Genomic DNA, 72089 nt, shown 5'->3' on the forward strand with positions numbered 1-72089 from the left:
CCCCAGCCTGAGTTATTTTAAAGAGACTTCAAGATCAGAAAATCTTTCTTCTGCTTGCTTTAGTCTGCTGCTTAAGCGCTCAGTTGTGTTTTTTATATCCTTGAAGGACCCCTTCAGTTCCATGAGTTCTACTACATTCTTTTTTAAAGTATTAATCTCACTGTATATTTCCCCCTTCAGATCCTTGATTGGTTTGCTCAGTTCATTGTGTTGGCTGACTGTGTCTTCTTGTATCTCATTGACTTTCTGTAAGATTTTTACTTGGAATTCCTTTTCAGTTATTTCAAGGGTTTCCTGTTGTATGTGGTTTGGTACTAAAGAGTTATTGTATTCCTTTGGTGAACTGGTATCTTCTTGGTTTTTCACATCTCTAGTATCTCTATATTGATGTCTGGTCATTTGGCAGAGCTGTTGGTTCTTCTATTACTTTCCTTCCAAGGAGTCTGCTGGTGACCCTCCTTGTGTTAATGCAGTCAAGTGGTCAGTGGTCCACCTGCACAGTGGTAGTGGCTGCTATGGCTGTTGCTGTGGTAGCAGGCTGCCCTTGCAGTGGTGGTGGCTGTTGTGGTGATTTTGGTGGGTTGCCCATGTGGCAGTGGCAGTGGACTACTCACATGACAATGGTGGTGTCCATGGTGGTGACATCTGCAGTAGTGGCAGTTGCTGCAGCCACCTGCTTGGCTGCAGTGTCTGCAGCATCAGCCTATACAGCTGCAGTGTCCACAGCAGCAGCAGGGTTATGTCATGGTGGTGGCAGTGGGGTTGGCAGCTGCACCTGCCTCCCTGGCATCTGTAGTGTCCTTGGTGGCAGTGGGGTAACCTTGTGGGGGTGGTAGCAGTGACAGTGGCTGCAGCTGCCTCCCACAGATCTACAGTGTCTGCAGCAACAATGGGGTTAACTGTGGTGGTGGCAATGGTGGCAGTGGTTGTAGCCACTTCCCTTGTACCTGCTGAGTCTGTGGCTGCAGTGACAGGCCACTCCCGGGACTGCTGCTCTGCAGGGAGCTGTTCTGTGATGGGCAACAGTTCTGGGATTGGACAATGTCTCTGAGATTGTGGCAGTGCTGGCGGTGGGCCCATTTCAACCTTCTGCATGAGGAAAGCTCCCTGGGCACCTCTAGTCTGCCATCTTCCACAGTGCTTTTCAAACAAATAAACTTTCCCACAAGTAAAAATACAAATATACATTGATTTTGCAGCCTTCTTATCTAATATGTGAATTTAAAGCCAGACATTTTCCTCTAGGTACAGCTTTAGAGAAATTTCATGAGTTTTATCTGTTGTATCTTCATTATTTAGTTCAAATGTTTTCTAATATCTATTGTGGTTTCTTTGACTCATGGACTATTTAAAATGGCATTGCTTAAAATTCCTACATTAAGAGATTTTTCAGCTTTGTTTTTGTTATTGCCTTCCAGCTTTACTGTGCCCGTAGAATCATACCTAGTATTATCTCCAACCTTTGAAACTTGTTGAGACTTCTTTTATGGCACAGCACATAGTCAGTTTGGGCAAATAATTTAAGTACACTTGAAAAAAATGAGTACCTTATATGATGGCTTATCTCTAACTTATCCTTGATTTTGGAAAATCTCTTGTACAATGCTCAGTTTCCCCAAATGGTGACATTTTGCAAAGCTAGAGGGTATCACAATGAGTACTGACATGGCGTGGTAATATTTCTCCTTCCATGACCTCCTTCCCCAAGAAGCCCTGGTGTCTGTGGGGCCAGTGGGGACAGAGCAGCTTCTCAATCAGGCCCTTTGCTGGGTCCGTGCCCCCTTTCCCAGTTTCACCTGTCCTCCCATGTATCTTTCTGCAGAACAGAGAGTTTCAGGCCCAGAGTGAAAGCGTGTCTCCAGTGGATGTGTATTTCTGGCAGGGCTCCAGTTCATCCCCCTTGCTGTGGTGTGGTCCTGCTGGTGGTTGTCAGATGGACTCTTCTATAAGGGTGGGAATGAGTTGCTCTGAGAGTCTCTGCTGTGTGCTGAGGTTGGGAAATGCCTTCTTCTCTTAGAAGAGGTGGATGCTCTTGGTCCAGTTTTGGAGCCACCAGCCAGGCTACCCTCCATCTTCTCCCTTTCAGAGTCCTCCTTTGATTGTTCCTCGTGGCATTTTCAGGGTTTATAGTTGTACATAGCAAGCAGGAGCAGGGAGAAACCTGTCTATACCATTTGGTGTGGACCAGAATTCTCTGATCTGTTTAAAATATTGCATCCAGATTATTACTTGTTTTCAAAAAGTCAGATAGAAATGAGACTAAGAAATAAACAACATAAGAAAAACTGAAAAATCCACAAATACCTGGAAATTAAACAGCACACTTTTAAATAACAAATGGTCAAAGAAGAAATCACAAGGGGAATTACAAAATATATTGTAACAAATGAAAATGAAAACACAACATACACAAATGTGTGGGATGCAGCCAAAGCGGTGTTAGTGGGGAAATGTGTAGCTATAAATACTTACATTAAAAAGAAGAAAGGGCTCAAATTAATGACCTGACTTTATACCTTAGGGAACTAGAAAAGAAAGAACAAACTAGAGAAGAAGGAAGTAATAAAGATTAGAGAAGAGATAAACAAAATAGAGAGTAGAAAAACAATAAAGGAAATAAACAAAACCAAGAGTTGGTTTTTTAAAAAGATCAACAAAATTGACAAAGCTTTGCTTAAGAAAAAAAGAGCAAAAGCTATTTAAATTATAAAAGGCCATAGTATTATGGTTAAGATGCTCTACCTAGTCACACCTGACCCATCCTACGTAGATCTTCTTTATCACTGCTCTTTGCTGCAGCCCTCTCTGATCCTCCTTGGAGCTCCACATCAGGAAGGAGGTCATGGAAGAAGGAGGTCTGAGCAGCATACATGTGCCTAGCAGCCCACGAGTCCCCAGGACTTAGCCTGCATTATTCAAACACGCTATGTGCACAGGGAAAAAGCACTATAAGTAGAAACTGGGGGCCTTTGGAAAGGCTGTTCGCTCATCACTCAGGGCCCCCTCTTGAGTTTGGTTGTGGAACAAGGAATGTGCCACCATCTGATATTAGTGAGAAAAGGGGGTAAATGTCATGACTAAAAGCAATAAACAAGTAGAAACAAAAGAACACCTCTGAAGACAAGAAGGCAAGTGAAACAAAGGAGGGTCCTTTACAATGATCTGGAAGTAGGGATTCTTTCCACCGTGTGAGCCATTTTGTGTGGAGTTCCGGCAGTCTCACCATCTGCAGAAATGGGCCTCCAGGGTTCTGCTTCTCCTTTACCCAGTTCTTTTGGGCTCGTTGGATTGCAGACCTCTGAGCATGAACAGCCAGGGACACAGCTGCTGGCTCCAGGCCACATTTTTATTTGTATTTGTATTTTTACTTGTGGGAAAGTTTGTTTTAAAAACACTGTAATTTTTTTTGTCCGTTCCCTGTCATATTGGCAATTATTAAAATATTCCCAAGTCAAGATAAATAAAAAGAAAAAAAGTAGGTTGGAATTTTTTGAACATCAACATTAATAATTCTACACATTTGAATTGCAAAGCGAACTGGTTGTCAATCTTCCAAACTTGACGCACATGTTGGCAGTGAGCTAACTCAACATTTCCTGAGCTCCCACTGGAATTAAAAGTTTCTGTTGCCTGACTTTCCTGCTGCTCCATTAGCAGGGGCTCTGGAGAACCAGGGAATTTCTGAAGTACACTGCATGGTGTCAACGGAGTCAGGCTGGAGTCTCACAATCCACGTAATTGCCTCGCCCGCTTGTGGTTGACTTAAAGGTTTGTACAAATGGTAAGTGGTAGCCCTGAATTCTCTACATGGCAGTTTTTAGAGGACTGTTTTAAGTGTGTCTCTTCTATGCAATCAATGCTTCCAGTCTCAGCCAGCTCATTTCCATGAACAAGAGAGAGACTGCTGGGGACGGTGAGCACGCAGTCTCTGTGTCAGGACGATGGAGGCCTTAGGAGGGAGGCTTTTAGCAGCTGAAGATGCTGGGGAAGAAGTTTTGTAAAAAGGCCCTCACTTCCTTTCAAAACCTGCTCTTGAAACTTTGAGAAAAGTTCCATTTTATGTAATGATATGCTTTTGTCTTTAAACATACCATTCGACTCTTAACTTTTTTTTTTTTTTTCGTCTTTTTCGTGACCAGTACTCACACCGGCCATTCCTATATAGGATCCGAACCCGCGGTGGGAGCGTCGCTGCGCTCCCAGCGCTGCACTCTCCCAAGTGCGCCACAGGGTCGGCCCACGACTCTTAACTTTTAATATTTAAGCAGCTGGCAGAGTTCCGGAGAAAGTTCTTTTTCTAATTCAATGCAAATTCTTGAAAGGAACCCCAGTGGACTCTCCATTTTAGTGGAGCACAATTCTTTCAAATTGCTGAAGCCGCCAGGGTTAGAACTGAAATGTGACTCACATTTAAAATAAAAATACATAACATTTAACATTTAGAGAGCTACTGGACCATGTTGTTTAGGCAGGATAATCAGAGTGCTCTTGGGGAAGGGTGATCGGATGGACTTGGGGAGGAGAAAGGCACAAACCACTGGAGGCTTCATCGCTAATGGCATGAAGGAGGTGCGGGCCGGGGAGCAGGGCTGGTCATTGGAACCCAAGACGAGCCTGCCGGACACAAAACTGTGCAGCTAGGGTCGGAGTGTATCCTCAAGGCCACAGCTACCCTTGGGGACTACAGTAGGCTGCCTGGTGCTCAGCCCTCACCCCTGGGTGCTCACCTCTGAGCACCTGCTGCTGCTCCTGAGAGCTTTTTTCTGTTCATGGTCCTCCTCTGACCCATGCACAGCAGGCTGGAGATGTCCTCAAACCACGCATGGCAGGAACCCCACCCTGCTCCACGCCCTGCCCCCACACACCAGAGCCCTGGGGTGTAATTCACTTATTCGCAGGCCTGGCACAGGCTTCCTGAGCTGCCCACCTACCAGGCCTTCCTCAGCCCACCTCTCAAATACAGTCCATTAAACAAAAATTTTTTCCCCCACAACACTTGCTAAAGACACGCTTTGTCCAAGAGAAGCTTTGGTAATAGGTGTAGGGCCCAGGACCACCGCACTGGGGGAGACAGACTGGACTGAACTCTGCCTCCAATGAGACAAGTGGGGATTTACAACCAAGGAGCGAGGCAGGGACAGTGCATGATAAATTACTAAGAGGAAAATCAATACTAAGAGGTTTCTGGCTAAATTGACTTGATAGGATGCTTGCTGAAGACAGGCCAAGTTGGTAAGATATGGATGGTGGTTATGATACAGGATATGTCAGTGTCCCTGGGCTCAGGTTTCAGGACATCTGGGTTTCCAGCCACTCCCTCAGGTCTCTGGCCCCCTCCTCTGAGCTCTCCCGGGGAGAAAAGTTACTATTGCCAGTTAAACCTATTTTTAGCACCAACACAGGGAAATGAGAACACAGGGGGCTGGTTTATACAATCCAGTGACTGGGCATGCTCAATAGAGAGCACAGAACATTCTGGTACATATAACTCGGAACCACCCCCTTAACTGAATACTCATTAGCTAGAGAAACTATAAAGGCTGAAGGCGGGGTTGTCGCTCACTTTCCTAGAGGCGACCTGCACTTACTCTGCTGGCTGAGGTGTGTGTGCTTTACTTTGTGTTGAACTTACTCTCAGCAAGCAGCTGCTCACTCTCTGGAGCTGCCTGCACTCTGTGCTGAGCTTTAAGTCTGCTTTTGTTGCTTTTGTGTTAGACTTGATGTCTGTACCGAACTTGCTTTTGTGTTAAAATTGGCGTGGGCCCTGCTCAGTCTCTGGAGCACGCCACACTCTCTCCGTGGATCCTGTATTCCTTATCTGTTATATTAAACATGTTCTCACTGTCTACCGTGACTCTGACCTTGAATCCTTTCCGGTGGCAGAGTCAAGAACCTGGTAAGAGGACTGGGTGGGTTGAGGCTGACTATCCGGCCCCAGGACCGTATCTCTGACATCAGTTAGATGTTAAGAGTGGTGGATTTTCACTAAACTTACAATGGGATTCTTGCTAAAGCTGGATGCAACAAGGACAGAGAGGGAATCCCAAGGTCAGAAAAAACTCGGGATGATGACTAAAGTTTTGATCAAAGGAGAGAGTCTTTGTTGAGTCATTTCTGCTTGCCGTGAAAATGTAACTTTGTGCCAGTGGGACTGAAGTAGCGTCATGCAACCACGGGGCATGACTCAACTTTGCATTTGTTTATGTTGGTTTTGTCTGGTCTGTGAGAATCACGAGGTAGATGCAGAAAACTGCCCCTAGCTGATGGGAACCACGCAGGAACTCAAGGCCACACTCATCTCCAGCACCCCTGGCTCCCCATCTGACCTTACACCTGCCCCACCCCGGGGCCCTCCTGGCTGCAGCTCTTCCTGGCCAGGCAGCAGCCCAAACCCTCTGCCCCCTCTAATCCCCTCTCCTCCTGGCCTAGTTTTATTTGTCCCGTGTTCTTTTTCTGTCACTCCTTTCTGTCACTCTTTTTCTCTCTCTCCTCTGTTCTCTACCTTTGGAACACAGGTGGGAGGCAACATTGCCACAGCAATGTTTAGGTCTTTTAGAAGGTGAGGTGTCACATATATTATAGTATTTATGTCCTCCAAACCATATAACATGCAAAAACTGTGCTGCCGTGGTTATTAGCTTCCTGTCTTTTTATGTGTCACTGACAAAGTCACTAACCCCTTTGTTGTGCCGCTAACCCCATTTTCCTGTGCACGGAAGGGCTTCTCTGGTTTTGTGAAAGCACATGTGTGTTACAGCAGAACCAGCTGTGCGCTCCTGGTGGCTGAATCCTTGACTCAGGCTCTCCCCACCCCGCTCAGTGTCCCCATCACAAGGAAGGGTGGGGAGCTAATTAGACTGAGGTATAAATGTCTGCAGAAGATGTAATGTCTTCCGTCCTGTAAAGGGGATAGGCAGACTCTGGCAGAAAACCTGAAACAATACATGTCTGAGGCTGGGAAGGATACTTGCAGGTAATACTTTCAGGAACTGGTGTGCTCTATCACAACTGTACACGAGGGAATCCTTTCCGATCACTGACTTGATTTGGAAGTAGATCCATTCTCTCTGAGCTTCATCATTTCTTCTTTCTTGTTTAGGTGTGCAGGAAAGCAGGCAGTTAGAGAGCCAAAAGGAGACATTTTCCAACCACAAAACAACTCCTTGAACCACACATAGCAGAGATTTGATGGTGCATAAAGTCAAGAAATAGTCTCAGTGGGGAAATATGAAGTAAGTATGGATGGTGTGTTGCACAGCACACCAGAAACCAGATCTCCTGTGGTCCTGATTGCATGGACTTGTGCATTAGCTAGTCAGGGACAGTATGAGCTATGGAAAGAATAATTCTTTGAAGACTTGTGGAGTATACTATAAAGCAAATATATTTCTCAGGGCCTAGTTTCTTTTACTTTCAGGTTTAGTCTAACTTCTTAAAAGTACATATAAAATGTTGACCTCGCAAAAAACAGGAAATTTTACCCAGGCTATATAGTCTCTGTTGTAAGATAAAGAATTGTAACACAGCAGGGCTGCTGGTTCAAAAACAAACAAGTTACTGATTGATATGTAAAGATACTGGAAAATTCTATAGGTAGAAGGAATGTTTGTTAAGATCAAGCTTTTGTTGGTGGATCACTTAAATTGCCTTATGGAATGTCACTTTGCTTGTTTTACTGAATGTTACCAGCCTATATTGTTAAACTATAGCCCCACCTATGTCTCTTCCTGTAACTTCCTGGTCTGGAGAATAAATGCAGGAAGAGAACCCCAATTCGTGGTTAATTTCCCAAATGGAAGGAATGCCTTGTTCTTGAGGATTCCGGGAGATTAACCCCTTTGGGGCTTCTCACTGCTCAGAAGAGATGGGCTTTGAGTAATCTTTTGTGGCTCTATTACCCAGGGGAAGAGGGATGACAAATCCATGGTTGGCAAAACAACAAGGACTATTTTTAAATAAAACATGTACCTTAAGGGATTACAAATGGAGCTGCCAAGACCACCTGAGAATAGCCATGACAGCCCTGATGTCATGCAGTACCTTGCATACTGCAGAGTCACACAGGCATGAACATGGCACTTCTTGGCATTAAACACAGAAGACATAAGTGACATAGGGATGGAACTTTCCTCTGATCATACTTAGCTCAAGTGCATCATTCATGCCCAGGCTTTGGTGAGGCAGAATATGTCAATCCCCAAAAATCACAAAATAGCATATGTAATTTGCTTTATACATACTAATGCTTCTTTTATTATTTCAGTGAAATGTGTTTATAAGTCCTCATTCCCAAATATAGGTTCAGCCTGGTCTTTCTCATTAATCTTTTGATATTTTTATGAAATAATATTTTCAAATATTCCTAAAGATCCCTGTCTGAGATTCTGGTTTCCAAAAATGAGCAGAATTTCTTTATAATTCTGCCTTAACATGTTCATTTTAGGAGGGGACACCTTCAATAGCTATCTATCGGTATTTGTATATATACATTTATGTATATTTAGGGGCATGTGTTTATTCATATGTGTGTATACCCACATAGACACACACAAATGTGTTTGTTTTTTAGGTATAAACCAGTTATGTAAGAAGGGATTTCTGTTTTGTTTGTTTTATTGTTATTGTTTGGTTAGGTTTTCCTTAGTGAGAGACTGAACACACATGGTTTAGAGAAATGCCTTAGGGGAGTTTAGCCCCCCCCCCCCCCCCCCCCGTTGTCTCTCAGACCTCACCAGTCCTTCTAGATGAATCATCCAGAGAAACAGTGCACTGCTGAGCAAACATGGCATCAGGAGAACTCTCCTGGCTCCAAACCCAACCAGCTGCTGTTTCCAAGCCTTTTTTTTTTTACACAGAATTTTTGAGCCATAGATTGTATCCACAAACCATGTAATAATGTTATTTCTAAGTAACATTTGAGAGTCCTTCATAGTTTACAATTCGGGTTTATGCATCCTCTTCTGAATTTTTACAGCTGCCTTATCAATTAGATAATGTCGACATCAGTTTACAATTAACTCCCTCAGTGCCTTTGTGCTTTGATGAAAATTAACATATGTGCAGTCAAGTCAGATTGTGAACTGGAATTTGAATGTCCTTTTGGTCTTATGAGCTCTTTTCAATATAAAACAGTCACTCATTCCACTCGTCTTCAGATTAGCTTAGAATTCAAAGGTTGGAATGATGGGTGTGAGGGAGGGGGTCTTTTTCAAGGCCCATTTGTAAAAGGGACATGCTTGCTGGTTATTTTGTGGGTGGAAAACGGGCGTGAACTACGACTTGTTGCAAAGGCTTAGGGCTTCCAACTGTATCAGAATCCTGTTAGTCTGTGACTACGGGGGATGATATTCATTTTCTCTATTTGAAAATGTGTGGGAGTCGCCAGGCTGCAAGGAAGTGGGAGCGGCCATGCCACCACTGGGCTCGGTGGTGCTGAGCTGCTGTCAGCTTGCAGCAGCTGGCCAAAGCTGATTTTTAAATACTGGGAGTTAGTTTTGCCTTCTTATTATAAAACTATTAGCAGCTTGCAGTAGGCTATAGAGAGAGAATTTACATCATGAAAATTGGCAAACCCTCCAAATTGGTGCTTTTTAAATTTTTATTTATTCTAGAGAGTTGGTTTCCCAGAATACCACTGCATCTGGACAACTGAGGTCTCTGTCCTGGACCCCACACTTTAGAGGTCTCTACTGTGGCCTTCCCCCAGTTATGTGACTTTCCTCAGAGCTAGGGATTAGAGGTGCCAACAGGACAATCTTCCCTGAGTGTACCCCTCCCAGACCACCCTAGGACACCAGAACCCTGGAATTCTCAGCCTAAAAGGTATGGAGTCCACTTCCTGGCCTTATATAAAGCTTAGAATGTCCCCAGGATGGTTTGGGATGGGGATCATGGCGGTGAAGGGGGACTATAAAGTTTAATCTGTTACCATCGGTTGGCATGCCTACTTGGCAAATCTGCAGAGCCGTGATGCCATGAAACATGGTACCTGAGTGGCGTGCTGAGTCTGAGGAAGCTCAGGGAGGCCTGCCTGGAGCACTGCAGCATCCTGTCACCTCTGCTCTGACAGGTGCCTTCCATCTGAACGTGCCCATCCTCTGGGCTTCCCTGACAGTGACTTAACACACCCTTGGTAACTTTTAAAAATACATAATTATGATATTAACTATAAGTATCTAGACAAAACACTTGTTTTTTACTCATAATCCATATTTAATTGCAGAAGAAATTCACACCTTTGAAAAACTAAACAAAAGTGTAAAAAGTTAAAATTGCTTGTAACCACAGTATTCTGAGATAGAGTCTTAGCATTTTGGTTAAACCACTTTCAGGAGGAGTTTTAATATCTTCGTAGAAAAATATCAGTGTATATGCCCTTGTAAAAGTTCATGGTTAAGATATTTATAGGGTGTGTGTGAGAATATAGAATCATACTTTATTGTACAGTTTTACTAAATAGCTTTCTTACTTTTAACTAGAAATTATTTTAATACAATAAAGATACCTGACTTTAACGCAGCACAATACACCATCATATGGCTATACAATAATCTTCAAAACCAATTATATGCCAATTTCCTTATAGTCTTACCAGCACCAGGTATTAGTGTCCTTTTAAAATGTTTTCCATGGGCTGAGCCCGTGGCGCACTCGGTAGAGTGCTGCACTGGGAGCACGGCGACGCGCCCACCGCGGGTTCGGATCCTATATAGGAATGACCAGTGCACTCACTGGCTGAGTGCCGGTCACGAAAAAAATGACAAAATAAATAAATAAATAAATAAACTAACTGGGCCTAACAAACATATATATAAAAAAAATAAATAAATAAAATGTTTTCCAAACAGAATCAAATGTAATATGTTATTTTTACTTAGACAAATTTTCCTTACTATGACTAAAGCCTGCATTGCCCAAAGAAATGGTGGGCACCTAGGTGTGAGGCTGATATTTTGGGAGTAGGTGCCACCTTTTGATGAGGCCAGCCTTTGCTTATCAAATGGCAAAGACACAAGAGAGGGGAGGCCTCCTTCTGCCCTGTGCCCAAGCCTGTCTTTCAATGTGCTACTGTTTTTATTACTAGAATCTGGAGATTTCTGGAGATCTCTACATTGTTGTATCCTGGTCTCATCAATGTCTGTAGCTTCTGATGGGGCTGGGGGAGTTGCCAGTGGGGACCCTCTCCTGCTCCTGAACTTCTTTCAGGGAATGCACCAAATACAGTCTTGACACACCAGCCCTTGATGTTTGCCATCTCAGCTGAGACTCCACTCACTTGAAATTTTACTACCAGAAGGTTCTGCATGTCATTAAAAGGCAGAACTTGTGAGTGTGGTACACCCCACTTCTCGTAGTGCACAGTTTAGGGACAGCACTTAAAACAGGGCGTCTGCATGCTTCCTGTGACCTCTGACCAAGGCATCACTTTTTATTTATCAGAGAAGGTCTCAGAACATTCCCTTTCCAGAAGTACCCCAGTGCCCCTTCATCTTTTTTCATGCGTCTGCTCTGCCCCCAGCACCAGTTGCAACTTTTCTTTAAAAATAAATCAAAGCAAAACACATCTATAGCTACAGAAACATGTAAATGCACGTCATTTTGTGGGATACTGACTGCAAATAAACAAGCCTGCCCTTAGAACTGCGTGAAGACATCGGGCAGAGGACTGTGTGGCGCTCAGTACCCTTTCTGCCCTTTCTAAGATACAACCATTTCAACTTTCTACACTTACAGGTTGAGATATAGAAGGTCAAATAATAACTTCAGAGCCTTGTAGTAGAACGTTATTAGCATTTATGAAATATACTTCCTTGATTATGTTACCTACCTAACAATGACCATATAGTGGGTAAGAGATTAATTTAATAATATCCTCATTGTAATTTCACTACTTATAAAGAAATATTTACATAACTAGACTTAAAAAAGAAAATGAAACATTAATAAATATGAATATTTTACTAATTCATGAATTTAGAAAAGCATTTATTCACTAATAAATTTTATTGGTTTTCTCTGATTGATTTACAATCATCTTTCTATCTTTTTTTTCCAGCTAAATTAGAAATGTGTTGTTTTCCTCCTAAAACACACAATAATGTTTTTCCTTATAAATTACGTTCTCTGATTTTCTTGTCAGCCTGCTTCCACGTGTTTAATATGCTTGCTTCCAGCTTGCCCCATACCAAATGCTTGTTTAATCCAAATATCTGAGCAGCAAACTGGGCTGATCCTTCTGGAGCAAGAATGGTCAAACAGCCAAGACCAGCAGGTAGTGGACGAGAGGACCCCACGTCCTGAGCTCCCAGTCTGGTTGAGGAAGGACTGCTGGGAACTGGGCGTGCAGTGCTACCAGACATCGCTGGTCCCAAACCACTGCTTCTGCCTGCCACAAATACGGTGGGAACGCCACTCCTTCATACTCAGCTTTAATCCTCAGAGTTTCATCTGGTCCTTTATGGGCACATGTTACCCAAAGTTCACACAGAATGCCCAAATTTCCACAGGACTTCTCGACTTTTTCCCAGTGTCCGAGATCAGAAGTTGATCCTACAGCCTTTCACATTCTGATTTCAGAAGCAACTTCACTCTCTCTGCAATTCAAAGTTTTTCTTTACCATCTGGAGCCCTTTAGGAGTTACTTCTTGTAGGTCATGATAAGACTGTCCTTCTGTTGGCTCCCATCTCCAGATGTCTTTAGGAATCATTATCAATCACATCAGCAAGAACCATTTCTTTGGTGGTTATGTCGACACCAGATTCAATCTTCGTGTCCACCAGTGTACAGTTCAGGGTCAACTAGGGTTTCTCCAGCACTTCAGAAAGAGCCTGGGTGGCACGAGTTATGATGTCCACTGCAGTCTGGCCTATAACAAGTACAGGAAAGCAAACTTTTGCAGCAATTAGCTATTCCTGGGACCACTGTGTATCATTATTGGCATCATCTTTGAAAGACATGTCTGCTGCAGTTGAGTAAAATTCTTCCTTGATGCCAGGATTTCTTTTGAGAAAGGAACCAATTACTATTCTTCTGCAAACCCAGTCAATTGGAATCATTTCACACCGGGGCACAATGAAAGCCATATCCCCACATTTTCTGTAAAATCAGCTTTGATACCTGCTTCCTGTGACAACTGAAAAATACGACTGCTCATTTTGTTTGAGATTGCAGCCTTTCCCTCCAGATGACTCCTTCTAGTGCATTTGCTACTGACTGTTATCTGGTCCCTGGACTGCAAGAGGACTTTTCCTGGACAATCTAACCATTCATAGACTTATTTTCTTTTACCCTCATCGAGTTTTTGCCAATGTTGAGTACTGCAGCTGTCACCATTATCGTGATGGGCAGGGCTGCTCTTCACTACTTGTGCTTTTGATTTGGTTTGTGCTGCAGATAGATCTACTCTCAAGTCCTTCACCTCCTTCTTAATGCAGTGAACTTGTTACGTTTGTCTTCCTCATGTGCATCTGTGTGCTTCAGTACTCAGGATATTTATTTTCATACACTTACTGCTTACTCAAGGTTGTTGACATTAATGCAAATTATCATGCATTCAGATTTTGTATGTGCAAAGGATACACACATTGCATTTCAAAAGCAAAAAACAACAGTGCATGACACCTGATAAAAACTAGGGGTAAATTAATTTCCAGGATAAACGATTCATGCTTTTATTAATTCACGTGTCCTTTCCTGAGCGCAGGCTCTCCAGCATGTCGTGCCTCCTCTCCTCTTTGCCTGCGCGTGCACCCCATTCTTGCCCATCTTCACAGGTCATTGTGAAGACTCATCTTCAAGGCACCTCCTGATGATACTGTCGTTTGATCCTCAACCACGTTCTCCTTTGCAGTGTCTCTTATAAGTTTCCTTATAAGTCTCTTTTATTTGACTTTGAGGTATGCTGCTTGTTCATCCACCTCGATTGTGTCATGATGTCAGGAAATTTGTATTCTCTTATTTATGGAGCTTAAAACTCTGCTGTGTGCGTGCCAGTTTTATCGGACAGGAAACATGTGAGTGTAGGAATTAGAGTAAGCACTTGAAACATTCCCAAATAAATAAATGGTGGGCACTCTGTAAATATGAGGGGTCTTCAAAAAGTTCATGGAAAGTTTTCTATTATCCTGTAATTCTACTATCCCATGAACTTTTTGAAGGTCCCTCCTACGCCCTGGCTTAATGAGCAGCCCATGAGATCAGCGTCTTCCCATCACAGTCAGAGGTGAGTGGTTGTCAGCAGAGCCTGCTTCAGATCCAGAGGTCATTTCAAAACACAGAGATGGTGGGAAAAAGAAATCTGTGTTTTAAAAGGGCTCTTTGGGTCTTTTGCACTTGTTTGTTCCTTTTCTCTCACTGAGAATAACCAGCTGAGATCACCAAAGACAGACCTGAAAGGCACTCAGGGACCCCTCGGCATTTCCCAAATAAGTGAATAGTAAGAACGTCCACATTCAAATTCCTAGACCCTTCCCCAGAGATCCTAAGTATGGGTGGGGCCTGGGTCCCGCTACTTAAATAAGGGTTCTTTGTTCTCTGGTTGTCAGGCAAATGCGAGACACTGGGGCGGAGCACAGCCCCCAGAGGTACTGGGGTACAGCAGTGCGGGGGCGCTCGGGAAGCCTGAGAGAGGCCAGTGCCTACAAGGGCTGTCGCATCTCCAGACTCGGTGGCGACGGAGGTCGCTCTGCTGTGCTAACGTTTGACAAGGTTTGTTGTGTCACTGTAATTATAGGGCAATCACAGCTACGTTCCTCAGTGCACGTAACGTTGTCAGAGCCTGCTCTGCAGCAATTGTTTCCTATTAGGGAAATGTTAGGTTTCTTCTAATGATGAATGACACTAACACAACATATAATTCCTGCAGTCGTGATCTAATGCATCCCAAGCCAAAAACACAACTGTCCCTTAAGCCACATCTTCAGCGTGCCCAGGAAGACGAGGTGCTCTCCCTGGGTTGAGAGGTGACCTCTTTATGTTTTGGTCATGTGAATTTACATCTGTTAGGTTCAGCAAGGCAGAGAAAAGAGAGAGAGACCCGAGCTGGAACCATTTCGGCTGAAAGCTTCATTTCCACGAACACGGAGGGGAGACTGAGCCAGATCAGTTGCCCTAAACTAAGGAAAGCAGGGGGTTTATAAGACTTTTAGGGAGGGTTCAGAGTAATGGGCAATTTTGAAATCAGTGGTATGCAAGGTGACACAGTCCTTGTGGTTCGATAACACCTGGTAGGTTAAGTCCTAGGCTCCCGATTAGCCACTACCTCAGTACAAAGCATTCTGGCTGAAAGCCTGCTGGACACAACCTCCAAGGCATTCCCTTGAGAACAGTAATGTTTACCCCTTCCCAGGAGAGGAATCTCAGTTCCCAGAGAAGAAAAGGGAAAGGGCAGGGGGAGTAGGGGGAGAGTTGCTTACCCTGGCTGTGCTGATGTTAAGTCAGCCATGAGGCCTAATAACATGTTCTCTTCTCCCCAGAAAGCTGAAATGTGACAGAGTGTTTGATGTCACATTCTTCCTGATATTAATTAAGCATCACTTAAATGCTGAGACTTAGAAAGGCTTTAGGCTTAGTTATGCCAAAAGAAAGACTTTTTTTTCCCTTGAAGTTTTTTCACCTAAACCTCTGAGTGTTGTAGATAATTCCAGCCCTAAAAGTTTTGTAGAAGTGATCTGAAATTTTCCATCAAAACCTTTAAGTATTAGAGATAATTATAGCTCTGCAGGTTCTGTAGAAATGATCTACACACAGCATTTCCCTGCCTTTCTCTCCTATTTCCTACCCACTCTTTCTTTTGGAAATTTTATCCTCATCCCAAAAGACACAGGCCTATTATCATCACACAGATACTTACAAAAGGTAACCAGTTGAAATGGAAGGCAAATTAATAGTAACTTAAGCCAGCCTGATGTGGAGAAATGCAAAACTTTATGATAGATTGCGCGCGTACCTTTGTTGTATGTTTCTGGTTAAACATGGTGTAGTAAGTTAAGAGGGATAACCACTGCAGGCAGAGGGAGGACAGAGTAGGCGGTAGTGCGCTGGTTGGTCTGCAGCCAGCTACCCACACTGCACACATGCACCTAAACTTCCTATTTCTGATCTATGTGTGTTTCATGGGCTGGTTTTGGGAACTTATCTCCAATTGAAACTAGTTTTGTAATTTCACATTGTGTTGGTGTATGAGGGTCAGGATAGAGGTTATTTGCCTCAGATTTGTGGGGAAATTATTTTGGAAGATCTTTGCTGCTTATTTGAAAAATCGAATTTAAAGATTGTTTTCAATTCAGAAGATATTGTGATTTGACTTGGTGAGTGAGGGCTGGAGAGTGTCATTGGAGTACATAAAAATATTTTTTGCTTAAATTGTTTTCCAACCCAAGTTTAGATTGTTTCCAGTCCAGTCATTCCAATACAAGAGTGACTGAAAACAAAATACCTCTTTTTATGAAAACCTCCACAGAATACAGAGAGCAGAAAGCCACAGCAAGACTGGTGCCTTTAGCCTTGGAGGGCTTGTGGACAGCCACGGGGACAGGTGGAGATGCTGGTTTTGCTGCAAACATCAGTGAGCCAGCATGTGCAGTGGGGTCTTCTGTGGTCACTGGCAGAAGGCCGCAAGGACTCTAAGAGCACACGGGAAATGACCTTGGGATTCCCACAACTATCACTAGGGCAATAATGCCCCTTCAGACAGGCTGGGGACACAGTCAAGGAAGTACTATTGGGCATCCGTGAGTGTTTCTACACACCAAGTGACTGTGTCATAAAAACTGTTGACAAATTTTGAAAAAATTAGAATTTCTACTTTGCAATAAATACAAAAAGTAATTTTTGCAAAAAAGAAAACTTACATCAAAATATTTACCAAGGGCCACCTTATGTGTATCTTGTACAAGGGTACTTCAAAAAGTTTATGGAAAGATTTGTATTATCTTTTAATTCTATTTTTCCACAAACTTTTTAAAGTACCCATGTGTGCTCTGGGCTTTAAAAAAGGCCCTCTTTATTAAGGCCCTATTATAATAACTTTCCTGATTTTCGTTCATTTCTATTTTAGAGTTCTTCTGAGATTATTTAATATAATTTACTACATTTGCAGAAAAGCACACTGTGCTAGCACAAGGCAGCGACAAAATCTAAAACTTAAAAAATAAAAAACAAAGCAAAACAAAAACCCATCTTCCATTAATAGCTGATAAAATATACACTGTAGAGATTTGAGTATTATTTAATAAAGCTTATCATGTCTCTTTTCTAAAGACACACACACACACACGCACAACACACACACTATGCACATACACATACTCCCCACAACACACACATACGTGCCACACCACACACACAGACACTACACACACACACAAACACCAAACATGCACACACACACCCCACAACACACAAGCACACCACACACAGCATATTTCACACATACCAAATACATAGACACACACCACACACTACACCACAAATATATACACCACATCACACACACTTACACACCACAGACACACACCCCTTACAACACACACACTCCTCACAACACATCCACATCCACACACCCCACAACACACACACATACACACATTACACCACACACGCACCACACACACACACACATACACACATAAGCAGAATTTGTTCCAGTGTTTAGGGAGTGTTCCAAGAACATTTTCCAAATATTGTGTGTGTGTGTCTTAGATTTTCATTTTAGGTTATTTTCTTATGATTTGACATTTCCTAAAATATTTTTTATTTTTATTTTATTTTATTGGTTATGAATATTCATGAGATACAAAGCTGATTGTCACCCCTCATGCCCACGATGTGAAGGCCAGATTCATACTGGCAGTACGCCCATTACCAAAAATTCTGTTTGTACCCTGTGTCCCCCACCCAATTATCCCCAACCTCCCTCCCCCTCTCCCTTTCCCCACCACTGCTCTTGTAGCCCAAGGAATGCTCTCTCCCTCTGCAAGTCCAATGCACTACTGTGGTCTTTCCTTCCTTCTTTCTCTCTTAGCTGCCACATATGAGTGAGCACATGCGGTATTTATCCCTCTGTGCTTTGCTTATTTCACTCACCCTAAGTTTCTCCAGGCTCATCCATGTTGTTGCAAATGGGAGAATTTCATTCTTTTTTATGGCAGAGTAGAATTCCATGGTGTATATATACCACAGTTTCCTTATCCAATCATCCATCAGTGGACATTTAGGTTGGTTCCATGTCTTGGCTATTGTAAACAGAGCTGCGATGAACATGGCAGTGCAGGCATCCCTTCGACATGATGATTTCCATTCCTCTGGGTATATACCCAGAAGTGGGATTGCTGGATCATATGGAAGATCTATCTGTAGTTGTTTGAGAAACTTCCATAGTGTTTTCCATAGTGGTTGTACTAATTTACAGTCCCACCAACAGTGTAGAAGTATTCCCTTCTCTCCATACCCTCTCCAGCATTTGTTATGCACCATCTTTTTGATTATAGCCAGTCTAACTGGGGTGAGGTGGTATCTCAATGTAGTTTTAATTTGCATTTCCCTGATGACTAGTGATGTTGAGCACTTTTTTACGTACCTGTTGGCCATTTGTATGTCTTCCTTTGAAAATGTCTATTCAGTTCCTTTGCCCATTTTTTGATTGGGTTACTTGTTTTTTTACTATATAATTGTTTGAGTTCCTTGTGGTATATCTACACAATGGAATACTACTCTGCTATAAAAAAGAATGCAATACTACCATTTGCAACGACATGGATGGACCTAGAGAGAATTATGTTAAGTGAAACAAGTCAGGCACAAAAAGAGAAATACCTCATGTTCTCACTTATTTGTGGAAGCTAAAAATAAATAAATACAAAAACAATCCGGGGTGTGGGGAAGAAGACACAACAATCACAAATCCTCGAACTTGTTAAGACAAGTGAACAAATATGATGTTGATGGGCAGGAGGGAGGAGAGGGAGGGGTAGGGAGGAATTGGTAAAGGGACATGAAAATCAACTACACTGTTTATTGATAAAATAAAATAAAAAAATAAAAAGAATTTTAAAAAAAGAATTTGACACAGCAGTCTGTCCTGTCCCCTGTTCTCTGATGGATCCAAGGAAAGTTATTATTTTCAGTTTGTCCAGCATCCCTCTGTCACAATATTGCAAGTGACAACTTCCAAATTGCTTACATGTTGGAACTGAAACTGAAAGTCCTGTGTAGCTATTTTAGTGGTTATTCTTGGCCTTACACATTTCTAAATAATACAGGAGTCAACAAAGGAATCTCAAGGGAAATAAAAGAATATTTTGTACTAAATGAAAATAAAAATGAATCTTATCAAAACATGTGATGCAGGGAAAGCAGTGCACAGGAGGAAATTTTTACCATGAATTGCATTATTGATTGCATGTATCAGGACAGAAGACACATCTAACCTTGATAATCTGAGCACCCACTTAGGAAAATAGATGAAGATGAACGATTACAGTCTAAAGCATTCAGAAGAAAATAAATAACTAAAAGTAAAGCAGAAATCATTGAAATTGAACATAGAAAAACAATAGAGGAGGTCATCTAAATCCAAAGTGGTTATTTCAGAAGACCAACAAAATTGACAAGCCTCCAGCCATGTTAATCAAGGACAGAAAGAAAAGATGGTTCATTATAACTGATCCTGTGGACATTAAAAGGGTGATAAAGAAATACTATGAAAAACTTCATGCCCACACATTTGGTAACTTAGATGAAACTGAACAATTCCTTGACAGATAAAAACTGCCCAAGCTTACATAAGGAGAAATAGACAGACTAGGCCTATATCTATTAATAAAATTGATTCAATAATTAATAGCCTTCAAAAAAAGACAACTCTAGGCTCAGATTGTCTCACTGGTAAATTCTACCAAGCATTTAAGGAAGACCTATTCTCCACAATCTCTTCCAGAGAATATAAAAATAAGAAACATTTCCTAACTCATTCAATAAGGCCAACATTACCCTAGTACCAATACCACATAAATGCTATGTTAAGCAATGCTGAGCAAAAAAAATAAAGCTGGAGGCATAACACTACCCGACTTTAAGCTATACTACAAAGCTATAATAACCAAAACAGTATGATACTGGCATAAAAACAGACACCCTGATCAATGGAATAGAATAGAGAATCCAGAAATCAACCCACATACTGCCATCTGATCTTTGACAAAGACACCAAGCCTATTCACTGGGGAAGAGACTGCCTCTTCAGTAAGTGGTGCTGGGATAACTGGATATCCATATGCAGGAGAATGAAACGAGACCCATACCTCTCACCATATATTAAAATCAACTCAAAATGGATTAAGGATTTAAATATACACCCTGAAACAACAAAACATCTTTTTTTTTTTTTGTCTATTTTGTGACCGGCGCTCAGCCAGGGAGTGCACTGGCCATTCCTATATAGGATCCGAACCCGCGGTGGGAGCATCGCCGCGCTCCCAGTGCCGTACTCTCCCGAGTGCGCCACAGGCTCGGCCCACAACAAAACTTCTTAAAGAAAACATAGGAGAAATACTTCAGGAAGTAGGAGTAGGCATAGACTTCATGAGTATAACCCCAAAATCACAGGCAACCAAAGGAAAAATAAACAAATGGGATTATATCAAACTAAAAAGCTTCTGTACAGCAAAAGAAACAATTAACAGAGTTAAAAGACAACCAACAGAGTGGGAGAAAATATTTGCAAAATATACATCTGACAAAGGTTTAATATCCAGAATATACAACGAACTCAAACAACTTTACAACAAAAAAACAAGTAACCCAATTAAAAAATGGGCAAAAGAGCTAAATAGGCATTTCCCAAAGGAAGATATACTAATGGACAACAGATGCATGAAAAAATGTTCAAATTCACTCAGCATTTGGGAAATGCAAATCAAAACTACACTGAGATACCATCTCTCCCCAGTTAGGATGGTTAATATCCAAAAGACTGTGAATGATAAATGCTGGCAAGGTTGTGGAGAAAAAGGAACCCTCATATATTGTTGGTGGGACTGCAGAATGGTTCAGCCTCTATGGAAAATGGTATGGAGGTTCCTCAAACAATTGCAGATAGATCTACCATATGACCCAGCTATCCCACTGCTGGGAATATACCCAGAGGAATGGAAATCATCAAGTCGAAGGTATACCTGTTCCCCAATGTTCATCGCAGCACTCTTTACAATAGCTAAGAGTTGGAACTAGCCCAAATGTCCATCATCAGATGAGTGGATACGGAAAATGTGGTATATCTACACAATGGAATACTACTCAGCTATAAAAAAGAATGAAATACTACCATTTGCAACAACATGGATGGACCTTGAGAGAATTATATAAAGTGAAACGAGTCAGGCACAGAAAGAGAAATACCACATGTTCTCACTTATTGGTGGGAGCTAAAAATTAATATGTATATTGACACACACACCACACACACACAAAAAAAAATAAACCGGGGGGGGGGAAGAAGATATAACAACCACAATTACTTGAAGTTGATACGAGATACGACAAGCAAACAGAAAGGACATTGTTGGCAGGGAGGGAGGAGAGGGAAGAGGGAGGGAGGTTTTGGTGAGGGGCAACAATAATCAACCACAATGTATATTGACAAAATAAAAGTTAAAAAAAAATAAAGTAATTTAAATAAAAAAAATAAAAAATAAAATAAAATAAAATAATTATAGACTAAAAAAAAAATGCTACGTTAATAAAATATTAGGAAATAAAATCCAACAATATATAAAAAGTTACACATCATGGCAAAGGGGGATTTATTCCAGGTATGCAAGATTGTTTCCACATTTGGGAATCAATCAGTGTAATTCATCACACTAACAGGATAAAGAAGAAAGGAACCGAGCATTGATACTTGCAAAAAAAAAAAATGGACTGTATCTCAAAGACATTATGCTGAGTTTAAGAAAAACCAATCTGAAAAGGCCCCATAGTGTATGATTCCCCCTATATAACATTTTAAAATGACTAAATTGCAGAAATAGAAATCATCTAAGTGGTTGTTAGTGGCTGGGGGTGGTGGGGAATGAAGGGATTTTGGGGTGACTCTAAAGGGGTGCACAGGGAGATATTCTTGTGACAGAACAACAGTTTTATGTTGTGGTTGTGGTGGTGGTCACATGAATCTACTCATGGGACAAAATGATACAGAACTATGCACACACATAGTGCCAATGTCAAATTCCTGGTTTTGCTGTTGTACTATAATGGTGTTTAACTGGTGGACACACTACCACGTGTGCATGAGATCTCTCTGTACTATCTTTGCCAACTTCCTATGAATCTGTAATAATTTCAAAATATACAGTTACAAAAAATATTCAGATTGAACCACAGTGTGCAAAGAAAGAGAAAATAAATAATAAAAGATGTAAAAAAGATTTGACAAAATTGAATGTAGACAAATAAGATCCAACACAGAAATTAATAAGAATCCTTGAAGGAACAGCCAAAGCCAGGGGAACAGACTAGATAGTAAAAACTATAATCTAAGAAACCTTTCCTTACATTGAAAACAAAATAATTTTAGTCTATTGAAACACTATGTATCTGCAATAATTGACCCAGGATGACTGACATAGAGAAATATTCTAGTAAAATGACGGAACACTAAAATCGTCTAGGTAAAAAGAGGCTATGGTTTGTAAGAAAATTAATTGGGCTATCATCGGGCTGTTGATAACATGCCAGAAGAAACACAGACTAACATACTAAAGATGGTCAGAAAAAAGAAAATCGACTTTCAAGTGTAAAATGCACAAATTATAGTCAGCCTACAAAGATTATAATCCAGGGAGTATTTTTCTCATGAGCCTTTTCTGACAATTCTGCCAGAGAATGAGCTTCAGACCATTTACCTGTCTGTGGAGCATTAACGATGGTGAAAGTGAAATATGTAACTATTTGTCAACTTCTAAGTAAGGGTTAAATGTTAGAGATTAGATAGATGTATGATAGGAATGAGATGTAATAATATGGACTACATATGGCCACTTAAAAATTATGGAAAATAGAGATATATATGAAAAACCAAATGTTTTTGGTAATTATAATCAATAGTGGTAGAATTAGCATTGTTATTCTGAGTTTATTAAATGCATAGTATTGAATAAAAATAGTAATTATGAGATATTCTACTTCTGTTATGCCCTGTGCCGTTGAATACCAAGATTTTCAGGGTGGAAGAAAAGTATACTGATATAATACAAACAAGGTCAAGTAAAACCCTTCAGTTCCGAATTTGGATTGGGTATATCAGTAAAAACTGACAAACTGTTTTAGCTCTAGATATAATAGCAATAGATTAAACATTCAAATATGTTTAAATCCTTGAATTCATAATGATGTAATTGGTAACTTCTGGAAGATGGTAAAAAATCAATTACTAGTTCAAAAACAGGGAAACAGAAGAGTCAGCATTTATCCTCTTTCCTAATGAGATAGGACTGCGGATTAAGCAGAGCCTAAGTGAGAGCCCGTGAATCCTGTCATTCACATGCGTCCTGACGAAATGAAGCACCATCCCTGATAGTCTGATGGTCTCGCCAAAGAGATCGAACCTGAGTCCAGCCAAGCCTTTCCATCTAGTTGTCAATTTACTGGACACACAGAGGACAAAAGAATGTGCTGAACTGCATTTTGAGTTCGAATCAACAAAATTCAGACTGTGGGAGAGCACAGGTCCAGAGGCCTGGATTTTCCAACAGGTAACTTATAAGAATATAAATGATTAGATTAAAAGACTTAGGAGATAAAGACAGTTTTAAAATGAACTAAATAAAGTATAGCATCCGGGAGTGTACACCTAGGTGATATGACTATGAATAGACACAATAATTGTGCATTCCTAATCCTTTTGAAGTTTCATTTTTTTTTTTTTTGACCAGTAAGGGGATCACAACCCTTGGCATGGAGTAGTCTGCACCACTCCCTATATAGGATCCAAACCCGTGGCCTCGGTGCTACCAGCACCACACTCTCCCGAGTGAACCACGGGGCCAGCCCTGCCAGTTGGTTTCTGAGATCTCTTCATAACCCTAGTAATCTTCGACTGCTTTTTAGCATTCTGAAATGACAGGATGCTCCAGGATCAACTTGTGCATCTCTTGCCCTAGACCTGGAATCAGCCATGTCCAAAGAGCCAGCCCTGGTTCCTCTGGGTTGACAATGCTATTCCAAGGCCACAATCTGGGTGCTAGGTTCCTAGGCCTTTTCTATGAATAGAGCTAAGTTTTTGTTTGATTGTTTGTTTGTTTTTAAGATAAAATACATCATGAGTTCATAATACTTTCAATTCAAATTCAGGCAAATCCAGGATTATCCGTTTTTTATATAATCTTTCCTGTCTCTTTCCCATCTACTTTCTCTCATGCTGGGTTCTTTACCAAGACTTCTTGCTGTGATAGTGAACCTTGCCCAGTAGAGACTGGAGCACCGGAGTGTGGTGGCATTGGATTCAGATGGAACTGCCCTGAAATACTCCACTTTAATTTGAACGTGTTAACTAAATTCTTCATAAGATTCAGTGTTCTGGTCAATAAAGAATAATACTTTTAAAATAGTGTTGTTATGGAGATTAAAATTAACCTGGAAAATAAATGCATCTTTCAAGGACATCTTGGGGGAACAAGCAGCTGGATTTAATGGTTGCATCCAAATATTGCTTGGGCTGCATGGTCCTTTCCATTTTAAAACATCTTTGATGACACCAAGGTCAAGGATTTGGATCTGTGTACCAACCACCCTCCAAAAAAAAAAAAAAAACAAAAAAACAAAACCATAACCAAACAAAACCAATAAATATAAAAATAAAATTAAACATCTATGGGATACTGCCAATGATTTCCTAGCAAGCAGGCAACCTTGGGTTAACTTTGAACTTCTAATATGATAGGACGTAATTCTTATTAGGTAGCTCTGAATTTTGCTATTCCATTGATTTCAAAATTCCAGATAAAATATAGCAAAATAAAATTATACACTTAAAAGTGGTTAAAATAATAAATAATATGTTATATATGTTTTACTATAATTTAAAAAAACGTGAATGAGACTAGAGAATGGGAAATGCTTTAGTAATTGGAAAGTAAATAAAAAAAATAAAATAAAACATGACTTTCCTAATTTTCTTTCTTAAAAATGTAAACATAAATAATTATTGAAGGCAAAAGTTAGGGGTTCAGGACTGGAAAGAAAAGAGTGTAAAGAAATTAAAATTTTAACATGCAAAGCACTGTGATTTGAGTTTTCACTGAATATAATAATTAAGCTCAGCCAACTTCTCTGCCTCTATCTTTTCCTAGAGTCAAACATGGCTAATCATGTTTTCTGTTTGGTTTTTTGCTTTTTCTGGGAGGCATTTCCATAGATGAGATCAATTCCATAGATTGCTATAGAAAACGTGAAATCAGTTTCCATAGAATTCCACAGGAATGTTAATGTGAAAACCTACTGAGGCAAAACCAGCATTTATCTTACGTGCCTTTAGGTAGAAAGAATAGTTACAGCCCTATTCACACCTTATTCCCAGGAAGGCAATGAAGTGTATGGAGAGACCCAGGGTCACTCTTGATACCCCCGCTAACCCCAGAGGGACTCATACCCTCCCAGCAGGAGAGTGGTGACCTCACACTAACCCCCCAAAACTCTTTTTGCAAATGCTAAGTGCATAATGCTAAACATATCTTCTGCATTTCCAAAAGACAAGTGCAAGCTTAGCCTTGGGACAGAGTTCTGCAAGGTGCTGCCCTCCCTAGGCCTGAACAATTCCTGCATGGGAGTGAAGTACAGCAAGACATTGGACATTGCTTAACCGGAATGGTACTAAATAGATAATCAGAAGCTAGGCTGGTTTTCTTTCCCCATTTTTAAGGAATATCATGTGCATTCTCTACCTCTCAGTGGTTGTCAATCCTAGGATGCTACCCCTGCCCAGAGAGCATGTGAGATTTCTTGGTTATCATACCAGCCAGAGGGAGACACTGGCATTTCTCAAGCAGGATGCTCACAAGCCTACAGCACGGAAAGACGGTCCAGGCAAAAGACAGAATTGTGCTGCCCCAAATGTCTCCATGAACAAAGTCTGACAGGTGAACAAGATTTAATTCCCTTTAGTTTCTTGACATTGGCCTTGATACTTTAATGTTCATTCCTGCTGCCAATTTTTTTCTGAAATCACAGAGGACTGAATGTATTTACAGGAATATTTTGTTTTAGGCAGGACAGGGGGACTGCACTGTGCCAGGAATCAGTGCAAAGGGAGAGCAGCACTAGCCTGGTGCCTCCCTGTCACACTCAGGCTCCCAGCTGAAGCATAATGTTATCAGAATTATGTTTTCCTTTTTTATCTTTATTTTTATAAAATCTTCAGTGGACAGTGGCACTTTTTATAAATTTTCTTGTGAGTGCCACAAATTTGTTAGAAGCCGGCAAATAATATCCATAGTAACCATGCATATGGCAAATTAGTCTTTGCATAGAAACCGCTATGATGAAGGGACTGATTAAGTATTCAATTGCTTTTAGAATTTTAGATATCAAATGTTACAACTAAGCTTAGAAATCTAGTTTCATAGAGATAAATCATTGGTCCATTTGCTGTTTTCCTTGGTTATAAAAGTTTTCTTACTCTTGCTACAATTCTTGTATGTCTATGATCTTTCTGTTAGTGTGCTGTGAATTTTTATGAGTGTATAAGCTTGGTTTATAAAACTCAGTGCCCTTCCAGATATATATATATATTTTTTTGTCTTTTTCGTGACCGGCACTCAGCCTGTGAGTGCACCGGCCAGTCCTATATAGGATCCGAACCCGTGGCGGGAGCGTTGCCGCGCTCCCAGCGCCACACTCTCCCGAGTGCCCCACGGGCTCGGCCCCCTTCCAGATATTTTTGAGCTCAGAAATAGAATTGGCTGTAATCACCTATGCGTTTTGGTCTGTTACTGAACCACAGTGCTGATATTATACAACTTTAGTTCTGAAAGGACCATTTGAAGAGGCTTAACCATCTCCCTCATTTCAAGAGTTCTACGTGGAAAGTACTGTTTGACCAAACAATTGCATTTCTAACTTTCTAATTGATCACTCCCGGGAAGATATTTATATTTAGCATATATATGATCATAAGAATGACTTTCTTAACTTATTACTTTTACAGCAATTTAACACAGAAATGCTCTCATATACACCCCTCCCCCATATATTGGAGCCTTGCAGATGCTGATAACAGGAAACAGAAGCAGAAGCAACTGCACCAGGGCAGAGACGACTCTGTTCTCAGCTGCAAACGGCGGGTATGCCACACTCTGCTGATGTATGAGGTATTGTATTATTCAGCGTTCTCCAGAGAAAAAAAAAAGGATATTCAGATATACAGATGTAAATGCAGATATGTAAACTTATGATATAAATACGTAAGCTTAGGAGAGGAGATTTACTATGGGAACTGGCTCACGTGACTACAGAGTTGAGAAGTTTCACAATATTCCATCTGCAAGCTAGAGAGCTGGGGAAGCCTGTGGTGTGGCTCAGTCCAAGTCCAAAGGCCTGAGAACCAGGGAGGCTGATAGTGTAACTCTCAGTTCTAGGCTGAAGGCCTGAGAAGCTAGGAGGCCCCTGGCACAAAACTGAAGGCCAGAGAACTTGGAGGTTTGAGGTCTAAGGGCAGGAGAAGAAGGGTGCTTCAGCTCCAGAAAAGCCCTTTGTTTTTTTGCTCTATCCCAGCCCTCAACTGATTGGATGGTGCCTGCATGCAGTGAGTGAGGGCAGATCTTCCTTACTCAGTCTACTTTTCCAAGTGCTCATCTCTTCTGGAAACATCCTCACAGACATACCCAGAAATATGCTTTACCAGCTATCGGAGTATCCCTTAATCAAGTCAAGTTAACACCTAAGATTGACCATGACAGGTAGGGTACAGTTTCTGCTGGGTAGAAGTCAGGAAACATTAAACATGATGCAGAGGAGAAAGTGAGGATTGTGAGAAGGCAGTGACAGTTCTAATAGAGGCACTAAAGAAAGCCGTGTGGTGGCGCTCTTGACCTCTGGGTGGGAATGAACTTGCAGAGAAGCTGGCATCGCCACTCTGTGGAGAAGGAATCCAGTGGGCATTTGGAGGCTCTGATGTGCATGCCTCTCAGTGTTCTCGCCCTCGTGTAGGCATCTCCTCTTGAATCTGATCTTGCCTTGTGACCTGCTTTAACCAGCAGAATGTGGCAAAATTGACACTGCGTCAGTTACAGGTCTAAGTCTTCAGTTACTGCTTTAGAGCCTTGGCTGAAGCCATTCATCATATAAGAAATCCTGTGTCCCTGAGACCACGTATTTTGAGGATGCCTGAGTAAACCACATGGAGTGACCCATGAAACAGAATCTAGGAGCCCAGCTGGCAAGGGGCACTGGGCCCAGTTGTGGAATCCCCGGTGTGGGATCCAGTTGAGGAGGACCCATCAGCCCACAGCCTTCCAAGCTGCTCAATTGATGCTACCGGGAGCAGAGAACTATCCCCCTGGTGCCCTGTTACCATGCACAGGATTGGGAGCAAATAAAATGGTAGTTGTTTTAAACTATTATATTTAGGGGTGGCTTGTTCTGTAGCAGCAGGTAATAGCAACACACAAGGAGGGCTGGATGCTTGAGTTTGGCCAGAAAGATTTCCTTGTGCAAGGAGGAGCTTGAAATGGCTGAGAAGGCACTAAGACTGTGGACGTTACTCTGAACACATGGCAGAGCAGGTGTAGGCCGATTCTTGATGTTCCTAGAGATCCTTTAGGTGAAATGTGGTGAGCTCTAACACAAATAGAAACTAACCACGAGGAATCCCAGAAATGTGAAAGCCTCTGAAGTCCTGAGAATGGCCGTGCTCACCACTCCTTCCTCAGAGTCCCTCTCAGCACAGTCAGACCCAGGCTCCCTGAAGACATGGCTCTGAGTCTGAGGAATGACAACCTCGAGATTGCCAGAGGTGACTCACAGGCACCAGCTTCTGCTGTGCTGCGACCATGTGGATGGCGAGAGACTGTGCACAGTGGTATCACATAGGAAATTTGTTTACAAGGAAGAACATGCGTTCAGGGAAGCCCCTCACCCCAAACCAACCCACTCATCTTCTTTACTCTATGGATAAAAATTAAAATGGAGCCTTTTCATTCACTGTTTTCAGTCTCAAGACAGAAATGACTCCATTTCATACACGTGGGGCTTGGTACCAACAAGTCATCAAGACTGCCAGAAATTTTAGTCCTACAACAAGGACCCAGCCCAGAAGCTGAATTTTAATAAATCCAGATTTGGGAATAAATATCAATGACTATTCACTCTAAGCTCAGTGTTTAATTTTAAAAAATAAACTTGTAACAATACAGGGTATTGTTTGATGTGCTTTACCTACATTTGTATTTTTTGTTTGTTGGTTGGTTGGTTGGTTTTTAAAAATTTAATTTTATTTTATTTCATTTTATCAATATACAATGTGGTTGATTTTTGTGTCCCTTTACAGAGTCCTCCCTACCCCCTCCCTCTTCCCCCTCCCTCCCACCAACCTCATATCTGTTCGCTTGTCTCAACAACTTCAAGGAATTGTGATTGTCGTGTCTTCTTCCTGCCCCCCCCTGTTTATTTGTGTATTTATTTATTTATTTTTAGCTCCCACACATAAGTGAGAACATGTGGTATTTTTCTGTACCTGACTCATTTCACTTAATATAATTTTTATTTGGAAAATTACAAAATCATGGATGAAAATAATGAAGCCAATCTGAGATATTTACTACATATGTCAGTCAAATGGGTAAAGTTCGCCTATGTTTTAATTTGGGGAGGATTTCTCAAATGTTTCAAAACCTGTTATTGACAAGTCAGACCTTTGACTAATGCTGGTATTACATGACCTTACTGCATTACTACTAATATTACATTCCACTTGGGGAAGAGAAAATAGACATCAGGTGAACGGGACAGCTTGGGGAGACAGCACAGTCTTGAAGGAATGATACTAAGGCAGCAGACGCACCAGCAAGCTGACCTCAGTCCTTCCTGTTGGGCAGAAAGATGCTGCTGGCATTGGGGGGTGGATAAAGGGAGTGGGTGAAATCAGCCTGTTGTGTCGATTTGGCTCTGTTCTCGCAGAAGCCACCACCAGCCAAACCAGTACCAAACACCCTAAATCTTGAGGTGGCACATGTGAGTGCTTTTCTCTACAGGAATGTTTCTCAACTTCCCCCCCCCCCACTATTAGCACTGTCCTCCCACCCCATCCTCCAGCATTAGCCAAAAGCCTTTTTAGCAACTTTTTGCCTACTCATCACCCCAAGGCACTTTAATATTACTGATATGCTGTATGTCAGTGCTGTTAAATTGTATACTATATTGTATATGCCTGTGCTTCACACGAAAGAGAAGTAAGCATAAACTACTCATCTCATTCATTAAAGGGTGAAGAATGACTTAATGAAATGTTCATATTAAAATTTAAAACTAAAATTAAAAGCTATACCATTTAACTTTATTAGATGAATAATTTTAATATAATTTATTTACTTATTTATTTTTTAATTTTATTTTATTTTGCCAACATACAATGTGGTTGATTATTGTGGCCCATCACCAAAACCTCCCTCCCGCCTCCCTCTACCCCCTCCCTCCCAACAATATCCTTTCTGTTCGCTTGTCGTAGCAACTTCAAGGAATTGTAGTTGTTATGTCTTCTTCCCCCTGCCCCCCTGGTTTGTGTGTATGTGTGTGTATGTATGTATTTATTTGCTTTTAGCTCCCACAAATAAGTGAGAGCATGTTATATTTCTCTGTCTGTGCCTGACTTGTTTCACTTAATATAATTCTCTCAAGTTCCATCCATGTCGTTGCAAATGGCAGTATTTCATTCTTTTTTATAGCTGAGTAGTATTCCATTGTGTAGATATACCACATTTTCCGTATCCACTCATCTGATGATGGACATTTGGGCTAGTTCCAACTCTTAGCTATTGTAAAGAGTGCTGCGATGAACATTGGGGAACAGGTATACCTTCGACTTGATGATTTCCATTCCTCTGGGTATATTCCCAGCAGTGGGATAGCTGGGTCATATGGTAGATCTATCTGCAATTGTTTGAGGAACCTCCATACCATTTTCCATAGAGGCTGCACCATTTTGCAGTCCCACCAACAATATATGAGGGTTCCTTTTTCTCCACAACCTTGCCAGCATTTATCATTCACAGTCTTTTGGATATTAACCATCCTAACTGGGGAGAGATGGTATCTCAGTGTAGTTTTGATTTGCATTTCCCAAATGCTGAGTGAAGTTGAGCATTTTTTCATGCGTCTGTTGTCCATTAGTATATCTTCCTTTGGGAAATGCCTATTTAGCTCTTTTGCCCATTTTTTAATTGGGTTACTTGTTTTTTTGTTGTAAAGTTGTTTGAGTTCCTTGTATATTCTGGATATTAATCCTTTGTCAGATGTATATTTTGCAAAAATTTTCTCCCACTCTGTTGGTTGTCTTTTAACTCTGTTAATTGTTTCTTTTGCTGTACAGAAGCTTTTTAGTTTGATATAATCCCATTTGTTTATTTTTCCTTTGGTTGCCTGTGATTTTGGGGTCATACTCATGAAGTCTATGCCTACTCCTACTTCCTGAAGTATTTCTCCTATGTTTTCTTTAAGAAGTTTTATTGTTTCAGGGTGTATTTTTAATTGTTTAATCCTTTTTGAGTTGATTTTAGTATATGGTGAGAGGTATGGGTCTAGTTTCATTCTCCTGCATATGGATATCCAGTTATCCTAGCACCATTTGCTGAAGAGGCAGTCTCTTCCCCAGGGTATAGCCTTGGTGCCTTTGTCAAAAATCAGATGGCTGTAGGTGTGTGGGTTGATTTCTGGATTCTCGATTCTATTTCATTGATCAGTGTGTCTGTTTTTAATGCCAGTACCATGCTGTTTTGGTTATTATAGCTTTGTAGTATAGTTTAAAGTCAGGTAGTCTTATGCCGCCAGCTTTATTTTTTTGGCTCACAATTGCTTCAGCTATTTGTGGTCTTTTGGTATTCCATATAAATGTTAGGATAGTTTTTTCCATTTCTGAGAAAAATGTCATTGGAATTTTGACGGGAATTGCATTGAATTTGTATATCACTTTGGGTAGTATGAACATTTTCACAATGTTGATTCTTCCAATCCAAGAACATGGGACATCTTTCCATCTTCTTATGTCCTCTTTAATTTATCTCAACAGTGGTTTATAGTTCTTATTGTAGATATTTTTCACATCCTTAGTTAATGCTATTACTAAGTATTTTATTTTTTTGGTGGCTATTGTAAATGTGCAAGCTTTCTTGATTTCTCTTTCTGCATGTCCACTATTGGAGAATAGAACTTCTACTGATTTTAGTGTGTTGATTTTGTATCCTGCTACTTTGCTGAAATCATTTATTAACTCTAAGAGTTTTTTTGTAGTGGCTTTAGACTGTTTGATATATAGGATCATTTCATCTGCAAACAGGGACAGTTTGACTTCATCTTTTCCAATCTGGATGCCCTTTATATCCTTCTCTTCTCTGATTGCTCTGGCTAGCACTTCCAACACTATGTTAAATAGGAGTGGTGAGAGTAGGCATCCTTGTCTGGTTCCTGTTTTTAAAGGAAAAGCTTTCAGCTTTTCCCCATTCAGGATGATATTGGTAGTGGGTTTATCATATATGGCTTTAATTATGTTGAGATACTTTCCATCTATACCTAACTTATAAAGAGTCTTTATCATGAATGAGTGTTGAATTCTATCAAATGCTTATTCAGCATCGATAGAGATGATCATATAGTCCTTGTGTTTGATTTTATTAATATGGTGTATCACATTTGTTGATTTGCATATGTTGAACCAACCTTGCATCCCTGGGATGAATCCCACTTGATAATGGTGTATAATTTTGCATATGTGTTGCTGTATTCTTTTAGCAAGTATTTTATTGAGGATTTTTGTGTCTATATTCATCAAGGATATTGGCCTATAGTTTTCTTTTTTAGTTGTTTCTTTACTTGGTTTTGGTATCAGGGTGATGTTTGCTTCATAGAATGAGTTTGGGAGAATGGCCTCTGTTTCAATCTTTTGGAATAGTTTGTAGAGAATTGGTGTCAATTCCTCTTTGAATGTTTGGTGGAATTCTGCTGTGAATCCATCCGGTCCTGGGCTTTTCTTTGTTGGGAGCCTTCTGATAACTGCTTCAATCTCTTTTATTGTTATTGGTCTGTTCAGATTTTCTACATCTTCTTGGCTCAGTTTTGGTAGTTTGTGTGTGTCCAGAAATTTATCCATTTACTCCAGATTTTCAAATTTGTTGGTACATAGTTGTTTATAGTAGTCTCTAATGATTCTTTGTATTTCAGAGGTATCAGTTGTAATATCAACTTTTTCATTTCTAATTTTTGTTATTTGGGTCTTCTTTCTTCTTTCTTTAGTTAGCCATGCTAAAAGTTTGTCAATTTTATTTATCTTTTCAAAAAAACAACTTTTTGATTGATTGATCTTTTGTATCATTTTGGGAGGTTTCAATTTCATTAAGTTCTGCTCTGATCTTAATGATTTCTTTCTGTCTGCTAACTTTGGGTTTTGATCGTTCTTCTTTTTCTAGTTCTTTAAGGGTGAAGTATTAGGTTGTTCACTTGCCATCTTTCCATTCTTCTGAAGTAAGCATTTAATGCAATAAATTTCCCCCTTAGTAGTGCTTTTGCAGTATTCCACAGGTTTTCGTATGATGTGTCATTGTTTTCATTGGTTTCAATAAATATTTTGATTTCCTGCTTGATTTCTTCTTGGACCCATATGTCATTAAATAGAATGCTGTTTAATTTCCATGTGTTTGTAAAGTTTCCAGAATTTCATTTGTTATTGATTTCTAATTTTAATCAACTGTGATCTGAAAAAATATATGGGATAATTACGATTTTTTTGAGTTTTTTGAGACTTGATTTCTGACCTAACATGTGATCTGTCCTGGAGAATGTTCCATGTGCTGGTGAGAATGAATATTCTGAGGTTGTTGGATGGAATGTTCTATAAATATCTGCCAAGTCCAATTGGCCTAGAGTGTTGTTTAGATCTTCTGTTTCTCTGCTGATTCTTTGCCTAGATGATCTGCCCAATATTGATAGTGGGGTGTTCAGATCCCCTGCTATTATGGTATTAGTGTCTATTTCCTTCTTTAGGTCTCATAGAGTTTGCTTTATAAATCTGGCTGCTCCAACATTGGGTGCATATATATTTGTGATTGTTTTGTCTTCTTGATGGATCAATCCTTTTACCATTATGTAGTGGTCCTCATTATCTCTTTTTATGGTTTTTAGTTTAAAGCCTATTTTATCAGATATAAGAATAGCTACTCCAGCTCATTTTTCATTTATGTTTGCATGGTAAATCTTTTTCCATCCTTTCACTCTTAGTCTATGTGAGTCTTTATAGTTGAGGTGGGTCTCTTGAAGGCAGCATATAGTTGAGTCTTCCTTTTTAATCCAGTCAACCAGTCTTTGTCTTTTGACTGGGGAATTTAATTCATTTATATTAAGAGTTGTTATTGAAAAGTGTTGATTTACTCCTAGCATTTTATTGATTTTTGTTTGGATATCTTAAGTATCTTTTGTTCCTTTCTCTGTGATTTACTGTTTGTCTTCTGTATTTGTTGGTTCCTTGGGTTGTATATATACTTTTTTTCCCTCTTCATTGTTGGCAATTTTATTTTACTAGTGGGTTTTGATTTTTCTTGAGTTGGTAGTGGAAGTTATTTTTCAGGTACCAAACCCAGTACTCCCTTGAGAATTTCTCATAAGGGTGTCTGTGTGGTACTGAACTCCCACAGTTTTTGTTTGTCTGAGAAATATACTATTTGCCCTTCATTTTGGAAGGATAGCCTTGCAGGGTAGATTATTCTTGGCTGGCAATCTCTGTCTTCTAGTACTTTGAATATATTATCCCATTCCTTTCTGGCTTTTAGGGTTTCTGATGAAAAGTCTGATGTTAGTCTGATTGGGGCTCCCTTATATGTGGTTTGATGCTTCTCTCTTGCAGCTTTTAAGATTCTCCCTTTGTCTTTGAGTTTTGCCAATTTGACTATAACATGTCTTGGAGAAGATCTTTTTGGGTTGAATACAGTTGGGGATCTTTGAGCTTCCTTAATCTGAAGATCTGTGTCTTTTCCTATACCTGGGAAGTTTTCTGCCACTATTTTGTTGAATATGTTTTCAATGCATTCTTCTTTTTCTTCCCCTTCTGGAATACCCATGACTTGGATATTTGAGTGCTTTAGGTTCTCTGATCTCTCTCTCATATTTCCTTCAATGTTTTTAATTCTTTTTTTTTTTTTTTTGTCTGCCTGTGTTATTTCAAACAGCCCATATTCAAGGTCAGAAGTTCTCTCTTCTGCTTCTGCATGCCTACTGGTTATACTCTCTGCTGTGTTTTTTATTTGATTGAATGAATTCTTCAACTTGGCATGATCTGCTACATTCTTTTCCAGGGCATTGATTTCCTTGTAATTTCTTCTTTCAGGTCCTGTATACTTTTCCTCATTTCACTATGTTGTCTAGCTGAGTTTTCTTGTATCTCATTTAGTTTCCTTAGAATTATCACTGGAAATTCCTTGTCAGATATTTCAAGGGCTTCTTGTTCTATAGGATCTAGAGCTTGAGAGCTATTACCCTTTAGTGGTGTACTTTCTTGATTTTTCATATTTCTGGTATCTTTCCTTTGATGTTTAGTCATTGTGGCAGGGGATTTCATGGTCCACTGGTTCAACACTATGGTCTAGCTAAGATGCTGCTGGAGCTGCCAATTTGGCACAGCTACCTCAGTGTCTGCTCAGTTGCCCACTGGTGCCTCAGGTGTGTGGTTGCCATGGGTCTTAGGCCTTTCCAGGGAAGCTCCTCTTTGGTCAGCACGCCCTCTGCTGGGCTGGGGATGGAGTCAGATGGCAGCAGTGAGGCCTACCTGCTGGGTGCACACTGGCACCACAGGGTGCATGGTCCCATGGATCCTGGGCCTCTCTGGCTGGGCACCTCTCTGATCGGCGTGCACTCGGCTGGGCTGGGGGTGGAGTCAGGCAGTGGTGGCAAGGCCTACCTGCTGGGTCATGTGCTGGCACTGCAGGGCTTGTGGTCTCCATGGATCCTGGGCCTCTCTTAATGTAATTTATTAACATGTACAGATTATAATGTGTCACATTATGTATAAATATATAATAATAGCAATACTTATACAAGCTAAATTTTAAAAATCATTCAAAATTGCTATTTTCCCAGGTAAAGTGAAATAATTTAAAAATTAATTTTCTGAAAAATTTAGTAAAATTAACTTTTAACTTTTCCTTGTAATGAGCAGATAACATTTAATGTAATTCATACCTGATTTTTTTTTTTCCTTTTAGGACTTGACATAATTAACGATAGATTGAGTAACATTTTTAGAATTATATGACATTTGATTCTCAAAGCCCAAGTTACACATAAAATCATTGAGCTCTCATGACAGTTCTCAAAAGGCAACCAGTGGCAGCCAGTAGTCTCGTGCCTCCTCTCACTTTTGAGAGGAACGTCTGAGGGAGAGGAAGTTCTCCACTCACAGCTGTCTATTTGCCATAGTTTTGTAGCATGACCTTGCATACATTTGGGTCTATGCCACAAACTCAATGTCAATGCTACTTTTGTGAGATCTGAGAATAACCAATGACAGAAATTAAATACTAAGAAATAAGATTTTGTTGGGTAAGGTTGAGCTTTGCAGGGTCACAAAGAGTTGTAATGTCTAAGAATTTTTTCCTTTCAAGAATCAAGCTTTCACCCCCTTGGGAGTGATATTTCCCCTAATGAAAATGCATTTTGTAGTCATATTTATATTACAAACTAAAGTATTTTGAGTTATTTCTTATATTTATCACATAATTATATGATTATTATTCTTAGATCAAAAGGAAGATTACTCAAATGTTTTATGTTTTTCCTGTCTTTAAAAAACAAAACAAATAAAGAAAATAACTATTAGGTCTCTTTACTTTAAAAGAAACTGCTTGTGACCTTGGGCTTCTGTCTTTATGTGAACTATACTATTGACTTAAAAAATAAATCTTCACCTTCACTTTAGAATTTCCAACTGCTCCCTAAGAATCCTGAACCACCTCATTAGACCATTTCACTCCTGAACCATTAAATCCTAGTATCTCTCTTAGAATCCAAACTCTCAGTCTTCAGACCTTAAGCTTACTTATTCTCTGTACCCTTTAGTTATAAAGTCCTTGGGCAACCACCTGATCCCCTTAGTTAAAAGCTGGACCTAATCTTTCCCCAGAATCCTTCATTCTCTCTGCACCTTCTTTTCTCACCATGCTCAATTCCACAAATCCTGACTCAGTATTAGTGCTATTATCTGTTGCCTCAGCAGCTGAGCCCTGTCAAAAATTCCACAACTCTACTACTAGATTGGTGCTACTTTAATTTGTGTTTCTAAATTTTGTTGGGGCCTCAAACTAGGCAATCACTTTACTTGTGAGCAATTTAAAGCGTCTTTACTCTAAAAACATTCTATTATATATTGACACATGTATAAACTTATTTTATCCTCACTGCAAGCTGTGAGACAGATACCATTTTAACTATAGTTCACAATTTTTATATGAAAACTGGAGCACAGAGAGGTTAAGTGATTTACCCGAGGTCACATAGCAAGTGGAATGCCTGAGCAAGATTGGAATTCAGGCAGTCTGATCCCGGAGTCTACACAATTAACCACATCACCTATCTAGGTAATGCTTGTTAAACTTTTAAGTAAATAGATCCACCTATGCAACAATTTATTTCTTAGAGGATTTAAGTCATCCACTGCTTAGAAGACAATGGGGAACTAGAGTTTTTGAGTTCTGCTGGTTCTGACCCTTACCTTTCTCCCCTCTATCTTATAAAGCTATTGTTGACTTTTAAAATCTTATCCTTTCATAGAACCTAGATTCTGAACAGGAGATTTCAAAAATGAAAGCAACAGAAGTGAGGTGAGACATCAGACTCTAGAATATTTATTTCCAGTTAGAGATAGAAATAGAAAATAGGGGGATCTGGTCGGGCAATAAATCCCTCACTGGAATAGAGAAATACCCTTTATTTGCCTGTTTCCTTAGATCTCTTTGGTTTCTTATCCGGAGAAACTTGCATTCCCACTAGAGAATTGCTTCCAAGACAGTTGGTATTATCTTGAGAAACCACCCTGCATATTGCTTAATATAAGGGAAGAGAGCTTTGCTAAACTGTGAATAGAATTTTTTAGCATTATTCAAAAACAGTATATTGAGTTCAGAGAAGTTGCTAGTGGTAAAATCAAGTTTCCATGCTGGTTAACTTATACCATATGGAAAGTCTAGCACCTGTACAGACACAAGAACATTATCACATGACAGAAAGTTGGATTATGTGATCCAACTGCCATTAAATAGTGTAACAAAAATACTCCCAGGTAAGTAATTCAGTCATCAGTGACTACATAACTATGAGACTCTTCTGCAAAGTTTGCAGAGTTTGACTGAAATGGTCAGTGATTCAAAGAAACTCTAATACAATGTGATTGATAGATTATTTCCTACTTAACAACTTTCCTTCCACCCTGAGTGGTCACCAAGTCCACTTTATGCACCTTTTATTCATGTATGCATATGTGTTAACTAGATGCATATATAACTAGTTATATATTAAGTATACACACATGTTGTAAGCATGAATACATTGTTTTCAGTTAGATTGAAAGGCAGGAAAAAGAGAGCTTATTATAATAAAACAGTTCAAGGATAAAAATTGGACGTAAATTATCTATGCCTGTGAAAACAAACTATCACAGAATCCCATTTTCTGATAGTCTAGTCCCTTATGTCCTTTCCTGAGAAAAAGCCAAGGTGGCATTCCCAATTTAAAGAGCTTGCCTTTGGCTCCATGCTGGTGTCTAACTTGCAGGTTTATTTATTTATTTATTTTTAAAAATTTTATTTTGTCGATATACAATGTGGTTGATTATTGTGGCCCATTATCGAAACCTCCCTCCCTCCTCCCTCTCCCCCCTCCCTCCCAACAATGTCCTTTCTGTTTGCTTGTCGTATCAACTTCAAGAAATTGTAGTTGTTATGTCTTCTTCCCCACCCCCCACTGGGTTTTTTATTTGTGTGTGTGTGTGTGTGTGTGTGTGTGAATTTATTTATTTATTTTTAACTCCCACCAATAAGTGAGAACATGTGGTATTTCTCTTTCTGTGCCTGACTCGTTTCACTTAATATAATTCTCTCAAGGTCCATCCATGTTCTTGCAAAGGGCAGTATTTCATTCTTGTTTATAGCTGAGTAGTATTCCATTGTGTAGATGTACCACATTTTCCGTATCCACTCATCTGATGATGGACATTTGAGCTGGTTCCAACTCTTGGCTATTGTAAAGAGTGCTGCGATGAACATTGGGGAACAGGTATACCTTCGACTTGATGATTTCCATTCCTCTGCGTATATTCCCAGCAGTGGGATAGCTGGGTCATATGGCAGATCTATCTGCAATTGTTTGAGGAACCTCCATACCATTTTCCATAGAGGCTGCTCCATTTTGCAGTCCCACCAACAATGTATGAGAGTTCCTTTTTCTCCACAACCTCGCCAGCATTTATCATTCAGAGTCTTTTGGATTTTAGCCATCCTAACTGGGGAGAGATGGTATCTCAGTGTAGTTTTGATTTGCATTTCCTGGATGCTGAGTGATGTTGAGCATTTTTTCATATGTCTGTTGGCTATTTGTATATCGTCCTTAGAGAAATGCCTACTTAGCTCTTTTGCCCATTTTTTAATTGGGTTGCTTGTTTTTTTCTTGTAAAGTTGTTTGAGTTCCTTGTATATTCTGGATATTGATCCTTTGTCAGATGTATATTTTGCAAATGTTTTCTCCCACTCTGTTGGTGGTCTTTTAACTCTGTAAATTGTTTCTTTTGCTGTGCAGAAGCTTTTTAGTTTGATATAATCCCATTTGTTTATTTTTCCTTTGGTTGCCCATGCTTTTGGGGTTGTATTCATGAAGTCTGTGTCTAGGCCTATTTCCTGAAGTGTTTCTCCTATGTTTTCTTCAAGAAGTTTTATTGTTTCAGGGTGTATATTTCTTTAATCCATTTTGAGTTGCCTTTAGTGTATGGTGAAAGGTATGGGTCTAGTTTCATTCTCCTGCATATTGATATCCAGTTATCCCAGCACCATTTGCTAAAGAGGCAGTCTCTTCCCCAGTGTATAGGCTTGGTGCCTTTGTCAAAGATCAGATGGCTGTAGGTGTGTGGGTTGATTTCTGGATTCTCTATTCTATTCCATTGATCAGTGTGTCTGTTTTTATGCCAGTACCATACTGTTTTGGTTATTATAACTTGCAGGTTTAGAAACTGGCTTTGATGAGGTTGCTTAGAGTGGCTGCATTTTGCAGTGAGTGCTTTAACATAACTAAATAAAGAGGACTAAGATATAAAATCAGAATAGCGAGTTACGTCTTAGTACATGCAGAAACATCACAGAGGACTGGATGGTGTAGCTGCATCATGAACCCAATCTCTCCTTCTGTGCACATGTCACAAGGCCAGTTACTGAGCAAGGACTCAGATTGATGGTAGTTAGTGCATGAGCTCAGTGCTGAAGGGCCTCTGGATGAGGTGGTGACAGCAGTCATTGCACTCTAGGCTGCCTTTCTTTACTGACTCCTCTTAGGAGGAATATAATGAGTTTGCTGCTGTGCCTCACCTTTACTTGGCTTCCAGACCTGGCCAGACACTTAACTGTGGTAAATAAAACAAACAAACAAAAAAATAGCCTGAGAAAGCCTCTGTACTTTCATACTTGAGTTCTTACATAAAAACCACAAATTAATTTAGCATATAAACAAATTGAAATCCTAACTTAGAAGTGTGTTTCTGTGAGGTTGGCTAAGACTCAGCCAGTTGGAGGCAGTTAGATGTTCTGTGCCCCATTTCCGTTTTCTGTACATCATTTAAGCTTTTCTGTCTACAAATTTTAAACAACCACGTGGCAGCTGCAGATTCCTTCTAAATCAGTACTAACTCTAGCGGATGCTCAATTCATGAATCTTTTTTCTATTTTTTCTTTTCTTCCTCAATTGCTAAGGTTAATTTGTCTAAACTTTTTCTTTTAACAGATTGGTGTCAAAAGTGGGATGTGAAATAAAACTCCAGTGAGCCCCAGAAACATCAAGTGATCAGACAAAGTACCTGTGGAACAAAATTATGCCCACTGCTCTTCTGTTTGTAACTGGAGGTCATGGATGAGTTTTCTCTCAGATTTGGATCTCCACTAATATTGTGTTCTGAGCTCTCTGAGATATTTGAACAATATTTGAACTGGGCTGGGTCCAGGACCAGATTGGATTTGATAATTAACTGCATTGGATTCAGTTAGCAGTCTCAGAGAGGTTGGGTAGGTATCTTTTACATAATGGGTTTATTTGCATCCAAGGAGTCTGGGACTCCAGCTAATTTTATGTATAGAAATTATGGGCTCAGTATGTGTGCATTTTTAGAAAAATGGGTTAACCTTACTAGGGGTAGCTTGGAATTAAGATGGACATATTGGGGGGGGTTAATTTGGATAAAATTGTTTGTGAGATGTTAGAAAAAAAGGAATCAAAAATCCCACAAAAGCAATAGAATATATTCTTTAATTGGTATGCAGAGACATGTAATAGACTAAATGAATAAAAAAAATTTCTCCTTAAAGGATAATTTGCAAAAAGCAAATGAAAAGCTTAAGCATCAGACTAAGGACAAGACAAGAGAAGACTGTGCTTTGACTGAACTAATCCTGACTATCCCTTCTCCTTATTCGCCTCTACCTAAATACTCTGAATCTACTAACCTTTTTGTTAAACTGTCCTTTTGCCCTGAGGATGATGAAAAAGGAGAGGTTAGACAGATGCCTTACAAAGTAAGACCTTCTGATCAGCCAGGCCTCCCTGCCAATAACTACCTTTATTCTGTCGTCTAAAACTGAGCTTAGATCCATTGCAAAGAACCTCCCAAGGGAAAAGCCTCAAAAATTTACTGAGGAACTTAAAATCCTCATAGGAACTTATGATGCAGAACCCCCTGACCTTTACCAATTTATTCACATGATATTGGGGCCTGGTGAAACTTGAGAATGGATGAAAGCAGTGGGATGGGACAAGCCTGAGGAGGATATTAAAGACCCCTCCAAAACCTCCTCATAAGAAGGTCAAAAAAGATAGAAAAATTGCTGGAAAACTTTTAGATTCAATTCTTAAGATTTTTCCACAAATGTTTGATTGGTCCATCACGCAATCTTACATACAAAAAAGAAAAAAAAAAAAAAAAAGAAAAACAGTTTCAGATTACAGAACTTGCTTAGAAACACTGTTTGTTAAACATTCTGAGCTCAAAATAGAGTGAGGAATATTTCCTGCAGGGACTGAAACAGCACTAACTGCTATTTATAAATGGACTTTGTCCTGAACTTAGCAGTTGGATTAAAAACAATAAACTGGGTAGGGAAGTTTACAGATATGACTGAATTGGTAGTCTTAGCTGAACATTTTGAGAGAGCTTTAGAACAAGAAAAAAAACCCCAAAGCTAACAAACTTATGTCTCCCCAATTATGCAGTTACAGGGGCCAGGACTAAAAGGACCTTCTCATGTTTATTTCACAACACTGCACTCTAACCAACTGAGCTAACCAGCCAGCCCTCTCATGTTTATTTTAAATCACAAGATAAGGGCTTAGAACAAGAAATTCTTAACCCTGAGGGGGTCTGCCTTTTTTGCAAACAACCAGGACACTGAAAGCATGGTTATTCACTTTCATGTCAGGCCGCCAGTGAGCCTCCTCCCTTTAGGCTGAACTATTTCCCCATTAGGGGGAGCCAAAGAGATTTTAGCCCTCCTGATGATAACCAACATTGTCAAGGCTTTGAGGGATTCTCAAGTAAATTACTCCTCATAATACCCTTAAATAAACATAGAGAAACAAGAGTTAGAATTAATGGAAAACTTTGTACAATATTGGTGGATTATGGGCCCCCTTATCAAACATAAAACTCACTTAAATAAGCAAACAGATCCCTTGGAAGAAAAGGTTATTTCTTTGGTGGGGGTTTCAAATCCAGTTCAAGAGGTTCCCATATCTAAACTAGTCCAATTGATTTTGCAGCCATTTTTGGGAAAACATACCTTTTTACTGTGTGATACTGCTATAGTAAATTTGCTAGGGCAAGACTTACCTTCAAAGTCAAAAGGGCATATAAAATTATCCTTAGATGGAGAAATAATTTTAGAATTTTCTGACTCTCCTAAACCAGAACTGCTATGCTCTCTACAGGCAGAAATAGGCTCAGGCCTGTATTACCCCTAAACTTTCTAAAGTACCTGAATGTTTATAAGCCTCTTCCTCAACTGATATAGAAAGGATTAAAAGTGTAGAACATTAAAGGTCCAAATAGATCATTCTAAACCTTTGCCTAAATTATCCCAATATCTACTAAAACATGAAGCAATTCAAGGGCTTTTGCCAATTACAAAATATTTAATTAAACAAATATTCGTAATTCTATGTAGCAATCCTTGTAATACTCCAGTTCTACCAATTAAAAAACCAAGTGGATGGGGCTGGAGATTTGTTCAAGATTTATGGGCAACTAATAAAATTGTGAAATCAAGGTTTCCTGTAGTCCCAAACCCTAATGCCTCACTATCTAATATCCCTACTGACTTCAAAGGGTTCATGGTAGTAGTCCTCTGCTCAGCTTTCTTTAGCATTCCAGTTCATAAACAGAGTCAATACTTGTTTGTCTTTACTTGGAAAAATCAACAGTACACCTGGACTGTAATGCCACAAGAGTTTATTGAAGCCCCTTCAGATTTGTCCCAGGCATTGCATCAGAACTTTAAAACCTTACAGTTTTCTTGAAATTCTACTCTTATTAAATATGTAGATGACTTCTTATTATGCTTTCCACTAAAGAGTGCTCTGAAATAGATGCAATTTACCTTTTACAGCAATTCATACATTTAAGTCCAAGGCATCAATGAAAAAGCTTTAGTTTTCAAGAGAAAAAGTCCACTATTTGGGACCTGACCTGACTGCTGAAGGGATTTCCCTTTCACTTGAGAGAATACAAAAGTATTAGAAGTTTTCCTTAGTCATCAACCAAAGACAATTAAGAGGTTTTCTTGGACCTGAAGGATTTTGCAGAGCCTGGGTTCCAAATTTTTCTTTAATGGCTCACCATTATATGAGCTCACTAGAAACACAATATCAGAGACTCTGTCTTGGGAAGACAGTCATGAGCAGAATTTTAACCAAATGAAATTGCCCGTACAGCAGCTCTCAGCTTTAGGACTTCCAAATGACAGCAATCCCTTATCTTGTTCATTTATGAACATTGCAATCAGGCATTAGGAGTTTTCACCCAAGAACATGGGGGAAAACATTGGCCCATTGCATATTACAGCCTAAAATTAGATCCAGTAGCTAAGACGTATCCTAATTGTTAAAAAGCAATAGCATCAGCAGCCAAGTTAGTAGAAGCTTCATCTGATTTGGTTTTAGGGCATGAACTTCATTCACAAGTCCTACATGCTGTAGAAAATATCCTAAATTCCAACCAAACTCAGCATTTTTCAGTAACTCAACTAACCTCTTATGAAATCATTCTCCCCTCTCCTAATCTTCAACTAAAATGCTGCAACCTACTTAACCTGTTACTCATTACCTCTCTGCCTGATGATGGTGATGACCACAATTTTGTAATTATAGTATCAGAAATAGTGACGCTTCAAGTTGATTTATGAGATATTTCATTAGATCATCCTCAGTTAATTCTTTTTGTTGATGGGTCCTATGCCAAACTCAGAAGGACAATGTCAGGCAGGGTATGTGTATGCTATTACCACCCAAAGTAAGTTAACAGAGAGTTAATACCTCCTCAGTTTAAGTCAGCTCAACCTTCGGAACTTTTTGCTCTCACTTGAGCTTCTCATATAGCTAGGGACAAGGCAGTAAATGTTTATACACATAGCAGATATGCTTTTGGACTAGTAATGATTTTGGTATGTTGTGGAAACAATGAGGTTTCTTACTTCTAGTGAGACCCCTATCGAAAATGGGCCCCTAAAAGAATTCCATTCTTCACATTTGTAGACCTATACTAAAAAAAAATTGTGTGCAATAAATTATCATATTTGAAAAAAATGGAGTCCAAGTAGTCAAAGTCCTTTCTGATATCCTGATTCTATTATAGATTGCCATTGTTAAGATTGAAGTTCATACCTGTAGAATGCAGTAGCAGATTTTTGTGCCAAATCAGCTAGTGTCAAAACTGTTAGGATATACAATCTGAATGAATTCCATAAGATTGATCTAAATCAACTCCCTTATCATGACCTATAAATAGGGCAAAGCATGTGATTTCAAAAAACAAAATTGGCATCTAAAAGGATGCAAATTCAGTGTTAAGCGTGGACTCACAGAGGGCCTGGACAGTTGTCTGGTCCTTCCTGAGTCTTTAAAGCTTCTGTTGTTGATTGTTCTGCACTCCACAACTCCTCATGGAGCAGACAAAATGATCCAAATTATGAAAAATATTGGTGGGATGACTGTTCCAAAATTGCTAAAATGGTTTATAAGCAATGGTTTTGTTTGTCAAACTCAATTCTGGGAAGACAGTAAAAACTTCAAGTGGTATATTTCCACCAACTGAGGGGCCATTTGAACATTTACAGATGGACTTGATTCAGCTGCCACCCTCAATGGGTTACCAGTATGTTCTTGTATTATTATTATTTTTTAAAAATGTATTCTGGTTGTTTAGAGGCTTTCCAATGTAGAAAAGCTGATGCTACGACAGTAACTAACAAATTATTAGAAAATGTGTTTCCTTTATGGGGTGTCCCTGGAGAAATCTTCAGTGATAGAGGAACTCATTCCTGGGCAAGTTATAAAGCAGTTAAATGATGGCACTACCATTGTCCCTATCACCCTCAGTCTTCTGGAGAAGTTGAAAGAACAAATGGCATCTTAAAATCAAAGTTGGCAAAGTTAACTTTAGCCTGGGCCAAAGGTACTGCCATTTGTTTTAATGGCAATTGGATCCACTCCCACTGGGAAACATAAGTTGACTTCATTTGAAATAGTACCTGAAAGACCTATTCCCCTAAAAATAGAACCCCATGCACCTCCTTCTCTCCTAAACTCTGATATGGCTAAATACTGCAAGGCTTTAATGTGTTATTCATTATGTGTATTTTCACGAAGTAAAGGAAGCTTTTTGTGGTCCATCAACTGAGGGCAGTCATACTGAGACTGGGTCTTCTGGAAACAGCATCAGAGAAAGATTGCCCTTGAACCTCATTGGGAGGGACCATACCAAATTCTTTTCACCACCCACACTGCGTGGAGCTTTAGAACCTTGACACTTTTGGTCCAAATCTTGCAACTCAAAAGGGTCCCTCCAGACTTCTGGAACTCTATACCTGTGGGACACCTTAAGGTGTAGCTGACCAGGGAAATTACTCCCTTGAAGCAGATGGCATCATAGAAATGGGCGGCTTTCCCAAGAACGTGGATCAAGACTTCTATCATGAAAGCATTACGCTTTTTTTTTCTTTTCTCTCATTTCCTGCTGTCTTAGTCCTTTCCTTTTTCCCGCAGAAAAATCTATGAGACCATAATCAATGGATGGCTTTAGCTTAAGTTCATGCTTTAACACGAAATCAGAGCAATTGTTGGGTTTGCAGGCTTATACCAAAAAATCTGGAAACAATTCCACTGATACCAATGCCTGTCTGTGTTCCCAGTGATAGTCACCCTGAAACTCCAAAGGAAGAGTGGAAAGCTATCCTTGACATGCTAAACATCACAGCTACTTGCTTTCTGCACTCACTAAAAGTGATACTGTGACTTTTCCAATTAATAATCTGGTTGTTACAAAGTATAGAAAACCTATGTGAGTGATGCCTCCTGGGGAAAGATCCCAGCGGTGTTCCTGGGAGCTCACTGCTGTTGGTAGTGAAGTACCAGTTGCATGGAATTTGAAATTAATTCATACATTGGGAAAAATCTTGGATTTTGTAGCTAATCAGACCTCCCAGGGATTCAAATGGGTAGAGGCCACTCTTTGAAAGGTGAATGATGACATACACATTCAACCAAAATACTTAATGGAATGTTGTGCAGCCTTAGATCTCCTTTTTGCTCAAGTTGGGGTCTTAAGTTTGGTATTGAACAAAACTGAATGCTGTGCCTATCTCTGCCTTGATTTTGTTACTTACAGAAAGCTTAATTACAAAGGTGGCTGACAGTGCTTTTTTCTTAGACTCTGCCACCAAATACATTAAGGAAATTTCTTAAGAGAAAGGAAAAAATGATGTGTTTATAGGAGTAACTGAGAGTTGGTTGCAGGCACCCCAAGTTGGGTTTTCCAAGGTTTTTCTAATTTTTTCTAGAAGGTCTCCAGGTTATTATGACTTCTGTTACTAGGCAAACAAACAAACAAAAAAAAAATGAGTGGTTCTTTAAATCAGGCCACTTTACAGCAAACTATGGTCCTTAATCACTACCATATCTTGAACAAGGACTATGACCAATTAGACTCAAAAACTGTCGAATTGCCTATATTGCTTGAACCTTGACTTGCCTGTTTTGGTTCAGTTCATTTCATAAGAACTGTTGTTTTAAGAGCACACTTTGGTCTTCTGATATTATCCTTTTGACAGTCATCACAGCCCCCCCAGTGCAGTGTATTCTCTCATGTCTTAAATGTTTTACATACAGCCATTCATCAAGCATTGAATGGTCTCACTTTGACTATATCAGCAGTAACATGTGAGAATTGGTCAACCGGTATGATGTTAAGACTGGTGAACTCCATTCTAAGACCAAAAAAAGACTTGCAAGTTCCACCTTGAGACCACAAAATTCATTTTCAGTGGTGATAGAGAGTGGAAACAATGCCCAAAGTTTTGGTCAATCTCTCAGAATTGAGAGACTGATCAAAGGGGAAAATTAAGTTAAACAAAAAAATGTGGCCTGAGAAAGCCTCCCTGCTTTCATACTTGAGCATTTATGTATGAACTGCAACCTAACTTAGTATATAAGCATGTGGGAAAATTGAAGGCCTAACTCAGAAGTGTGCTTCTGTAAAGACAGCTGAGTCTAAGCCAATTACAGGTATCACCTGCTCCATGTCTCACCTCTGTTTTCTGCACATCACTTCCCTTTCTCTTTGTCTATAAATCTTAACTGACAGTGTGGCAGCAGCGGAATCCCTCTGAATCTGTTCTGACTCTAGGGGCTGCCCTATTTGTGAATTTTTTTTTCTTGCCCAAATAAATCTTGTTAAATGTAAGGCTCTCAATTTATTCTTTTACCATCTAACACACGCTTTCTTCAGGTAACCTTGTGTGGGCTGCAGTCCAGTGGCCCACCCTGTGGGCCTTTCTGTCATGAAGGTGCTCCGAAGGGCCCTTCTCTTACCTTGCCTTAGCAAACTTTAAGAGGCTCATCCTATGCCCTTTTCAAGTCTTTGGGAAAAGTCTGGCTGTAGCCTAAGCAGAAACAAAACAATTTAGTTAATTAGTAGAGCATGTGCTAAATTACTCAAGTAATTTAATTGCTTGATAGGAAGAATGACACCCTTCCCCTCTTTTGGGAAGCAGTGTCTTGAGAAGGTCAGAGTGTATCCAATTCTGATAAATTTTAAATGTCAGAGGGGCATTTGTGGGCAGAGAACAATTTTCATGACTATTTATTGATGAGTGGATTTGATTTTTTAAAAAACAATTTATTTCTTCCTCTTCTTTGCTGCTATTGCTGTTGTTCCTTCATTTTTTTTTTTTCTTGAGCCTTTTTAGGGTTTCAATAATCTCATGGCTACCAGTCCCTCTCACCTAAGAAAAGCAGCACTATTCCAAGTTGCAGGGTCTGAGTGAGGGTTATGTTGCTGGTCATCAATTCGTGGTGGTGCTGGACCACTGGCCAGTAGGGTGGCCCTGTTTATAATGTGTTTTCACTTCTTTCACCATCAGCCCAGGGCACCATGTGTCCTCTCAGTTTCCATGCCATCATGCCAGAACACCCTGGTCCATTTGACTATTAAACACCTATGCACTATTTATCAGTGTTTTCTTATATTAGTGCAGCCATAAGGATTTCACCTCTTAGGAGAGAAAGAGTGAGTCCACTTGGATAGTTTTTCCCACATGTGATGACTGACACTTGAAATGTGTCTAGTGCCACAGTTGGAAATAGTAATACATGGTATATATTGGGATAAATAAAATATCTTGTTAAAATTAATTTCACCTGATTTATTTTCCTTTTTCTAAAATATGGAGTCCTAGAAAATGTAAAATTGCACCTATGACTGACATCATATTCTTTGGATGGCACTGCTTTAGAGAATGTGGCTTGTTCTACCTTTGGAATGCACTGATAAAATCCATTGGGTTACCAGACAAGGTCACTGGGCTGGTCTCCTGTAGAGCACCCACACTTGTACACCACTTGCTCTAAGGTAAATGTTCTGGTTATGTTTTTGGTTTTCCCTGGGCTACTCAGCTTATTCACAGTTCTCTGTGGTTGCTTGTTCCTGCTCACATAGAAAGAAACCAGTACAAGTCAATTTCTTACACACAGACATATACTAACCAGACGCAACCAAATACCCATGCAATTTATACCCTCCAACTTATTAATTTCAATGAAACTGGACCCATACATCTCACCATATAACAAAATAAACTCAAAATAGATTATAAAACCTGAAAGTATAAAAGTCCTAGAAGAAAATATAGAGGAAACACTTCAGGATGTAGCAATGGGCAAAACTTTTGTGAATAAGTTCCCCAAAGCACAAGCAACAAAATAAAAAATAAAAAATGGGATTATGTCAAACTAAAAGGCTTTTATACAGCAAAGGAAACAATCCTTTTAGATTGACAGCCTATTGAATGAGAGGAAATATTTGCAATCCACACATCTGATAAGGGATTAATTTCTAGAAAATACAAAGAACTCAAACAACTTCTCAGTAAAAAAAAAAAAAATAATACAATTAAAAAATGGTAAAAGGAACTGAATAGACATTTTTCAAAAGAAGACATTCAAATGGCCAACAGGTACATGATAAAATGCTTAACATCTCTAATTGTCAGGGAAATGCAAATCAAAACCACACTGATATATCATTTCACCCCAGCTAAACTGGCTATTATCAAAAAGACTGAGAACTACAAATGCTGGCAAGGATGTAGGGTAAGGGGAACTCTTTTGCACTGTTGGTGAGACTGTAAATTAGTGCTACTATTATGGAAAACAGTATGGAGGTTTCTCAAACAACTACAGATAGATCTACCATATGATCCAGCAATCCCACTACTGGGCATATATCCAAAGGAATGGAAATCATCATGTCAAAAAGATACCTGCACTCCCATGTTCATCACAGCTCTGTTTACAATAGCTAAAATATGAAACCAACCTCAGTGTCCATCAACAGATGACTGGATAAGGAAAATGTGGTATATATACGTATATATATACCCAATGGAATCCTACTCAGCCATAAAAAAGAATGAAATTCTGTCATTCTAGCAGTACAGTTGAGCTTGGAGAATATTATATTGAGGAAAATAAGCCAGGCACAGAAAGAGAAATACCGCATGTTCTCACTCATAAGTGGGAGCTAAGAAACAAAGAAAGAAAGACCATAATAAAATGTTGAGGGCCGAGCCCGTGGCGCACTTGGTAGAGTGCTGCGCTGGGAGCGCGGCGACGCTCCCGCCGCGGGTTCGGATCCTATATAGGACTGACCAGTGCACTCACTGGCTGAGTGCCGGTCACGAAAAAACGACAAAAAAAAAAAAAAAATGTTGAACTTTCAGAAAGAGAGATCTGTTACTTGAGGTGGGAAAGAGGGAAGAGGAGGGGAGATAGGGGGTAATTGGGTAAGAGACACAAAAAATAATTATGATTTGTAATGATGAGCATGCTAATAATATTGACTTGATCATCACCTACTCTACACTAATAGTGATATAAATAGAGAAAATCAATAGTGAATTAAGAGCCTATCACATTCATCCTTTATTACAATTACCTTTCTTTCCATTTTATATTAGTGTTTCTCTTTTGTCATTATAAGTTCATGACCCCATCAATTTAATTTGTTTCCATTCACCATTAGTTTTGGATTTTTGATGCTTAGTCCAATTGTCACAATTTGGCTGTGTACTTTCAATTCTTCCTGTAACAACCTTAAAGGATGGAAGCTCCAGATTTTCTGGAAACATGATTTTCTGCTGCCATGAATTATGAAGTAAAATCCCCATTAAGGGGCTGTGATTTCTTCCACAGGAGAACAGGATTAGAGATCAATATCTGAGTTAATGAGACTTGGTGTTGGACAGAGATGTCATTGTTGCAGCTGCTGTATTTAAGTGACACTTTTTGTGTGGATGAATTGGAAAAGACCATTCTTTATAACATTTTTAGTTCACATTGATTTTTCCAACTTTACATAATATATCCTATTTGTCAGAGAATAAATATTTTCATCTGCAGAAAGACTCGCGTATTGATACATGTAATGGTATTGATCTTCCCTTCATTCCTGTTTAAGTACAGGGGGAAAATAGAGAGGCAGAGTTGAAAACACACAGACAAACATTCACTTGTACATGCTCACACTCTCACACACATGCTCGAGGTCTCACAGAGAAGAGTGCAAATTGCACTATTTCAATGCCCTTCAGAGTTTCCTCATCATACTTGCCTTTTTGGAAAACCAGTGGAACTAGAAAACCAATGGAAAATACCAAAACCTTCCAGATCCTGACTTGTTTATACCTGTGGAGTTTTAATCCTCAGAAATTACTCTTCCTGACAATTGAGAGAACTATTTTCAAATGACTCACACCACACATATAAGTAAAAGGGCACATGCACAAGAGTTTCTGTACAGTCAGCCCAGAAAAGGTAAACACAGCATATTTTGAGCCATCTACTGAGGCTAGTTGATTAGCGTGGCTTGAAGTGAAGTACCTAAGAATCAGATATTCTGGAACTCAACAGATTGCCTAATTGTTCAGCAAGAAAGTGGCATTGCTTCCCCAAAAATGACATCCAGAAAAAGATGGTTAAAAGCATCTGTCCAGAACAAGTGTGCTTGTGGATGGGTTTGTTTGCTTTCAAAGTTGTCAGTTTTTCAACAAACGTACAACATTAAGTTCTGTAAAAATTTTTAATTTAGTTCTTCTCACTTATGTTTGCTATTATTTTATTTTTTTAATTCATGATTTTCCTTTCCCAGAAGTAGTCTCTCCCATTGGGTTATCACTTCAAACACTGTTCATTTTCTTCTAGTCAAAGATAATAATAAAGAACATGAGAAAGTTTAGAAGTAAAAACAGCATAATATCAGACAGAAGATGGTGGACTAGAGAAACCTAGGAGGATGTATTTCTCCCACAGAAGAAGACCAGAACAGGCCCACCACTGCCAGCACTGCATTCACCACTGACGTTGTGAGGACCCAGGACTGTCACCCACCTTCCCACTGTGAGTTTTGCCCCATCCCACACTGCTGTCACCTGCACAGCTGCTCCTGCCACTGCTGTTGCTGGTAGCCATCCAAACTGGTATGTAGCTGTGCTATAGCTATGGACAAGGTTAGCTGTGCACAGGATCCCTGCCCATACCACTGCACTAGTCAGCATGGCCCTGTGTGGGACCTCTGCTGCAGCCACCTGTAGTACAGCAGCCTTTCTTAGTAGCTGTCTATGCTTCCACACCAACCAGACCAGTTACACATGGAACCCCCACCTGAGCAGCCTCAACAGCCAGCTTAGCTACTTAAGAGTCCCCTGCCATAATTGCATGCAGTATGGCTGCTGCTGCCATAGCCATCACCCCACGGGGACCCCCTGCCACCATGACCTGCAATGCTGCAGCCATCATGAAGGGCCTTCCACACTGCCACACCAGCCAGACCAGCTGCACCTGTGACCCCTGCCCAAACTGCCTCACTAGCCAGACTGTCTGTGCACAGGACCCCCACCACACCTGCCTGCAGTGTGGTGGCCCTTGCCTGGGGCTCTCCACACTGTTTCACCAGCCAGACCAGTTGCACATGGGACCCCTACCTAAGCCACCTCACCAGTTGGCCCTGCTATACATGGGATTCCTGACATAGTCTCATGTAATGTGGCTGCTGCTACCATAGCCATTGTATCAGCCAGAACAATTGAGCGCAGAACCCCACCCAGGCCACCACAACCAATAGTGGGCACAATGCCCTGCCAACACTGAAGCAGTAGTCAGCCTTGCTGGGAATGGGACCCTTGCTGCTATTGCCTGCACCACTGCTGCTGCTGGCAGCCACACACACCACTACCACCAACATTGCACCAATCAGAATGGCTGAGGGTAGGACCAACCACTGCCACCATGCATTGATACAGGAAGGATCACAAATGGAGAAACCAGAAAGAGGTAAGCCAGCACAGACCCACACCCCAGTGACACAATTCACAGGGGGAATTTCACCCCATGTGCAGTGAGCATGAGTACCTCCACCTAGGAGAGTCACCCATAGAGAACCTGGAGAATACAGAAACCTAGGATAGCCAAATAGTGTATAGAAGAAAATTCCCAGCCACCACCAACACAGCTCCTAACCAAGGGAAGAAAGAACCCAGGAGAAGCCTTCATCTATAGAAACAAGGAAAGAGAAACTTTGCCTAGGTTCACTCATTCAAGCTGAGGAGATCCAGTATATCCCAGCACACCCATCAGGGTCATGGGACATTAGCCAAGGAGCCAACAAGTCCACCTAGGTTCACTTACCCCAGCCAAAGAATGACAAGGAACACAGGCACTTCACCCAAGATCTCAAGAGCTGGTCCACACCCTCAATGTCCCAACTAACCTCAATAAAAAATCACTAGGTGCCCCAGGGACTACACCACAGAGGCACTCACACACATTGAATACAGCAGAAGCACCCACATGGAGACTACACTAATTCTACCCAGAATTAGGACTAATACATCCTACTCAACTGTCAATATAGAACACATCTACAGGAGGAAAACTTTCCTCAAAGCCCACTTAAGAATAATAGAAGAAGCAACTGCTCAACTGGATGACCAGAAATCCATATAGAGAGACTAGAAATATGAAAATACAAAGAAGTATGACACCACCAAAGGAATACAATAATTCTCAAGTACCAGACTCCATAGAGAAGGAAACCCCTGAAATGTCTGAAAAAGAAGTTTGAGTAACAATCTTAAACTCAGTGAGATACAGAAGGACTCAGACAACAAAACAAAACAAGAAAAACAATCAAGGACTTGAAGGATGAAATTTACAAAGAGCTAAATTCCACATAAAAGAATGACCCAGAACTCCTGGAACTGAAAGACTCATTCAGTGAAATAAAAACTACAACTGAGAGTGTAAGTAGCAGGCTAGGGCAAGCCTAAGAAAGAATTTCTGATCTCAAGGATAGTCTTTTTGAAATAACTCAAGCAGAAAAAAAACAAAAAAAAAGAATTTTAAAAAATGAAGAGATTCTAAGAGAGCTAGCAGACCACCTTAAGCACACATACATTCAAATCATGGGAGTTCCAGAGGGGGAAGAGAAAGGAAAAGGCATTAAAAACATATTCAATGAAATAATAGCAGAAAACTTCCCAGGAATTGGTAGAAACATGGATGTACAGATCCAAGAGGCTCAAAGGTCCCCAAACAGATTCAACCCAAAAAGATCCTCTTCAAGACACATTGTAGCCAAACTGTCAAAAGTCAAAGACAAAGAGAGAATCTTAAAAACAGCAAGAGAAAAGTATCAAGTCACCTATAAGGGAATCCCCATCAGACTAACAGCAGGCTTCTCAACAGAAACTCTACAGTCCAGAAGAGATAGGGATAACATATTCAAAGTACCAAAAGAAAAATACTGCCAACCAAGAATACTTTACTCAGCAAGGCTATCCTTTAGAAATGAAGGGGAAATAATGTACTTCACAGACAAACAAAAGCTGTGGGAGTTCACCGTCACATGACCAGCTCTATAAGAAATCCTTATGGGAGTCCTGCACCTGGAACCTGAAAAACAATAGTCACTACCATGAATACACTAGAAAGAACAAACACCACTGGTAGATCAGCTATGCAAATGAGAAAGAGAAAGAAACTATACCATACAACCTCAAAAAATCAATGAAAACTGAAGACAAACCATAAAAGTGAAACAAAGGAGCCAAAGATATGTAAATCAACCAGAGGAAAAGCAATTAATTGACAGGATTAAGACAGTATGCCTCAAGAACAACCCTAAATGTAAAAGGGTTAAATTCCCCACTCAGAATACAGACTGATTGATTGGATTAGAAAGCTAGACCAAACTATGTCCTGTCTTCAAGAGACTGATCTCACCAGTAATGATGCACAAAGACTAATAGTGAAGGAATGCAAAAAGATATACCACACACATGAAAACCAAAAATGAGCAAGAGTAGCTATTTTTCTATCAGTTAAAAGAGACTTTAAACCAAAAATCATAAAAAGAGATAAAGAAGGCCATTATATAATGATAAAGGGATATATTCAGCAAGAAGTAATAACAATCATAAATATATATGCACTCAACACCAGAGCACCCAGATATATAAAGCAAAAACTATTAGACCTAAAGAAAGATAGACCCCAATATAATAATAGGTGGAGATCTAAACACACCTCTTTCAGCACTGGAAAGATCACACAGGTGAAAAATCAACAGGGAAACATAGAATTTAAACTACACTTTAGACCAGTTGGATTTGGCAGATATCTGTGGAACATTTCATCCAGCAATCATAGAATACACATTATTCTCATCAGCACATGGAACATTCTCCAGGATAGACCACATGTTGGGTCACAAATCAAGTCTCAACAAATTTTTAAAAATTGAAATCATTTCAAGTATCTTTTCAGATCACAATGGATTAAAACTAGAAATCAATAACAAATGAAACTCTGGAAACTATTAAAACACATGAAAATTAAACAACGTGTTTCTGAATGACCAATGGGTCCAAGAAGAAATTAAACAGGAAATCAAAAAATTTCTTGAAACTAATGAAAATAAAGTCACATCATACCAATACCTGTGGGATACAGCAAAAGCATTGCTAAGAGGAAGTTTATTGAAATAAACACCTTCACCAAAAGAACAGAAACTTTTCAAATAAACAAACTATTGCTACACCTCAGCAAACTAGAAAAGTAAGAACAATCTAACCCCAAAATTAGTGGATGGAAAGAAATAATTAAGATGAGAGCAGAACTTAATGAAATAGGGACCCAAGAAATGATACAGAAGATCAATGAAATAAAAAGTTGTTTTTCTGAGAAGATAAACAAAATTGACAAACCATTAGCAAGACTAACTAAAAAAAGAAGATGGAAGACCCAAATAAAAAAAATCAAAATGAAAGAGAAGACATTACAACAAATCTCACAGAAATTCTAAGAATCATTAGAGACCATTACAAACACCTATATGCCAACAAATTTGAAAGCCTGGAGGAAATGGATAAAATTCTCTACACATACAATTTACCAAGATTGAACCAAGAAGACAAAGAAAATCTGAACAGACAAATAACAAGCAATGAGATTGAAGCAGTAATCAGCAGTCTCTGACAAGGAAAAGCCCAGGACCAGATGGCTTTACTGCTGAATTCTACCAGACTTTTAAAGAGGAATTAATACCAATTCTCTTCAAACTATTCCAAAAATTTGAAACAGAGGCCATTCACCCAAATTCATTCTATGAGGTAAACATCACCCTGATACCAAAACCAAAGATGCAACAACAATAAAAAAAAAAATGAAAATTATAGGCCAATATATTTGACGAATATACAAGCAAATATACTCAATAAAATATTAGCAAATTGAATACAGCAACACATCCAAAAAATTATACACCACAATCAAGTGGGATTCATCCCAGGGATGCAAGGATGCTTCAACATAAGCAAGTCAACAAATGTGATACACCACATCAACAAAATCAAGGACAAAAACAACAAGATTATCATAATAGATAGAGAAAAAGCATTTGACAAAATTGAACATCCTTTCATAAAGACTCTCAGCAAATTAGGTTTAGAAGGAAAGTATGTGAACACACAATAAAATGCATATATAACAAACCCACCACCAATAGTGGGTTTGTTATATATGGCCTTAAGAACCAAAACAAGACAAGGATGCTCATCCTCACCACTCATACTTTATATAGCATTGTAATGCTATATTACATTAAGTACTAGCCAGAGCAATCAGGCAAGAGAAAGAAATAAAGGGAATCCAGATTGGAAAAGATGGAGTCAAGCTGTCCCTGTTTGCAGATGGCATAATCCTGTACATAGAAAAATCCATAGACTCTACCAAAAAGTTCTTAGAACTGATTAACAATTTCAGTAAAGTTGCAGTACATAAAATCAACACGCAAAAATCAGTAGCATTTTTATACTCCAATAACAAATTAGCAGAAAAAGAAATCAAGAAAGCAAGCCTGTTTAACATAGCTACCAGAAAATGAAATACCTAGGAATCAATTTAACCAAGGAGATGAAAGATCTCTACAAAGAGAACTACAAATTATTGCTGAAAGAAATTAAAGGGGACATAAAAAAAATGGAGAGACATTCTGTGCTCTTGGATTGGAAGAATGAACATTGTAAAAATGTCCATACTACCCAAAGTGATCTGCATCTTCAATGCAATCCCCATCTCGATACGAATGATGTTCTTCACAGATATAGAAAAAACAATTCTAACATTCATATGGAACAACAAAAGACCCCAAATAGCCAAAGTAATCCTGAGCCAAAAAATAAAAAATAAAAAAAATTAAGCCAGAGGCATAATGCTCCCTGACTTCAAACTATGCTACAAAGCTGTAGTAACCAAATTGGCATGGTACTGCCATAAAAACAGACACTCAGACCAATGAAACAGAATAGAGAACCCAAAAATCAACCCACATATTTACAGCCAACTGATTTTTGAAGAATGCAACAATTATACATTGAGGAAAAGAGTGCCTCTTCAATAAATGGTACTGGGAAAACTGGAAATCCGTATGTAGAGAAGTGAAACTAGACCTGTACCTCTCACCATATTTCAAAATCAATTCAAAATGGAAAAAGGCTTAAACATAAGACCTGAAATTATAGAAATCTTAAAAGAAAACATAGGGGAAACACTTTAGTATATAAGACTGGGGAAAGAGTTTATGAATATGACCCCTAAAGCACAGACAACAAAAGAAAAAATAAACAAATGGGATTATATCAAACTAAAAAGTTTCTGTGCTGTGAAAGAAACAATTAACAGAGTGAAAAGACAAACTACAGAGTGGGGGAAAATATTTGCAAACTATGCATCGACGAGGGATTAATATCCAGAATATACAATGAACTCAAACAACTCAACCATAAGATAACAAGTAACCTAATTGAAAAATGGGCCAAGTAGCTGTATAGATATTTCTCATATGAAAATATATGAACAGCCTACAGATGCATGAAAAAATTCTCAACATCACTCAGCTTCAGGGGAATGCAAATCAAAACCACATGAGACATCTTCTCACCCCAGTTAGACTGGCTATTATCAAAAAGACAGAGAATATCAAATACTTGTGAGGATGCAGATAAAGGGGAACCCTCCTATGCTGCTGTTGGAACTGTAAATTACTGCAGCCAATAGGAAAAAAATAGTATGTAGGTTCCTCAAATAACTACAGATAGAACGGACATATGACACATACCCAAAGAAATGGAAATCCTCATGTTGAAGGGATACCTGCACTCCCGTGTTCATTGCAGCTCTATTTACAATAGCCAAGAGTTGTAATCAACCATAAATGTCCATCAATGGATGATTAAATAAGGAAAATGTGTTAAATATACTCAATGGCATGCTACTCTGCCGTAAAAAGGAAGGAAATTCTGCCATTCATAGCAACATGGATGAACTTGTAGAAAACTATATTAGTGAAATAAGCCAGGTACAGAATGTGAAATACCACAGGTCCTCTCTCATAATTGGGAGCTGAAATAAAGAAAGAAAAAGAGAAAAAAAGAAAGAAAGTGTGGTATAATCCTGCTGATGACACCAATTGTAGAGCTACTGCTAGGGTCTGGTGCTCACAGACCCCTTGAGCCTGTTCACCAACACTTCACATGCAGGTCTATGTGCTAGGGAACTAGCAAAAGGTCCTTGGAGCCTTGGTTGAAGAAGGAATAGTCATTATTCAGCACAGACACGTCTAGGAGCTAAGCAGTCCACAGAGAAACTCAGAAACTCAACTGCTACTGGCAAAGTCCAAAGAAAAACTGAGACTGAGCAGCTGCCAGTACAGTAAACATGCTCTATTTTTAGACATGAGATCTCTGCAGGCCAGCCTGCTTGCAAACTGCAGAACACACAATAGCAATTAACTAGAAAGATACATTGGTGCACATGCACACTAACTCCACCCAAACACAACAGTTTACTAGAAATGTTGAGGGAGCCTGACTAAATTATCCTATTTTCCCCACAATCCATGCCTTCAGGGTCCCTTGCTGCACAATCTATTCATTAAAAATCTTCCATGATGTTCCCTTAGCCAGGATAAATGACACTTTTTTTTTTAATGCAACCTATTTTCTGTTCAATGGGGCTTAAGGCTTGTACTTAAGGCTTCTCCTGTAGTTCTGTCCTTTAGTCACACATGTCTGGTTAGTAGTCATCATTGGTGTGATTTTTCCATGGGAATCTTGCAGTCATACTTCAGTTCAGTGCATATTCAGTAGATGATCATGCCAATGTATGTATGTACCCAGTTGACTCTGGTGCCTGAAGTCAGAACACTACAGGCAGAAGGGTTATTGTTACCAGTAGGGGAAGTTTTCACCCCTCTGGTAAGATACATAACAGTTTGCCATCCTGAGAAAGGATGGTTGCAGGAATAGGTCTCTTACCTGGTTTATGATACCATACTTTATCTGCTAACACTGTGGGATGTATAGGTTCTACACGAAACAGTATAGGGGAGCTCATAATTGCCCATATTGATAATACAAATGGGCCCTTTGGAATAGAGTGCTTATCTGTTCCAGGCCATGTTACCTTTACTCAAGGAGACCAGGTACTTTTCACCCAAGGTGAAACTTGCAAGCCTTCCTCTAATCCTTTTCCCCAAGGCCCTATTAAGCCAACCAAGTATATATGGGGGGCTTTTATTCTCCAAGGCCATTCCCATTGCACTGTCTGTCCCTGTTGCAAACAGGTTGGGGCCGGTAAGAGAATATTTCCATTCTTACCATATCCTGGCTTCAAAAGCTCATCTTTAGTAGTGACTTGCAGTTGTATAGGTGCTGTGGCCCTATGCAACAGAGCTTCCACTGGAGAGGGCCTGCCCTTGTAGGGTCTCTCATTTAGAATCCTGACTGTCAGCCATAACTGGTGTGTCCATGCTTTCAGGGATGGAGGTTGGGTAGATAGCCTTAGTCCCTTTTAAAAAGACCATTGTACTGTTCAATCATTCCTGCTGCCTGGGGATGATATGGCACATGTAACTTCCACTGATGGACAACTTGGAGGCCCACTTCTGAACCCCATGTCCAGTAAAGAGGGTTCCATTATCACTCTCTATGACTACAGGCCAGCCATACATAGCCATAAGGCTATTCAATGCCTTCACAGTGTTTACCTGGTCTGGGGCCTTACAAGGCCATACAAATAAAAGATCAGTAGCCGTATCTACAGCTGTGAAGATGTAAATGAAATTCTCCAACCTTGACAGTAGTCTGACAAAGTCCACTTCCATCAAGTCAGGGGCACCCTTCCTCAAGTTATTCACCCATCTGTATGGGGCATCTACCAGGGGGTGGACACTCTTGAGCACACACTGGACAAGCATGACAGGCATTCACTACATCTTCCCATTTTATAGGCAGGGCCCATTTTTGAGCCACCATCCACATGGTTTTACTGCCAGCATGCTGCATTTGTCAATGTAACCACTGGGCTACATCAGAAGCTGGGGCTCTTTCTAGCTATCTTACCTTAGCCAAGGCATTGGCTTCATCATTTCCTGGACTGGCTAAAGGGAAGTGTCCTGTGACATGGAAAAGAGTTACTTCTTTCTCAGGTCCCAATTTCCATGACTCTTGCCACATGGCTTGTCCCCATAGGGGTCAGTGGCCTACCATCCACCGTTGGTATTTCCAAGTAGAGATCCAAAGGGTTAAACCTTTGAACACAGCCCAGCTATCAGCACAAATGGTTAATGGCCCAGGCTCCTTTTTTATCACCATCCATATGGCTCTCAGTTCAGTCCATTGACTGCTTTGCCCTGTGCACTTTTCATACCACATGGTATCCGTTGAGGGCTGGGCAGCAACAGCTGTCCATGATGCTGAAGGTCCCATGCTAGCACCATCTGTATACCAAGCTTGCTCTGTGATAGGTCCCTGTACCTCATGGAAAGGTGTAGCCTCTACCTCCAGGGCAAATGGTTGTGTCAAAGTTTCTTCCACAACCTCTACTGGGCATAGCACAGTTTGCAGCTCTTTGGACAGATGACTCATTGACACAGTGCTCCTTTGTTCTATATATGCTCCCCATTTAAACAGAGATACATTCCTTTTAGTGTTGGTGACCCACATACACAGCCATCTTGTTATGGGTTGTGTCGTCCTCACTAGGACTTTGGCAGCTCCTGTGATAGCTTCAGTGGCTATCAAGGCAGAATACACAGCTACTAACTGCTTTTCTGTTAGTGTGTAATGCACTTCAGCACTCTTCCAGAGCTGAGACTAGAATCCTACAGGTGTGCCCAATTGGTCTTGTCTCTGCCACAAACCCCATCCTAACCCCTCCTGGGTTATATGTACATCTAATTCAAACGGCTTAATGGGGTCAGCCACTTGTAAAGCCTGTCTTTGCTGTATTGCCCTTTTTGTAGCCTGATAAGCTTGTTCTACTTCCTCAGTCCAATCCCATGGGGCTCATTTCTTTGTTAATGCATACAGTGGGTGTGCCATTTGGGCCATATGGGGTACAAAAGCTCTTCAATACCCCAGAAGTCCCAAATATGTCTGTAGCTAAGCTACAGTTTTGGGTTGAGGGTATGCCTGTATCTTATCTATAATTGCTTTTGGGACAACTCTTGTCTTACCCGACCAGCCTACTCTCAGGAATTTGACTGACAGCTCAGGTCTTTGCACCTTGGCTGTGTTCATGGACCACCCACATTGTTCCAAATGACTTAGCAGTGTTGGAGCTTCCTGGGTTAAATCTGGAAGAGAATCAAAAGTTAATAATACATCATCAATGTAGTGAGACATTGTAACCATGCTGGGCCTAGTACACTGGGCTAGGTCCCCAGCCACCAATCATGAAAGATGGTTGGGCTATGCAGATAACCTTGAAAGGTTATCTGCAACACTTGAAATGTCCACTGTCTTCCTTCCCAGGTGAAGATGAACTGATCTTGGCTATCAGCCAAGATTGGAATGGAGAAAAAAGCATTTGCAAGGTCCAATACATAATGATAAGTCCCCAGCTGAGTCATCAGCTGATCTATCATGTCATGAACTGAAGGTACAGCTGGATGCAAAGGAGGCACTACTTTGTTCCATGTTCAATAATCTACAGTCATTCTCCAGGTACCATCAGGCTTTTTCACTGGTCATACCAGAGCATTAAATGGGTTCTGAGTCAGATGAATAATGCCAACTTTCTCTAATTCCAATATAGTGACACTTATCTCTGCATGTCCTCCCAGTAGGTAATACTGTTTTACATTAACTACATGTGTTGGCTTGGGTAATATCTGTGGGTCATGTTTAGCACATCCTTGTAACACATGCTTTACTGTCCACATTCGCAGCCCAAACTCTCCAACTGTTGTTTGCAGGTGCAAACAATAAAGTACATCTATACCCAGGTTGTATTCAGCTATAGGGGATATATATACAGTGTATGCACGAGGGTGTAATCGTCCTATGCCCAATGGCAATGACACGGCTTTGACCTAAAAAATATGTCCTCCATAGCCATCTAAACTCTGCCCCCTGGAAACTTATCTGGATTGCCATATATCAGTCTTCATTCTGTGCCTGTATCCACCAATGGCAGAACATGTTGTACATTTGTCCTCGACCAATGTGTTGCCAATTCAACATGAGGCCTCTGGTCCTTGCCTTCCCCCAAAAGATGAGTACCTTGGCCTGCTCCCTGTTCAAAACTGAATAGTTCATCTGCCTCCTCGGGAACAACCAAAAAGTCCTTTATAAATCCACTGAATGTACCTTGCTGTTTCTGGACGTTTAGTGAAATGCTTTTCAGGGAGCAATTGCTGCCATAAGGCAAACAGAACTGCATTTGGCTGCCGGTCAATTTTCTTTTTATCAACCCCTGCTGCAAGCAAGTCAAGCCACATCTACTTACAGTTAGTCTTGCTTGGTTCCTTCAGGATAAAATCCTGAGTATTTCTTGGGGGGTTGGTCTTAGCCACCTCTCAGACCATTTTTGCTTGTCTCCTATCCTCATTTCACCCAAGCTGTCTATCATGGTCATTACCTCCTGTATAGGAAGACCAAAGTATGGGACCAATATGGTCATCAGTGACCCAAAGGACGTTGATGGGCCATTCTGCAGCACTATGTCTCTCACACTGTCTGTAAAATTTTCATCATCCAGGCCATGGGTGTTCACATTAACATGGACTGCCACATCCCCAGCTCTCAAATTATGTGAACTAACTGAGCATATGTTTGCCACTTACTAACAATCTTGGGCAATTCTCCAGCATTCGCCCACATGGTTCAGGCAGCTGCATTCACCCATTCCATTAAGGAGTGATTACCTGGCCCTTGTGCATACCTGCAGCTATTTTGCAGCTGCTGCCTCAGGGACAGGTGCATCGTGTTGGAGGCCAATTTTTCCATCTCCTCACCAGAGCACATCACACTATCCACCACTAGGTCCTGTAAGTGCAATAGCCAAGCAGCCACGGGCTCCCTCTGTTTCTGTCAAAAGTGTCTCCCCAAGTCAACTAATTCAACCTGGGTATACGGGACATAGGTGGTAAATTGGGTCACCTGTGGATTGCCCACTCTTTGTTCACCTGGTCCCATAGACTGCTTATGCTTCATTTTCTGGTGCATGACAGGTCATGCCTGGGGATGCATGGTCTTCCCCAACTCACCACTGGGTTCATCATCTTCCCTGGTGTGAGAAGCTGGAGTGGCCAGTTACTGCATATCATCCTCCAGGACATCTATCCATGATTCCCAAAACTCTGCTTTTTGCTTTGTATCTTCCAGTCACTGCATGTTATCCTCCAGGATAATTGTCCGTGTTTCCAACAACTCTGCTTTCTTCTTCAGATCTTGATCAGTTTGGAGCAGAGTGAGCAGCAGCCAGGCCCTGGTCAGCAGAAAAGTGGCCACTGGGCACCACATACTCAAAGACAGCAACATTTCCTCCCCCTCCCAAGGGGCTTTCCGCTTCAGTGACTGGTCTATGCTGCTTTGCATTACAGTGAGCAGCAACCAGACCCCAGTCAACAGGAGAGTGGCCATAGGGCACAGCATGTTCAAAAGTAGCCACATTTCCTCCTTCTCCAAAGGCTTCTTGGCTCCTGTACCTGCTCAGAATCCTGCACAGACTACACCAATTGTGGCCTAATCCTGCTGACAACACCAATTGTAGAGCTACTGCTAGGGTGTGGTCCTCACAGACCCCTCAAGCCTGTTCACCAACACTTCACATGCAGGTCTATGAGCTACGGAAACAGCAAAAAGGCCCTTGGAGCCTTGGTTGAAGAAGGAATAGTCTTTATTCAGCACAGACATGTCTAGGAGCTAAGCAGTCCACAGAGAAACTCAGAAACTCAACTGCTACTGGCAAAGTCCAAAGAAAAACTGAAACTGAGCAGCTGCCAGCAGAGTAAACCTGCTCTATTTTTGGACAGGAGCTCTCTGCCAGCTGACCTGCTTGCAAACTGCAGAACACACAATAGTAATTAACTAGAAAGATACTTGGGTGCATATGCACACTAACTCCACCCACACACAACTTGTTTACAAGAAATATGAGGGAGCCTGACTAAATTATCCTATTTTCCCCACAGGAAGAAAGAAAAATAAAAAGAATCACAATAATACATTACTCTTTCAAAAAAAATAAAAAGAGAGAAAACAGCCCTGTGGTTATTAGAGGTGAGAAAAGGGGAGGGGGAGAAAGGTAGCAAGAAACTAGTTAAGGGTCACAAAGATTAATTACATGAGTATACTCATTATTCTAATTGTAAATTTGAGTATACTAATTATCCTGATTTGATCGTCACAGTGTACGCATGTATTTATATTCTATTCTGTACCCCACAAATACATATAAGCAATAAAAAAAGAAAAAAAAGAATAGGTTTGGAATTATTAATTAATTTATTCATTCAACAAACATTTCTTGGGTCCCTACTGTAGGCCAGTGACTATCTTAGGTGTTGAATATAGCAGTAAACAAAGGAGACAAAAATCCTTGTCTTTATCAAGTTCACATTCTGAAGAGCGGAAGCAGACCATAAATGAGAGATAAACAAGTAAAATGCACAGGAGGTGATACTGAGGAGAAATAAAGCAGATAAGGGAGGGCAAGGAGCACCAAGAGAGTGGGTGTACTCATCACAGTTGATCACAAAAGGGACTTGCTGAAAACATGACGCTTGAATGAGAGCTCGCACAGTGAGGGAGTGAGCCATGCAGACTCCTCAGGGAGAAGAGCTTCACAGGCAGAAGGAGCACATCACACTCCCCAGGCAGGAGACTGAATGTTAGCAAAGAAACTAGTGTTTCTGGAGCAGGATGAGCAAGTAGAAGAGAAAGCAGCATCGCTGATGGGGGCTGGGGCAGGTCTTGTTGAGTCTGATAAAATATGGCTTCTGTGTTTGCATCAGGTGAGGTGGGAAGACTTTGGGGACATGAAGCAAAGAACTGAGTGTTGAGTCAGAAACTGTGAAGGATTTGGGCTTTGACTTGACTTATCCTACTTGAAAGTTGACAAGACATCCTGCCCCAGTGTAACATATATATATATATATACCGACCAAGTACACAGACCATCCATGACTCACAGCAAAATCAGCAGCTGTAGATGCATCTTGTGCTGATTTCCCACACACAGAGCTCTACAAGGGGTGTGATGAGGGCCCTATGTCACCTGCATGTGTGGTGGGGTGCATCACAGAAGAGGAACCACACAATTAAGGGGCTATGAGATTTTATAGGATGGCTACTATAATATTTTGCCTTTCCTCCTCTTTGAAGAGAGATGACTTATTACCACGGAATGTAAGCAGGTGTCTCTGCAGGAGGAAAGAGAGAGTGGGATGTCTCTGGTGGTAGGCTTCTGAATCTCTCTTTGGGGATATGCTGTCTCTAGCTTCCAAGGCTGCTTGCTATTCAAACATGTCCTTTGCTCAGAATGCTCAAACTTTGCAGAAACTTGAGGGATCCATCAAGAATTGTTTCCCAATAGTCATGTCTCCCAACATGACATGACTTATGCTTTTAACAGCTACCTTGATGCTGGGCTGAAAATAGACTGACAGTGGCAGAGGCAAGACAAGGTGGAGGCGTGAGACCAGTTAGAAGGCTGTGACAGTGACCCAGAGTAGGGATGGTGGTTTCTTTAGCTTTTCTACCTACTGTTTATGTGAAATTGACCAAGTGATGTAAGCTCTTTGAGCCTCAGTTTCCTTATCTGTAGAATGTGGATAAGAGTATCAACTTCCTAGAGCTGTTGTGAGTAATGCATAATGTAATAAATATGAAGGAATTCACACACAGCATTCCTACATCTAAAACATAGTATTTCCTTCCTTATCACTTAAAGTAGCAACAACTAGCATAGCTAATATTTCACTTTGAAAAACAATCCACTTAAAAAATACTTCAGTTGACCCGGCTCCATTCCCAGCCCAGTGTGCATGGAGCAGGGAGATGTCCAGCAGGGGAGGCAGAAGCTCCGCAGACACCACACACTCTGTGGTGCTGCTGCATGACTGAAAAGCCCAGCCCAGTGCGCATGGAGCAGGGAGTCACCCAGCAGTGAAGGCAGAAGCTCCACAGAGACCACACACCCTGCGGTGCTGCCGCTGTGAGATCCAGCAGCCCAACCCAGTGTGCACAGAGCATGGAGACATCCAGCAGGGGGAGCAGAAGCTCTGCAGAGACCACACACGCTGTGGTGCCTCCATGCATCCCAGCAGCCTGGCTGAGTGCATGCTGACCAGAGAGGTGGCTACCTGGAGAGGCCCAAGACCCAAGGCAACCACACACACAAGGCACTAGTGTCCAACTGATCAGACACTGAGGTAGCCATACCAAATTGGCAACCCCAGCAACATCCTAGTCAGACAATAGTGTCAAACCTGTGGACTATGAAACCCACTGCCACAATGACAAAACATCAAATAAAAGAGACAAGAAATATTAAAAATCAAGAAAGTACACCACCAAAGGGTAATAACTCTCAAGCTCTAGATCCTATAGAACAAGAAGCCCTTGAAATGTCTGACAAGGAATTTCCAGTGATAATTCTAAGGAAACTGAATGAGATACAAGAAAACTCAGCTAGACAACATGATGAAATGAGGAAAAGTATGCAGGACCTGAAGGAGGAAATGTACAAGGAAATCAATGCCCTGAAAAAGAATGTAGCAGAGCTTGGTGAACTGCAGAATTCATTCAGTGAAATAAAAAACACAACAGAGAGTTTAACCAGCAGGCTTGCAGAAGTAGAAGAGAGAACTTCTGACCTCGAAGATGGGCTGTTTGAAATAACACATGCAGACAAAAAAAAAAAAAAAAAAAGAATCAAAGGCATTGAAGAAAATCTGAGAGAGATATCAGACAACCTTAAGTGCTCAAATATCTGAGTCATGGGTATTCCAGAAGGGGAGGAAAAAGGAGATTGCATTGAAAACATATTCAACAAAATAGTGGCAGAAAAGTTCCCAGGTATAGGAAAACTCGCAGCTCTTCAGATTCAGGAAGCTCAAAGATCCCTAAATGTATACAACCCAAAATGTCTTCTCAAAGACATGTTATAGTCAAATTGGCAAAACTCAAAGACAAAGAGAGAATCTTAAAAGTTTCAAGAGAGAAGGGTCAAATCACCTATAACGAAGCCCCAGTGAGACTAACATCAGACTTTTCATCACAAACCCTAAAAGCCAGAAAGGAATGGGATGAAATATTCAAAGTACTAAAAGACAGAGATTGCCAGCCAAGAATAATCTACCCCACAAGGCTATCTTTCCAAAATGAAGTGCAAATAGTATATTTTTCTGACAAACAAAAACTGCAGGAGTTCACCACCACATGACCACCCTTGCAAGAAATTCTCAAGGGAGTACTGGGTTTGGTACCTGAAAATAACTTCCACTGCCATAAAAACACAAGAAAAATCAAAACCCACTAGTATAATTAAATTGCCAACAATGAAGAGAAAACAAACAAACAAAAAGGCTATCTACAACCCAAGGAAACAACAAATACAGAAAACAAACAGTACATAAGAAAGAAAGGAAAAAAAGACACCTAAGACATCCAAAAAATAATCTATAAAAAGCTAGGAATAAATCAACACTTTTTAATAATAAATCTTAATGTAAAAGGCTTAAATTCCCCAATCAAAAGACACAGACTGGCTGACTGGATTAAAAAGGAGGACCCAACTATATGCTGCCTTCAAGAGACCCACCTCACCCTTAAAGACTCACAAAGACTAAGAGTGAAAGGGTGGAAAAATATTTACCATGCAAACAGAAATGAAAAACAAGCTGGAGTAGCTATTCTTATATCTGAAAAAATAGAATTTAAATTAAAAACCATAAAAAGAGACAATGAGGGAGACTACGTAATGATAAAAGAATTGATCCATTAAGAAGACAGAACAATCTTAAATACATATACACCCAATGTTAGAGAAGCCAGATTTATAAAACAAACTCTATTAGATCTAAAGAAGGAAATAGACACTAATACCATAATAGCAGGGGACCTGAACACCCCACTGTCAATATTGGACAGATCATCTAGGCAAAGAATCAGCAGAGAAACACAAGATGTAAACAATACTCTAGACCAATTGGACTTGGCAGATATCTACAGAACATTCCATCCAACAACCTCAGCATATTCATTCTTCTCATCAGCAAATGGAGCATTCTCCAGGATAGATCACATATTAGGTCACAAATCAAGTCTCAACAAATTTTAAAAAATGGAATTATCCCATGTATTTTCTCAGACCACAATGGATTAAAATTAGATATCAATAACAAATGAAATCCTGAAAACTATACAAACACATGGAAGTTAAACAGCATTCTATTTAATGACATATGGGTCCAAGAAGAAATCAAGCAGGAAATCAAAAAATTTATTGAAACCAATGAAAATAATGATACATCATACCAAAACCTATGAGATACTGCAAAAGCAGTACTAAGGGGGAAATTTATTACATTAAATGCTTACTTCAGAAGAATGGAAAGATGGCAAGTGAACAACCTAACACTTCACCTTAAAGAACTAGAAAAACAAGAACAATCCAAACCTAAAGTTAGCAGACAGAAAGAAATCATTAAGATTAGAGCAGAACTTAATGAAATTGAAACCCAATAAACAGTACAAAAGATCAATGGATCAAACAGTTGGTTTTTAGAAAAGATAAATAAAATGGACAAACCATTAGCATGGCTAACTAAAATAGAAGAGAGACAATCCAAATAACAAATATTAGAAATGAAAAAGGTGAAATTAAACGTGATACATCTGAAACACAAGGAATCATTCGAGACTACTATAAACAACTATATGCCAACAATTTTGAAAATCTGGAGGAAATGGATAAATTTCTGGACACACACAAGCTGCCAAAACTAAGCCAAGAAGATGTAGAAAATGTGAACAGACCAATACAATAAAAGAGATTGAAGCTGTTATCAGAAGGCCCCCAACAAAGAAAAGCCCAGGACCAGATGGATTCACAGCAGAATTTTACCAAACATTCAAAGAGAAATTGACCCCAATTCTCTACAAATTATTCCAAAATATTGAAACAGATGCAAATCTCCCAAACTCATTCTTTGAAGCAAACATCATCCTGATACCAAAACCAGGTATCAAAAATGAAAACTACAGGCCGATATCCTTGATGAATATAGATGCAAAAATCCTCACTAAGATACTACCAAGCAGAATACAGCAACACATACATAAAATTATTCACCATGATCAAGTGGGATTCATCCCAGGGATGCAAGGTTGGTTCAACATATGCAAATCAATAAATGTGATACACCATATTAATAAAATCAAACACAAGGACCATATGGTCATCTCTATAGATGCTGAAAAAGCATTTGATAAAATTCAACATTCATTCATGACAAAACCCCTCTATTAGTTAGGTATAGATGGAAATTATCTCAACGTAATTAAAGCCATATATGATAAACCCACTGCCAATATCATCCCGAATGGGGAAAAGCTGAAAGCTTTTCCTTTAAGAACAGGAACTAGACAAGGATGCCCACTCTCACCACTCCTATTCAACATAGTGTTGGAAGAACTAGCCAGAGCATTCAGAGAAGAGAAGGAAATAAAGGGCATCTAGATTGGAAAAGATGAAGTCAAACTGTCCCTGTTTTCAGAAGACATGATCCTCTGTATTGAACAGCCTGAAGCCTCTACAAAGAAACTCTTGGATTTGATAAAGGATTTCAGCAAAATAGCAGGATACAAAATCAACACACAAAAATCAGTAGCATTTCTATTCTCCAATAGTGAACATGCAGAAAGAGAAATGAAGAAAGCTTGCCCATTTACAATAGCCATCCAAAAAATAAAATACTTAGGAATTGAGTTAACCAAGGAGGTGAAAAATCTCTATAACAAGAACTACAAACCACTGCTGAGAGACATTAGAGAGTATACAAGGAGATGGAAAGATATCCCATGCTCTTGGATTGGAAGAATCATAGTGAAAATGTCCATACTACCCAAAGTGATATACAAATTCAATGCAATTCCCATCAAAATTCCAATGACATTTTTCTCAGAAATAGAAAGAAGTATCCAGACATTAATATGGAATAACAGAAGATCATGCATAGCCAAAGCAATGCTGAGCAAAAAATATAAAGCTGGGGAAAAAAAGCAAAAACAGAACAAAACAAACAAGAACCCCCCCGCTGCCTGGCTTTAAACTATACTACAAAGCTATAATAACCAAAACAGTCTGGTACTGGCATAAAAACAGACACCCTGATCAATGGAATAGAATAGAGAATCCAGAATCAACCCACACACTTACTGCCATCTGATCTTTGACAAAGGCACCAAGCCTATTCACTGGGGAAGGGACTGCCTCTTTAGCAAATGGTGCTGGGATAACTGGATATCCATATGCAGGAGAATGAAACTAGACCCATACCTCTCACAGTATACTAAAATCAACTCAAAATGGATTAAGGATTTAAATATACACCCTGAAACAACAAAACTTCTTAAAGAAAACATAGGAGAAGCACTTCAGGAAATAGGACTGGACACAGACTTCATGAATACGACCCCAAAAGCACGGACAACCAAAGGAAAAATAAACAAATGGGATTATATCAAACTAAAAAGCTTCTGCACAGCAAAAGAAACAACAGAGTTAAAAGACAACCAACAGAGTGGGAGAAAATATTTGCAAAATATACATCTGACAAAGGATTAATATCCAGAATATATAAGGAACTCAAACAACTTTACAAGAAAAAAAATAAGCAACACAATTAAAAAATGGGCAAAAGAGCTAAATAGGCATTTCTCTAAGGAAGATATACGAATGGCCAACAGACACATAAAGAAATGCT

The 72089-nt window shown here is 40.0% G+C and overlaps 1 pseudogene; it reads right to left on the reverse strand.

The window, feature by feature from the left end:
* Positions 1–12107: 12107 nt before the first annotated feature.
* LOC134381161 (bifunctional phosphoribosylaminoimidazole carboxylase/phosphoribosylaminoimidazole succinocarboxamide synthetase-like) lies at positions 12108–13339 on the reverse strand (annotated as a pseudogene).
* Positions 13340–72089: the final 58750 nt, after the last annotated feature.

Source organism: Cynocephalus volans, chromosome 6, assembly GCF_027409185.1.
Source record: "Cynocephalus volans isolate mCynVol1 chromosome 6, mCynVol1.pri, whole genome shotgun sequence".
Lineage (NCBI taxonomy): Eukaryota > Metazoa > Chordata > Mammalia > Dermoptera > Cynocephalidae > Cynocephalus > Cynocephalus volans.